General features: G+C 44.9%; 1 long non-coding RNA gene across 1 annotated transcript; it reads left to right on the top strand.

Annotated features, from left to right (window-relative positions):
• Window positions 1-30,884: 30,884 nt before the first annotated feature.
• On the top strand, window positions 30,885-37,846 carry LOC146831550 (uncharacterized). The gene is made up of 2 exons (XR_014961585.1): window positions 30,885-32,924; window positions 33,032-37,846. It is a non-coding gene; the product is annotated as an uncharacterized LOC146831550 (long non-coding RNA).
• The last annotated feature ends 33,110 nt before the right edge of the window (window positions 37,847-70,956 follow it).

Raw genomic sequence — 70,956 nt, 5'->3', positions numbered from 1 at the left:
TCTGTTTGCGATCTCCAGCATGTTTGGAGCCTCCCTTGGCCCACCCCATACTCCTTTGATTTTTGCAGCCACCACGCCCCATTCCACAAGGACGCGACGTGCTCCATGCCTTGTTCTGGCCTTAGCACTATAACTGTAGTCTGAGTGCAGTGTCCCGCATCTTGGCGACACTGACAGACGATTGCACTGCTTCTAGCGATTCTTAGATTATGGAGTTTGCTCGCTGATGCTGTTTCCACGCACTGGTACCCTGTTACCTCGTGGAACTCCTGCATATTCCGGGCATTTCTAAGGCTCTCTTGTAAGTTTTAGAACCTGGATGTTGCTGCTGTACTGTTGTGGGTCAATTATGGTTTCTTTATTCATTTTGACTGTTCTAATTTATTTACAGGCAGAGCCCCATGACTATTTTTTAATTTGTGCACCATGATGTGTATTTTGCTTCACTCTCAGTTCTTTTATCTTTAGAGCGCCTTGCTCTCTGAGCATCGCTCAGTTTAATCATGGGTAAGCGCCCCTGCATTATTCTAGATAACTTCTGGAAGCTGTGCTTAGCCTGCATAGTTAAAACTTTCCCCTTATTGTCTCTTAATCGCTCTCTATTTAGGCACTGCAAGTTAACCAGTATGTATATTTTGCTTCTTCCATTCCATATGGAACCCTATGAATAATCCTCAGCGCTAACTGTGCTCCTAATACATCAGTTTCCAGGTCATCCTTAATTCTGGTGAGACCCTAACATCCTCTAAATGCTGTTAACAGATCTATTTTATTTCAACAGGTACATGAGGCCTCTGATCACCTGTCTGTCTACATGGGATGGAGGCCAGATCTTACATTAGATATGTCTTTTGTAGCATCAAAAACATCAATTTATGATGGTCCTGATAATGCTTTTTAATGTGGTTTTCCTGTGGAAGGCACCATGTCTGCCGAAACGCGCGTCGACCCATTGAAGAATCAGCGGCACATTAACCCATTTTACCCAATTTTTGTTTTTGTTTTCTTTTATATTTGCATGGCTTCTCATTTGTTCTAGTGTAAGCATTGTTCTCTATTCATTGTGATGTCTCATTCATTTAAGTGAATATTTATATGTACATTGTGTGAGAACGAGTTTATGTATATATAGCTGCAGTATTCTTAATATGTTTATGATCTGGGTTATCACAATGCAATATTGTCTTGTTATTGTTAGTATGTGTCCCATTACTTGATTCATGAATTTCGAGCCATGTTTTCAACATTGTTGTACTAATAAAATTGAGACATTTTTCTAAAAACTGGTTTGTACATTGAGTATACCTTCACCAATGTCTAAACTGAGGTCTGATACAACTTTTTAAATGACTTACAGGTTGCCTAGTGATTTTAAGTTGTCAATTACATTCTTTGCATATATGTATATATATAAATATATATATATATATATATATTCACTTAAAAAACCATAGGTTTCACACATGTTATAGTTAGGTGGATATTTCACTCGTAAAAAACCAATGAAATTCCCCCGTTATAGTTAGTTCAGATAACTATAACAAGCGCGCCCGCAATCCTGCTCATGACGTCACATATTACATCACTCATGACATGGTCAGTGGCATCACTCATGACATCACTCATGACATCATCCTTGTGATAGAGTGGCGGTCGCGCGAGTTATAGTTATCTGAACTAACTATAACGGGGAAATTTCATTGTTTTTTTACGAGTGAAATATCCACCTAACTATAACATGTGTGAAACCTATGGTTTTTTCAGTGAATTTGTACGGTTTTTTAAATGCTAAGTTATGTATGTATTATTATTTTTTTTATTTATTTATTTTTCAATAAACTACGTATTACATTTTTTTTTTAATGGTTTTTCACCGTGCGCGCACCCCCGCGACCCCCTGACAAAGGCTAGGGGGTCAGAAACTCTCTACCCTGCCCCCTTTTCACGTTCGCCACCTTCCTTTTTCACTCTCGCACTGAAAACAAACAAAATGGCGGCCGACACTTCCTGATTTCGACCGATTCGAATGTTGACTGACATGTAACCACCAATGAGAATTACGCTCGCGCACGTTAGGGTGCGCGCACGGTGCGCGCACGGTGCGCGGCTATAGATATTTATGTGCTTTAACTACAATTTTCTCAGGAACTACTGAACAGATTGACTCCATATATGCAAAAGGCACATCCCTGACCTGAGGACTACCTCTCTGCCAAATTTCAAGTAATTCTGTTCAGCCGTTCGGGCTGTACCTTCGACTAAAGGTCCTATGGGAAAATGCATGGGGAAAACGCGTTTTGGGACCCCCTTTTTTCTCGGCCCCCGCTTGACGAATCCCCCCGAGACTTTCAGGGTAGGAGCTGAGCAGAGCGCCCCATTAGTTTTGAAAAGTTCGCGAAGATTCGTCAACCGGCGCCAAAGTTATTCAAAATAGAATTTTGAGATTTCCTATGGAAACACGGTCCTAACTATAACTATCTACTGGCGACCGCCAGTAGATAATATATATATATATATATATATATATATATATATATATGTGCACATACACACGCATGAAACATAAAAACATTAATAAATCAACCGCAAAGCATTAAAATTGATTATATATAAAAAACTGTAAAGTTCCAAAAAATATATGAACTAAAAATATTATTTAAAAAAACATATGTATTGATAAACAAATAAAGGAAAATTAAAAAAATAATATCAGGTATATTTAAGCAACTTTAAGAAAAGTATTGAAGTCTGGGAATAATAGAAATACTATTCCCACTACCGTTTACGCAACAGTAGTGGAAGCGTAGGCTTTCAGAAGAGTTATATTTACTAATCCCACTCCAAGCAGGTCAACAGTATGGAAAGTATTGGCCTTAGGAACAGTAGGATTTACTATTCCACTTCAGTCTTGCAATGTACAGAAAGTGTTGAACTTCGGAGGGGTAACATTTACTTTTCCCACTCCAGTATGTGCAACAATAAGGAAAGTGTTAGTCTTCGAAGGGGTTAAATTCACTAATACCACTCCAGTCTGTGCAACAGTAGAGAAAGCTTTGGACTTCAGAGAGGTAAGATTTACTATTCTCAAACCAGTCTGCGCAAAAGTAGGGATGACGATGGACTTTGGATGGGTAAGATCTACTATGTCAGCACCACTCTGTCCAACAGTAGGGAAAGCGCTGGACTTTGGAGGGGTAAGATTTACTATTCCCACTCCAGTGTGTGCAACAGTGCGGAAAGTGTTGCTCTTCGGAGGGGTCAGAGTCATTATTCCCACTCCAGTTTGTGCAGCAGTAGAGAAAGCATTGGACTTTGGAGGGGTAGTATTTACTATGAACAGTGGTGGCTCTTCCACTGTGGCGCAGGAGCGTCACCCCCATACCAGCCTCAAGTTTTGAAAAATAAAATGACAATAGAACTTGTTTATTATCCTTTTTTTTCCTTTCATTTAATGTGGTTTGGGGGCAGGTCCGTAGCAGGGCAAGTCAGGAAGGGGAGTGTTGATCACTGCCTTAAGTGCGCATATGGGTCTTGCGTCAGTCTCAGGGCGGACAAACCCATATGCGCAGTGAAGCTGTCTCCAACCCATATGAATTGCTGGGTTGGAGAGAGAGCAGGCAGAGGCTTCCAGTCTCCCTGGGAGTGCACATCTTCTGTGCTCAGGCCAATCCTGATGCTGCTCTCATGCATGAGAGCATCGTTAGGATTGGCTGCAGGGGAGGCTGGGATCCTCTGCCTGCAGCAAGGAAGAAGCAGAAGAGTAGCGTTTTGGCAGGCGCGTCGCAGCAAGTAAGTTCTTTTTTTTAAATTATTTTTGAAGTTTTCTTTGCCTCCCCATCCACCGGCCCACCATTCTGACTGCACACCAGCAGCTACTGACTTTGAAGGGGTTACATTTCCAATTCCCACTCCAGTCGGTGCAACAGTATGGAAAGCATAATACTTCAGAGGGGTAAGGTTTACTTTTCCCACTTCATTCTCTGCAACAATACGGAAAGCATTAGACTTCGGAAGAGTAAGATTTACTATTCTGGCTCCGCTGTGTGCAATAGTAGGGAAAGCGTTAGACTTCAGAGGGATTACATTTGCAATTTCCTCTCCTGTATGTGCAACAGAAGTGACAGCGCTGGACTTTGGAGGGATTACATTTACTATTTCCACTCTAGTCTCTGCAACTGTAGGAAAAGTACTTCACTTTGAAAACATTACATATTTGACCAATCTTACTAATTCAAAACAAATATAAAATTCTTAATATGGACATTATTAACTAACCAAAAAGAAAATTATATATATAAAAATAAAAAGCAATTTACATGATTATTAAACTTTTTTAGATGGATAGAGCAGAGCAGAGTAGACTTTTAGAATACTCTCTTAGAGAAATAACTGCCTCTTCTTTTTCCTTTCCTTTGTGGGTGCCTGGGCAGTATTATGTTACATTTCAACATGGGAGGCATTCCACAGATGGAGCATGGAGGTTCCCTTGCATCCATCTATGAACTTTGGCACATCTACAGAGCTGAAGCTAGTGAACCTGGGAATGCTTTTAATGCTATGGCTTCTCCAGTGACTCGTAACAAGGACAATTATATTTATTTCTCCACCTAATTTCCTCTTTTCATGTGTGCTGCATTCTGGAGCACACAAAGAAAGTGAAATACACCTCTGAGGATTGTTTTTGAGCACAAAGGTATCCTTTTCTGCACAAAAACAATCCTGCCTGTGATGTAGGAACCCTTGCACCATCCTGAAAAGGAGCCTGCATTGGCACCAGGCAGCTTCAAGCACCGCAGTGGAGGATGAGAGCTAAATAGCAAAATATCTTAGAGATATGAGGCTTTTTACTGCTCTCCCATTCATGCATTGCAGCGCTGCATCTTTCCTTGCTGCACTGCGTTGCGTGAATCTACCCCTTCGTGTTTACTACTGAACTTGACTATACAGAACTGTTAGCTCCAATTCATAGCCCAAGATTCTGAAAACATCTAATAATTAGGGGTGAATAATGTCGCAAAGCGTATCACTTCAAAAATGTGCATGTTTTTCAAACTTTCTGCATTTTCTGCAGGTGCAATGCAAAGGTAAACACTAGAAATGTCATTTAAAAAGTACCCAAGTTGAAGTTAAGCAATCCAAATGTAACACATATACATCGTTCTACACGCAAATGATGACATCATATCCAACAATTACATGATTTAAAACATCAAAGGAGATACTGAATAAAAAGTAATCGGGGGCGTAGCCAGCTGTCATGGCTGTGTGGACGTGATCCACAGAGGCTCCGCATACCACCCCGCAGACTATTACTTTTTCATCATAGGTCCACCAGCTGCAACTATCGTACAGGTGGGCACAATGTAAGTGGACCTTACGGAGGGTATTTGTACAGTGTTAGAGCCCAGAGTGGTTGCTGGAGATCGAAAGGTGGCAAATTGAGTGAGACTGCCTGGTTGAAAATGGCAGATGCGCCCAACAAGGCGTGCTAGTCTCCGACTGCAGATGCACCGCCATTCATGGCACTGCTGAGAAGCTGCTGGTGTCACCGGTAGCCCGGATTGGCACACTGCTCACGCTGAAACACACTGCTGGCCCCTACTGACACTATCTGGTGAGATGAGCCTTTCCACTCATGGCTGTGCAATAGCCGTTAGAAAGGAGTCAGACTGCAGGCCCGCTGACACCATCCTACAAGAGGACTCTACTCGCTTGTGGCTGTAGGAAGTGAATTGGCACTTTATAGAACCTCAAGAGTCACCTACCGCTGGCAGTTCAGATTGAGGGGAACCTTTTTGTGTTTTCTGGTTATGTGGACCCGCTTAGGGGCTTTAAAAAGTGGAGATGCTATTTGGCAGAGTGCGGGCCTGCTTCCACCGAATGCCTGACTTTAAGATGGTGGCTCCAAATCTCTGCTTGTGAGTTTAAATAGTGATTTTGTTCAGGCCGTTTTGCAGAGAGAGACTAGTAGGCTCTGGAGACCTGTCTTTCCCTCTCTCACCTTTATAAGTTCTGGCACCACCATCCGTGAAGGGAGAAGTCGTTGAGCTCCTGTCAACAGACCAGTGATTTTTTCTGTAAGCACTGCACAGAATACAGTGGAAGGGTCGAGGAGCATTGCATATGGGATTCCCTAATTAACCCTTTTTAGGAATAGAAAATGAACGGAGGACCCCTAGCACCTTCTTTGTGCAGCTCGCTGAGGCCTCTCTTTGGGGCTTTTCCTGGTTAGACAGGCAAGCTGAGACCCACTTGCCACTTTTGGAACACACATTGCTGCTGACGATGATCCTAACCAACAACAACACAACATGCTTAGCATTCTCTAATTCTGGGGTCTCCGCCTGCTCCTATGTTATGATGGAAGGTGCAGACTAATAAACTTTCTAGCTATTTTGTCCTGGCGGAGACAAGAGTGGCAAATGCTACATCCCCTTTGGAAGCCAATATGGCTATGACAAAAGAAGACCTCCTTTCATCTCTTCGAGATTTTAAGAAGGATTTGAAAGAAGAACTTAAGGCAGATATGGTGGACACCTTTGACTCATGTAAAGTAGAAATCAACTCCAGGCTCAGTTCCCTCCAGTCTGATGTTGATTTGGTGGGATCCTGTGCTCTGGATCTTGAAACAAAACTTCAAGATATGGACCAAAGAATGACTCCAGTGGAACAGGGCGCTATGCTTCTGTGCACTCAACTGCAAGATGACTTCCTCAAATGTGAAGCTTTAGAAAACTGCTCCCAGCGGGAGAACATCAGAGTGAGAGGACTGAAGGAGGGAATTGAAGGTCCAGGTCTGGAAGCCTTTATAATCGGCCTCTCTTTAAATGTTCTGGGAGAAGATCACCCAGGGGAACATCTGAACTGAGTCCACAGAGTGTGCCCGCCAACTCATGGAGAGGGATAGCGACCCAGAGACATCCTTGCTAAATGTAGCTCTTTTAAAGTTAAAGAAATGGTTCTTCAACAAGCTAGGAAACTGGACATGGTGTAATTCCGGGGGGGCACATGCTCCCTATTTCAAGACATCGCCTCAGCTAATGTTATCTCGCAGACTACAATTTTGTCCAATTACTGAAGCGCTGAAAACTAAGCATGTTCAATCTAGATGGAGATACCCTTTTGGCATCGCCTTTGAATATAATAATGAGCATTATCAGTTTACAGATTTTGCAAATGCAGCGTCCCTGCTGGAAATACATGGGGGAAATCGACGAGCCCCACTGGGAATCTAGAAACCTCTGCAGCTGAATCCAGCGATCACCAACTCATGAGGAACTGGCAAACTCTGAAGAAAGGGGGCAGGCAATCTAAGAAATTAGGGAAGTATATCCTTCTCTATTTTGTTCGAGGACTTTTATGGGGTGTCCTACCATTGGTGCCTAGTAGGGAGGTTGCCATATATCTTTCTAGAATACAGCTAGGCATACACCAGTGACTTGTGTGAGATTTTCACTCATCACGCAGGTATTGGGACATTACATTGCATACACTGTTAGTCTTGTTCACGGGGATCTCCTCTCCCTCCTTTTTAGGAAAACACTTTCTATATTTTGCCTAAGCGGGGTGGGAAAACTGAAGTATGTCCACTCCCTGTCGTACTCAGAGTAGATGAGTCGACAAAAATTGCGGAAAAACGAAATCTTTAGCTCATGTGGATTCTCAATGTTATGATTGTGTTTCTTTTCTTATTCTTTTCAATGTTTCTTTGCGTGGTGGAACAGGTGATAATGGGAGTGGGGGGTGCGTGAGGGAGGCAATGAGGGTTTCTTTCTGTTCGTGGTGAGGTGTTGGATGATTGGTGAATATTGGAGATGCTCTTTTTTATGGATCCATGACATTCACATACTGGTCTTGGAATGTTAAAGGTCTAAATCCCCCTAATAGGAGGCATCAACTTTGGAGATATTACCATCATACCAATGTCCTGGCCGCTCAGGAAACAGATTTTAAAGGGGTGATGACTAATGTTTGCGGTATAAGCTTTATTCTCCTCATTCATAGTTCCTCAGCTCCCACCAAGCGCAATGGAGCTGCTTTGATGTTTCTCTCTTCTGTTAACTTCCAGATGTAGGATAGCAAAAAAGATAAGTAAGGAAGATACTTGATAGTTAAGGGCCTCGTTCATGGACGTCCTTGTACTATAGCTACAATTTATGCCCCAAACACTGGCTGAACAGACATTTTGCTATTCTTTCTCTCTTTATTGGGAGGGTTTGCAGAGGGTGATATTTTGTTAATGGGAGACTTTACCAAGATCTGGGACAACATTTTATACACCACTCATTCCCAAAGAACGCAAACAGAGGTTTTTTACCAAAGAGGTAAAATCTACCTTACATCAATTGGGGTCACTAGATATATGGAGAATGCTCAACCCCACTAAACAAAACTATGCTTTCCTTTCACACTCCCATAGATCCTATTCCATAATTTATCAAATGTTTGTGAGTCAAAAGCTGCTCCCGTTATACAGGGGGAGGTGATCCACCCTATAGTCATTTCGGATCATGCCCTACTGGTGGTTGTCTGTGAAAGTCTGATGACGACTTCCATCCTCCATAGAGGGCACTTCCCCAACGCACTCACATTTGACAGGCTCTTTCTCGATGAAATACGGAAAACAATTAGAGAGTTTTTCCAGATAAATGATCCCAAAGATACCTCACACTCTAATACCTGTGATACTTTCAAGGCAGTCATATGAGGCAAATGTATCTCCATCAACAAAAACCTGCAGACAGACAAATATTGGAGCGAGAACCACTTCAGGCAGAGTAGGCCCAATAGGCCAATCCTACACTTGGCTTACAGAGGAAGGTGGTAGCTTTGAAACGGAAACTTCAAGCGATCTATACTAATGGTGCAGAGGCTACGCTTCTATGTTTAAAAACAACAGGATATGAACTTGGCAATGAAATCGGCTCCATGCTAGCGAAGCAGCTGAGATTCAAACAGGAAAAGAAGTCTATCACACAAATTAAGGATGAGTAGGGAACACTAAATATAAGCAAGGAAGGGAAAGCCCAGGCATTTTGAGGATTCTACAAACAGTTATACACTGCAGAATCACTGGCCCCAGAAACCAAATTAACATTGCTAGACAAAGTTACATTACCACGCGTTCCCCCACATGTCAATGAAAACCTGACTAGCCCTATCACAAGGGAAGAAGTGCAGGATGCCATAGACTCTCTCAAAGTCTACAAAGCCCCTGCACCCGACAGCCTCAATGCTCACTCTCATAAAACCTTCAGCTCCGATCTCTCTCCTTATTTGACTGATCTTCTTAATCATGTAGCTGTTTCTCAAGAGGTGATACCATCAATGAATGAAGCGCTGATGACGGTAATCTCTAAACCGGGGAAAGACCCGCAGCTACGTGCATCCTACCGGCTGATAGCCTTGCTTAATCTTGATGCTAAATTATACACCAAGATACTAGCCAATAGAATGGAAGAGCTTCTTCCTGAGCTGATATACCCTGACCAGTCAGACTTTATTAAGGGCTGCCAATCTTGTGATAATGTGAGATGCATCCTTCACCTGTTAGACAAAGGGAATAACAAGTGGATCCCTTCGGGTTTGTTGGCATTAGATGCCAAGAAAGCCTTCGAACATAAGTATTGGTCCTTTTTAATGAACATACTTCATAAGTTTGGATTTGGGCAACAATTTATTCATGAATATGATAAAAGCTAATTGTCACCATCCCTGCACTCAAGTCTTGGTGAATGGTACAGTGCCTGAATTTCTTTTATCTGGGAAGGGGGATGAGACACAGCTGTCCTCTATCCCCTCTTCTTTTTGCCTTTTGTATGGAACCCCTGGTGGCAAATGTATTTATTTATTTATTTTTAAGATTTATAAAGCGCAACGTATGCCTGTGCGCGTCTTGGCGCTATGACTCAACTAATGCCTCCTTGATGACAGAAGCGGATAAAAAAGTAATGAGGTGCAGGGACCAGCTACTGGTCAAAAAGCCAGGTTTTCAACAACTTCCTGAATTGGAACAGTGTGGGTGTAGTTCTAATCACCAATGGAAGAGTGTTCCAAAGTCTGGCTGCGATGTTAGTGAAACATCTATCTCCCCAGGTGACAGTCTTAGACCGTGGCACCGCTAGTTGGTATAAATTTTTGGATCTTAGTTGACGGGTGGGGTAATAGAAAGAGAGCTTCTGTTTAAGAAACTCCGGCCCTAGCTGATGGAGGGCTTTAAACGTGTGACACAAGGTTTTATATCTGATCCAGTTTTTGACCGTCAACCAATGATAACTCCTGATTACTTGCGTAATCGGTTTGAATTTGGGGGTCCTAGATAGCAGTCTTGCCGCCGCATTCTGGACCAGTTGTAACTTGGCGACTACCCGACATTGGGCATTTGCAAATAAACCGTTACAGTAATCAAGAGATGATAATATCAATGAGCTCACTACAGTTTTCTTAGCACTTTCTGGAAGAAATGGAATTATTTTTCTTAAAAGTTTAAGTTTGTAAAAAGCTGAGGAAGCTGTTTGGTTGGCGTGATTAACAAAATTTAATTTCTCATCAAAGATGACACCTAAGTTCCTGACCTTTTGTGCTGGGGTTGGATTGCTCCGAGTAATGGGGACCACAAAATAGAAGACCACATAGGTGATAGTTTACAGAAAATAATCACCTCAGTCTTCTCGGAGTTCAGTCTTAAGCAATTACAGGCCATCCACTCCTTAATTGCCAGCATGCCTTCCTGGAACTGGGCCGCTACCCTTTCTCCGTCATTATTGATGGCTAACACCAGCTGAGTGTCGTCGGCGTATGTTGTAAGGACCATCCGGTGGGTCTTAATAGATGGTAAAAAGTGTCGGACTTAGGGACGAGCCCTGAGGAACCCCACAGGGTAGAGCCAAGTCTGCCGATTTAAAAGGTCCCAGTGTTACGGCCTGGGTTCTGCCAGACAGAAAGGAGGCAAGTAAGGCTCCAGCCTTAGAGTGAATGCCCAGCTCTCCGACACGGTCAATCAGGATGGAATGATTGACCGTGTCGAAGGCCGCAGACAGATCCAACAGAACCAGGACCGCCGTGCCCCCCTGGTCTCTGATAGTTCTAATGTCATCAGCGGCTTTGATCAGTGCGGTCTCCGTGCTATGCATTTTCCGGAAGCCGAACTGAGAATCATCAAGCAAGACATTTTTTTCAATGTATTCCGAGAGTTGGTCGTTCATTACTTTCTCGGCCACCTTGGCCAAAAACGGCAGGCTAGCAATGGGCCTGTAGTTTTTCAGCAAATCCCGGATTTAAACATTGCATTACAGATTTGCATGATGGCTTCGCTAATCAAATCAATTATTGGGGAAAGAAACTTTGGGGGACAGGGGTCAATGGCAGAGCCTGTTTTGATGAGTTTAGTGATGTCAATTATTTGATCTTCGTTTATCTCTTTAAATTGAGCTAGTGAGCACTCAGGGTGTTTACTTTGGGGACTAGGAACCAGGGTCATTAGTTTGTCAGTCACTGCAAACTCGGAGTAGATATCATTTACTTTAGAAAAAAAGAAACTTGCCAAAGCGTCACAAAGCGCTTGAGAGGACGGGGGAACCAGGTCAGGTAATTTCCCAGCCAAGGATTTCACCACCTCATACAGTTGCCTACCTGAATTTTTTGCATTTTCAATTTGTTCCCCATAAAAAAATTCTGGGGCGTCACTGATCATTTTTTTTATAAATGAGCAATGTGTTTTTATATAGGATTTTGCTTTCGGTATCATAGGACCTTCGCCAAATTCTTTCATGGTTCCTACAAATTTGTTTTTGTTTTCTTAACGTTTCAGAGAACCAGGGTGCAGACGGCATTTTCCTATTTCTGGAAATAGATTTGAGAGGAACCAATGTTTCCACTGTATTATGTAGCCAGTCTGAGAATTGATGCACCGCTATATTAGCATCTGCAGAGATAGTCGGATGGGAATTGATTAAGGATGCCCTTAAGGTCACATCATCAACATCCTTCCAAACTCTGAAAAGTTCGTGGGTTAAAGGAGCTTGTTTAGGTGTATAGGTCTGGGTGACAGAAATATTGCTCAGTATGGCAAAATGATCGGACCAAGTAAGAGGCAGTATCTCAGTTACTGTTATCTCTTTTGTATTAGAAAAGATACCATCTAATGTATGACCCGCCTCATGTGTGGGTTCTGTTATCAACTGGGTTAATCCTAGAGTACTAAGATTAGCCATAAGAGATTGAGTTTCGGTATCTTCCATTTTTTCCAGATGGAAGTTTAAGTCCCCCAAAACCATGAAGGTATCCTCAATTGCAAGGGGTTCCATAAGCGACATAAAGGTGGACAGAAATTCAGAGCGAGCACCCGGTGGTCTGTAAATAAGTGCTCCTTTAAGATTGTATGAAGGGGTGATCTTAATAGCGAAGTGTAAGGCTTCGCATGTTTTAGAAACAATGGGGAAAATTCTAACCGGAAAACTATTCCGGGTAATAATTGCCAAGCCCCCACCTTTTTTCCCTTGTCTATCTTGCCGGTATACAGTGAAGCCATGCGGCACTGCCATCACTAAATCAGGGTCAGACGCCTCGTCCATCCATGTCTCTGTGACGAAAAACAGGTCTATTTTCTTGTCCTGAATCAAGTCAGCAATCTCCTGCCTGTGCCTGCCTAAAGAGCGGGCATTGATAAGTGAGAGAGTAATGTTCTTAATCTTAGAATTGTAGGCTTGGGATGGGATGGCTTTGGTCTTAACAAAAGGTAAAACAGACTTACAGCCAAGGCAGCAGGTGCTGATCACTCCGGCATTGGCGCCAGGATCATACTGTGGGCACACAATCCCACTGGAGGGTCTTAGCTGTAATAAGTCAGCCGATGAATATCTAATCCATTCTTGCGTTGCTGAGCCAGGGGTTATGGCGCTGGGCGCTGGTCCGGCGCGGACGGGCCCAGACGGGCACGCCTTATGCGTGCCTTTGGCGCGCCACCGGCGCGCCCGCTGCATCCGCCCGCTGCGCGGACGGAATGGCGTTCCTTTTTTATCCAGTCTGGAGTAGGGCGGGAATCAGCCAACTACTGGCGCGCCACCCTTTGTTCCCCCAATATGGCGGCTGCTCACCTCTACTCCCAGCGTCAGCACGTAGTCTGCTGCGCTGGAACGGCGTAATGAAGCGACTATGCTGCAAGTCAACTCCCGAGCATAAAAAGCAGTCAGAATGGAAATAAAATGAATCCAAAATAAAATGCAAATGCACACAATTAAAATTGTTGCTAAGCCCCCGGCTTCCGCCTCAGGGGTGAGACTAGTTATAGAGTCAGCGCGTTCGCGCTACAGGGATATTAATATAGCCTGGGAGGGCGGGAATCAGCCAATTACTGGCGCGCCACCCTTTGTTCCCCCAATATGGCGGCTGCTCACCTCTACTCCCAGCGTCAACACGTAGTCTACTGCTCTGGAACGGCGTAATGAAGCGACTATGCAGCAAGTCAACTCCCGAGCTTAAAAAGCAGTCAGAATGGAAATAAAATGAATCCAAAATAAAATGCAAATGCACACAATTAAAATTGTTGCTAAGCCCCCGATAAGATAAGAGCATCCCCTTCGGCCATGACGAACACATAACTTTGTTATTTGCACATTACATTCTTTTGCCCATTGCCTCTCCTCATACGTTCCTGCCAGCTCTCCAGCAGGAACTCCAACTGTTTAAAGAGTTTAAGGATTGTGACTTAACTTCTCCAAGTCCGTTCTTTTGAACTTGATGATCCCTTCACAGGAGATAAAGTATATTGCAGCTATTTTCCCATTCCAGTGGGCCAGGAGGGATATCACTTATTTGCAGATAAAGATTACATCTAACACCACAGATTAATATAGAGCAAACTTCCCCTCTATGTTGCGACAACTTAAAAGTGATTTTAAGCGATGGGCCTCACTATATCTCACCTGGATAGGGAGCATGAATGTAATAAAGATGGTGGTCCTCCCCCGAATCCTTTACATGTTTCAAGGACTTCTGACTATAATTCCCAGGGAGTGTGCAGGCTGATCACTAAGTTCATTTGGCAGGGCCAACAGGCGAGAATCTCGTACAAAGTTATGACTCAATCAAAAATGTTAGGGGGTCTAGCTCTACCTGATATGTTGACCGACTATAGAGCTGCACAGCTTAGAGCCATATCAGAATGGTCAATTAAAGCCTCGGATAAGTACTGGTTCCATATGGTCCGGGCTATAGTGGGACTAACAATCTGGGATGTTCTATGGAAGCATAAACACAACCGCCCTAAATATGTGTACTTGAGTACTCCTACATCTACTGCAATTAAAGTATGGGATACGGATGCTAAATCATATGAGCTTACAATCGTCCCCTCCCCAAATACCCCTATCCATTATAACTCGGCGATCCCTCCTGCTCTGCTCCGGGGTCCATTTGACAGATGGCGAAAAGGGGGTTGTTTAACCATTTCTGATCTTTTTCATAGAAAGAATATACTTACTTTTGAAAATTGTTATTGTAACTTTACACTACCTCCCTCAGAAAAATTCCATTATCTCCAGCTGAATCATTGGTTCTACAACCCCACTTATAATTAGCTGCTACTAGGGATCTTCTCCCTATTGAACGATTTGTTGGAAATGCTGGGACAACCCGGGGTTGTATTTCCAATTTGTCCACACTTTTAATGTCTACTAAATGCATCCCCTATCCTCATCATATTCTCTTCTGGGAAAACACCCGGGCTTCACTATAGAGAACAAACAATGGTTTGCGTTTTATCGAGATATTTATAAATATAATTGCTCCATGGGATTAAGAGAAACCCACAATAAGCTCATGTACAATTGGTATCTATATCCGGAGAAATTACACAGAATATTCCCAAATGTGTCGGACACATGCTGGAGGGGGTGTGGATGACAGGAGACTTTTGACATGTGTGGTGAGATTGCCCTTGCATCCAGCCATACTGGAAGGAAATGTTGACACAGATTAGGAGGATCTTATGATACCCGATCCCTGATAAACCAGAATATGTTCTACTAGGCCCCCGAGACCCTTTATTGAAACATCAGACCCTGGGGGACCATTCTTTTCCGAGGCTCTGCTTGGGGGCTGCTAAAATGACCGTAGCGGCAGCGCGGTAGAAACCTGTTGGCCCGACAATCTCCCAATGGCCTACCCGGCTTTGACAAGCCTTAGCATTAAAATGAATGGCTGATGTAATGAATGGTACTCGAAAAGGCTTTGAACATCGGTGGGTTCCTTCAGTACAGTATCTTTCGAAGAGGCTATCCCTTTTTTCTTGTCACTCCTGACTTAGAGAACTTCAACTTTCATATATAGACTTGTCTGAGACCCCTTATGGCCCCTTCTGGCTCCCAGGCCACCTCCATGTTCTAGTTATACTTTCTATTTACTGATCCTGCCATGCATACCTTGTTATTCCTCCTTTCTTTTCTTTTTTCTTTTGAGGTAATATGTTTTGTTATATATTTGAACTTTTCTTAAAAGGGGTACTTTATCGAGCTGAGATGTACCATATCGCATTGTTACACACATTATGTGTACTAAATGGTTTAAGTGACCTTGCCAAATGTACTTATTGATAATCTGGAACTGTCATTAGCGTGCTGTTGACTCTGGCTTGTTAACGTTTTGCCTTTGTATTATGATATGATGTTACCCTGTATCTTTAATACTAACAGTTTAATAAAAAAAGGTAATAAGGTGGTATTCAAATGAAGAGTGTAATGTGCGCATGTGCACACATACACGTGCACTCACACACTGCTAGTAGTGATGTTCAGTTGTTTCATATTATTTTTTCCACATTTTGAGAAGCTGTGTGTCAACCATCATTTATGTAGGCAGCAATAACTCAAACACTCGGTCTTGATAGTAATAGCCAACGACATCACATTTTAGAATTGCCTTTTTATTTACAGATCATACATTCCATGCATGTTCCAGAGGTGACAGTCTTCAGTCTTAGAGTGGCATAATTTGGAGGCTTGCCAGATCTTTCAAAGTGAAGAACTCTGAAAAAAAATAACTTTTGGATTAAATTGTTCTAAAATATAATGAAGCAAAAAAGAACAGATAGCTTTCATCTTTCCCCCAAAAATAAAATACTCCTTATAATTCAGGTTATATTTTTGTATTATACCCTCCATACGGAAGTGAATATGTAAACACATCTATAGGTTAGGTGAAGTTATCACTTATAGGCAGCCTGTGTGTACTTTACAAAACACCCATGAATGTGTGAAATTTGAATCATTTGCTTTTGCATATTTACAAGAAACTTTGGGAGAATTACATAAAATTCGAGCATTTAGAGATACAGCATTGCACAATATGCATCCTGGTGTCTTCTTTCAATCAAAGGATGTATTTCGTACTTACAAAATGTATTAGACCTGTTAGCCTTAGGGTGATCTTCCCCCAAATGTTTTGCCTTACTACTCATGTTTCTGCTGAATTTTCTTTCGCTGGCCTTAGGACTCAGCACACTCTACCACTGCTAAACAGTGGTAAAGTGTTTGTGCTCTCTCTTTAAGCATGATGAAATAGGTTTACACTCAATTGGGGCATTTACTTTGCTTGTAAGATTTTCATAAGATGACACTACATGTACCCAGGGCTTTAAATTAAATGTTACTCATAGACCTGCAGCATTCATTGTGCCCCACACATAAGTAGCCCTTTAAACATATCTCAGGCCTGTCATTTCAGCCTAGGTGCAGTTTTAAACTGCCATTTCTACCGGGCAAAATAAACCTTTTGCCAGGCCTAACTCTTCATTTTAAAATACAGATACATTACCCCTAGGATAGGCCCTAAATAGCCCGGAGTGCAAGGTGCAAAACAAAAATGTTGGTCATGCACTTTTATCTTTTAAATATCCAGGAAGTGAAAACCTCTTACATTAGTTTTTGACTACTGCAGGACCCGCCTCTCCCATAGAATAACATTAGGTTACCTTACTAAATTTCATAAGTGATATTGTTCAATTGGGAGCAGGTAGGAATATTGAGTTTTATGCCACAGTTCTGAATAATGACACTTTTAGAAGGCTGGGATTTTCTTGTCCCAACCCTTTGGTACCTGCAGCTTATATCCTGCTTCACATGACTAGGTGTTAATGGCAATTGGTCTTTGTGTAGTGCTCCCAGACAGTGAGACAGAGGAGTAATAGCAGTTGGCAGAATGAGGCATGTCTGACTTGATATGGGGTAGAGTTTCACCTACCACACCTGTACATCTCAAAGTCTCTTCCTTAGCTCACTCACAAAGGGTTTGATACTAGTCTTTTGTGCTCCAAGATAAGCTGGGGCCATGGCCGGGAGCTCAGAAATTCCATTCACCTCCAGGGATGAACGCTCTAGAAACTTCTCCTACTTTAAAGCTTGCTCGCATGGTAAATAGTGGACTCTCTGTGATGCTTTGATACAAGAAGGGCTGCTGCTAGAGTGAGAAGGACTTGATCTCCATCTTGAACCCAGGACCCACAGAGTGCCTCCAAGGAATAGTTGGCTGGCCTCATGATCAGAGCCTTAGGGAAAGAAAAGGCTCCAACATCCTTGAACATGCACCTGGACTCTGCCTGGTGCAAGTCTTGACCCCTCATGTGGTGCCACCCCAGACCTGGACCCTTGAAAGTGGGCCTGAAGGAGTTCTGTCAGTCCATCTTGGCAGAACTGATGCACCATGATGCATCTTATCTCAGCTCCTCATTGTCCCTGATGCTAGACACTACAGCTCTTTGAGAGCACCCCTGCACGACACCTGCTCATTGCAAGACCTCACATCACAGCTGCACAGCTCCTTGGAACCATCACAGTGCAAAGCATCCTGAATGCTTTACCTTGCAACACAGCCTGCAGCTTATCGGAATGGCAGCTGCGCAACACATCCTTGACACAGGATTCAACAACGCTCTGCACCCAGAATTTAAGGTACTTTATCAGTGGGCCCAATGTGTCCTCAGCATCTGGCCTGTGCTCCTTCGTGGTCAGCCTGAACTTTGTCTGGTTTCGGTGTGACCAGATAACCACAGTTGGCACTTTGTGTTTCAAGGCACTAATTTTATTTAAACCTTTAAAATTGCATATCTCTGGTTCTACTGATTGGATTTTGGTAGTTTTGTTGACAGATAATTTACTGACATTTACTCTATTCTTATACATTGGTGTGGGATTTTTTATTGTGTTGTGTTTTTCATTTATTACTGTGTAAAGTGCTCCATAAATACTTTACACAATGCCTCTAAGTTAAGGCTGACTTTTTCCCAAGCTACAAGAGAGTTAAGCACAGCTTAATTTGGGGATACTTCAATTTCACCCTGACAAGACTTTTGGTTGCTGCTTGAGTATGTTGTCACCCCCCCCTTGCTCAACCAATAAATCAATTTCTCACAGAATAGCATGCATGAAAAACACAAATGCCATGAACAATAGTTCTCTTGTTCTGGTTTTTGGCAATCTCATGCTACAGTGCTATGATTTTTCCATAACATGGCAAACTTTCTCGAATTTCAAGTAATAAGAGTTTTTCAAAATGCAGCAAATTACACAGGTGTCATTTACATTTCACCCAGGCATAAAAACATCCACTCCTAGCCCCACTCCCACATAGGACCTCGCATACTGTGGTATTGCATTAACTAAATCCATTAGTCGTGTCCTTTGCGCTCGTGCAGGAGCGCAACACAGGCCCCCCGCAGCCCCCACAGTACGTGGATGCCTCCAAGCTCCAGGGGGCCCTCTCAGCACTGTACTCTTGACGGAGATCTACTAATTGAGTCTGGAGGGGGTCCCTCCACATCCCTTGCAGGGGAGCACCCTCAATGTTCGTTATGCCAGTGTGCTGGTGATTGCAAAAGTAGTTTCCTTCATAAACCTACACAAATTTCAACACACCCATTCACTTTTCTGAAACAGGCTTCAACACGCTCGGGCTTGGTTTCACTGTGGCCTTTAATCGTGGCTTAATGTGATGCATTTCGACCATCTCTGCGGTCTTTTTCCCAACGAATTCATGCTGTCATTTTGGTCTTTTTATATCACCGATATCAAAGTGGCAGTGCAACTAATTTTGAACAAACATGAGGTATAGTGTAGCATTCTCCCTTCAATCATTTGTTGAGATCAATCATCTTGTTCTTACATGCAATATTATCTTGCAATCAGATAAAACCAAATAAAATGAAATGTAATGAATTGCAAAATTAAATTTAAATAAAACAATCAATAGAAGTGAAATACATTGTAATTGATGACTATCTTCACACTTAGAAGCATATTGTCTCATCCTGTACTTATTGCACACAAGGTATTATTACATCCAATCCTGTGTTTGACAGCCCCTGTGCCAGCCAATATTCAACCACACCCGGTTACTCATTATGTAGTCTGCTATGTTTTATTGTGCAAAACTTTCCCCAAGTGCATAAAATCATATGGCAATGTGCAGTATAATGGACAGTTCATTTGACCATTACATAAACTAAGAATATTTCATAAAAACTCTGGTAATTAGGGGAAGTCTCTCTAAAATGCAAAGTGTAGAGTGCAATCTGGCATGTTTGCATCAAATCCTGTGCCAGCCACTATTTTACCGCACAGGTATATACATTGTGTAATCTGCCTAAATATATTGTGCAAAGCGTGCCTAAAGTCCATATGTTCATATAGAAATGTGCAAAAGTATGCAAAGTTCATTTGAACATAATATAACGTTTGTACAATGCATATACACTAGGGTGGTTAGGGGCTAAAGTGCAAAGTGCAATTTGGCATGTAGTGTAAACTGCAATGCACAAAATCAAAATAAATATGTTTTTACCTATGCACTTTCATTGCTAATAAAATTAGTTGCTAAAATGACTCACCAATTAATGATATGTAAATTTCTCAATATCCTGAAACTATCCCCAATAATAAAATTACTAATCCAAAACTCATTCTTAATCTCATTTCATATTGTTCTTCAGACTGTCTCCAATTTTGAGAGTTATTTATTGAAATGTGTATCATTTGCTGCTCTACAATGGGAATAAAACAACTATTGTTTCAACCATACTGAGTGAGCAGTTCCTTCCAAGCATAATATGATATGTTTTACATAAAAGCAGGATTATTTAATGCTTCCAAATTGATAAACCAAAATGACTGCCTGTTTGATGGTCCTGCCATGCTATGGTTCATGTTATCAAAATGCCAGCCTTTTATAAAGTCCATGTAGTTAAGGTATATCCCTTGGAGAGGTTTATTTGTAGATTTTTAATAACCTAGTTTTCTGACAGGACGCATATTCAATACCTGGAAAAGAATCAGGTCATTCGGGCATTGTGTTTAGAAAAATTACCCCTGCCTAGAAGCTTTCTATAGTGTTTTATTTATGTATTTGTGTTCTGAAACATTACAGGTTGGGGAAGAAACAGCAGAGGACTTATCCAGATCATTGATCTCTTTTTACAATGAGGCAATAAGCTTCTTTGAGTAGTTCTACCCTATACACAAACTAACTTCTACTATCTTTCCATAGGCTTTCTTCAGGAAGTACATGAAATTTTGGTGACTCTCAGAGAGCCATTTACAGGTAGAAATGTGTGACCCTCAGATAGATTGCCAGTAATTTTGTCAGGGATGGGGGTCGGTGGGCCACACACACTGACATATTCGCTCACTCACTCAGACCCTTGCATTTACAAACATGCACATTCACAAAACTCACAGCACATTTGTACATGTATACATACACACACACACAACAAACATTCAAAAACATAAAACGTACCTGCTCTGCAGCTCCTGGAGAGGAGAGCATCAGAGGTCCCAGGAGGCAGCATTCCCTAACGTTAATGCCGGTGATCTCGCTCTTCCCCGCACAATCACTTAAAAAAATACATCTAAATTGGAAAGTTAGTTGAGCACACAGCACGCCACACGGAGTTTTCAGGACGGTGTCAGATTTCAGAAGCGCTTGCATTCCTTGATAAAGGCAATAATAATAAACTTTATTTTTCAGAAATAGTTTTGGAGCGGCTAGCAGCAATCGCCTAACTATACAGAAAAAATAGCTCATAGTGCTGTAAATGCTCAGGCTATATGGTTTAACGCACAGTATGCCCAAAAGAACCATGATATTTAATAAATGAGGAAAGTACCCAGTTCATTTATTTAAGCTATCCATGTCACTATTTTAAAAAAAAAACAAAGCTGTTTTACCTTCCATGCTGGCGACTAGCGCCTTTCGTAGCTTGTTATGAGTGTGCAACAGAGACAATAATTTAAAACAGTTACTTGCCTGGTTGTAGTTATTTTAAGACTTGTTGAAACGTATGTAGAATTGTACATTTACATACGTTTTAATTTTGGGATTCACTTTTTAACCTACATGAAATAAATTATATTTAGCTGGAACAGTAACTTGGTCAGCTAGATGCGCAGTGCTGATCCCGAGAGCCAGCATCAAGCATTAGTACCGCTGTCAATAGTCATTGTCTTACTTCCCTATACAGACCCTCAAGGATTTCGCAATTTCAGGCTGAAAATGAATGATTATGAGTAAAATAAAGCGCCGCAAAAATGCTGCTAAATTTCCATATTTGTGCCGCTAAATTTCCATATTTGTGCCGCTAAATTTGCTCAGCCATGCCGCTATATCCTGGGGGGTCTGAAGTAATAGTTTATGCACATTCACAAAACTCACAGCACATTTGTACATTTATACATACACACATACACACAACAAACATTCAAAAACATAAAACGTACCTGCTCTGCAGCTCCTGGAGAGGAGAGCATCAGAGGTCCCAGGAGGCAGCATTCCCTCACTCGTCACAAGCTGGGATGGGTTCAGTGAGGTTTGCTAATCCTACCCCACTCTGTTTCGAGGTGTCAGTGAATGACACTTGGCACTTCAGGGCTTAGAACTGAAGTGCCCAGGTCTGAGGCAATCAGTGGCATTCCTCTTTGTCACAAAGGGGAGGGCCTTGAGCTACTTTTACTAGGCTGAGGAAGTCATGACCACAGGGCTGTGAAATCCTCAGCCTGTCAAAGTTCAGCTCAGGCAGTAAGGAGCCTGTGCATTTAGTGAATGTCTATCTCCTGGCTGCCTGACCTGAACAAGAACATTGCCAGTCTGGCTGACTGTTGCTCAGCCTGTCAGGCACTCTTCTTCTCTGGAAAAAGGTGAGAGGCATGTTCCCTTCACCTGTATGGATAGCATGCAGCTGTTTTAAAGAGCTAGATTTAATTTGCACATTTTCTGATAGGATTCATTTGTAATAAAGAAAGGTACACGTATATTTTGGCATCCAAGCTATTTGCTATGCATGTTCTTAAGGAATGTCCCTGCCTAGAAACGGATAATATTACTATATATGGGATAGAGAACCCCCTGCATATGTTATAAGGACATTGTATGTCACTGAGTAGTTCTGTGATCATATTTAGGAACAAGGTTGAAGTCTGAGTTCCTTTATAAGGCCATGGTACTCAGAGGTAGATAGCACTATACACATAGGTGCCGATCACGATCCGGTAAAAAATATCCCCGTGCGACTCGTATCCGGTCATTTTACCGTATGAATCGTACAAGTGCCGTACGAACTGGCAATCACGATTCGCATGGTAAAAAGTCCATACGAACCGCATTGGGAATCATTCCCCACACGTCCTCGGGTCGGAAAATGTGTCCGACACGTCCTCGTACGATTTACCGTACAAACGTGAAAGGTGAAGTCCGACCGAGGAATCACGATCCATCCCGTGCGTCCGAGGTCACAACCGGATGGAAAAATCACCGTCCGCACCGAACTCCCATAGCAACCATGGAGACGTGCCCGCATACGCGCCGACCCCCTCCCCAGCCCCCGTAGGTACGCGCCGACCCCCCCCCAGCCCCCGTAGGTACGCGCCGACCCCCCCCCCAGCCCCCGTAGGTACGCGCCGACCCCCCCCAGCCCCCGTAGGTACGCGCCGACCCCCCCCCAGCTCCCGTAGGTACGCGCCGACCCCCCCCCCAGCCCCCTTAGGTACGCGCTGACCCCCCCCTCAGCCCCCGTAGGTATGCGCCGAACCCCCCTGTATGTACACCCGTGTACGTGTCGAACCCCCCCGTGTACGTTCGAGTCGAACCCCCCCGTGTACGTTCGAGTCGTACCCCCCCGTGTACGTTCGAGTCGAACCCCCCGTGTACGTTCGAGTCGAACCCCCTGTGTACGTTCGAGTCGAACCCCCGTGTACGTTCGAGTCATATCCCCCCCGTGTACGTTCGAGTCGTACCCCCACCCATGTACGTTCGAGTCGAACCCCCCCGTGTACGTTCGAGTCGTACCCCCACCCGTGTACGTTCGAGTCGAACCCCCCCGTGTACGTTCGAGTCGTACCCCCACCCGTGTACGTTCGAGTCGAACCCCCCCGTGTACGTTCGAGTCGAACCCCCCGTGTACGTTCGAGTCATACCCCCCCCCGTGTACGTTCGAGTCGTACCCCCACCCGTGTACGTTCGAGTCGAACCCCCCCGTGTACGTTCGAGTCATACCCCCCCCCGTGTACGTTCGAGTCGTACCCCCACCCCTGTACGTGTCGTACCCCCGTCCATGTACACCCCAGTACGGTCGAGTCCTACCCCCAACACAACCTCCTAAGGATAGAGCGCACCCCAGGCCCCAACATCACAACCGCATGTACGAGTCGTACCAACCCACACACAAGGACAGCACCGTACAACCAAATGGCCCATGTACACACCGTACACACGCTCAAAACGCACGTACACAACCAGGACAAAACAAAACAACACAATAATACACCATTCGAATGGCACAAAGCCACTAAACATGGCCAACAAACTCTACAAATACACCTTCACTGACCTGCAACTGCCAAAGACAAACAGAGGCCCAAAACACCACCACTACTTATAACACACCCACCAAAACTTCAAACACTGCCACACCCACCCATGGACCAATAAAAAGGGCCCACACACACAAACCATGAGCCTTTGCAACAAACTCACTGCTGCCAGACACCACAGAACCATACTACAAGCTACACCACACCTTACACTTGCACACCTTCACACAACCACCCTCACAAACACCCCCTCATCACATTCACACACACACACCCACAACCATCCATACACCCCCCAACATCCACACACACCCCCCACCATCCCCACCCACACCCCTCACCATGCCCACTACCAAGAATCCAAAGTTCAGTAACCGAGAGTTGGAGGTCCTTGTTGATCAAATCCTCAGAGTCGAGCCACAGATCTTTGGAACATTGGTCAGAAACACCAGCCTTGCAGCAAAAACAGCCATGTGGCAGACCATCGTCGATGCTGTGAATGCTGTTGCGGACACCAGAAGGACCAAGCAGGAATGCCAGAACAGGTGGTACGATCTGCGGAGGAGGGTCAGAGCCAAGAGGCAGGAGGAACACGACCAGGCCAACGCCACCGGAGGAGGGCCCTCCCGCAGACCCGTACAGTACCATCCCTGGGAGGAGAGGGTGATGGCCATACTGCCGGTGGAGGCAGTCGAAGGATTAGAAGGACTCCGAGACCCGGGTGAGTACACAAACAACGCACCTCACATGGGGGGAACGGCATCCACAACCAAAATCACTAACAGGCACGCAACCACCACAAGCCATCGCATGACTCAACCACACTCCATGAGCACGCACATGCCACTGCTGCCACCATGCCCCATGCACCCAGCTGGACAATGTCAAGTCACAGGCCACAGAAGACAACAACACATGACACGGTAACCCGGATGGCGGGAGGCTGGGCCCCAAAAAGCACATAGTGCAACTCAGAAGCAGACAACAATTAACTCTACCCATATGGCCTAGGTCACAGCCAGACAAACAGTGTGTCCCAACACAGGAATGACTTGCCAGCAAATGGCGGACGCCTTGCATCAACACATGGGGGTGAAGGCACTGTTTTGCACATGACAGCAGCTAATGAACAGCCAACATTGTGAAAGAGTGGCAGCACACACCACCACAGCAGCAGCGCACAGACACACATCACACCCAATGGGTGCCTGGAGATCAGAAACAAACTCACATCAACAAGTCAGGGGCCACTCAAAGATCTGCTAACAGTGTGTGCCCAGGAAGCTGGGCCGAGGTGACAGAGGGTGACACACGGAGGGAGGGAGAGGGGGACACAGAGGGAGGGAGAGGGGGACTGACAGGGAGGGAGAGGGGGACAGAGATGGAGGGAGAGGGGGACAGAGATGGAGGGAGAGGGGGACAGAGAGGGAGGGAGACGGACAGAGGGAGGAGGCTGACACACGGAGGGAGGGAGAGGGGGACACAGAGGGAGGGAGAGGGGGACTGAGAGGGAGGGAGAGGGGGACAGAGATGGAGGGAGACGGACGGAGGGAGGAGGCTGACACACGGAGGGAGGGAGAGGGGGACACAGAGGGAGCGAGACACAGGGAGAGCTAATCAGCCGTGTTGCGTGTGTGAATGTCTGCTCGTCAGCAGGTAGACTGCGTGCATGTAGACAAGGGTGGCCAGTGCCAGAACCCCCCCTCTTCACCATGGCAAAACACAGGGCCATGTCACAACCTGTTCACGAGCACAAGGACAGCTACCTGGATCATATAAGTGTGTGGATCCACTCCATGTGCACATGTACAGTGCTACACGGAAGGCGCAAATGCATGGCTCGCCACACCTGCCCACTCCACTGCTGACTGCAGTCACACTTGACGCAGCAAGTAAGACTGTGCCACACATAGTTAAAGGGGCCAAACTGGTGCCCAAGGGACACACCCATGCACAAGTGCACTGTGAGTGGAATGCAAGACAGATCCCAATTCCAAGAGGAAATGTGCCAACTTTGAAACTGATGAAACATGGATGTTGCATGGACCAAAATTAACATTGTCTCTCTCACACACAGGTCAACGTCGTGGTGCACCCCCCAACACTGGGGGGGAACACTCACAGGACCCGGATCTGCAGGAGCCCGATCCCACTGGCAGCGACCACTCTCACCACTCTGCGGACGACCCCGACCGACCTGGCCCCTCTGGTGTCCAACCACCTGCAGCACCTGCGTCAGGTACAACTGTGCCAACCACCACCCCCACTCCTGCCACATCCCAGGAGACACCCAGGATCCCTGCCCCAACACCACAATGCAGCCAGGCTCGCCAGGAGGGACACGGTGTCCCGGGCACCCAGGAGGAGGCAGGCGACAACGCCAATGCCACCCCTCAGGGGTCCCGGAGACCCCATGTGCCCACAAGTGCAGGCCAGGTGCAAGTGGGCAGGGGTGGTGGGAGTGGAGGACGGCGGAGGCGCGAGCCTGACCAGTTGGCTGGGGATCCGGTATTTTCCCATGTCCGTAACATCCTGGACTCATACCGGCAGGACACCACGGGAATGGCCCAGGTTGTGTCCACCCTCAATGAGATCAAGGGGAGCCTCGATGAGATAAAGACCCAGCAGGCCCAGCAACATGCCTGTCAACTGCAACACCAACGGAGGATGGAGGACAGACAGGCTGAGCAAGTGACGGCATTCCAGGGGATTCACGCTACACTCCGTCGGATGGCCGACACCATGGCCGACCCTCCCTGTGCCAGAAGGCGGAGAACATCACCACCCACAGGGAGGGATCAGGAGGAGGAGGAGGAAACATCCGACGGAGCATCCCAGACGTCGTCACGGCCTGCTGCTGAGGTTCCCCGCAGGAGGCCGGGTCGTCCACGGAAAGGACCGTGAGGGTGGCTGCTACATCACCATCTCCCAGGACACCTGGCCTGGCACCTGGACCACTGGAGCAACAGCATCACAGCATCAAGAGACATTCTCTGCCACATGGCCCTGCTGGTCACTGGCTGACCAATGTTGACAAAGACTGTGGCATGGACTCTGAGGATTTCCAATGGCAAGGACACCAACTCCCCTACTGAACTTTGGATTCCATAATCCCGGAAAGCCCCTCACTTTGTCCCCCCCCCCCCCCAATAATAAATCACACTATGAAGAGTAGATGCCTGCTGGTAGCATTATTACCTAACATGTGTCTTGTAAAGTCTAAACATGCCTGAGTCATCTTTTGTCTTCAACCATCCACACCCTTGGGCCTGAGTCTGGCACAGGACACATGGGTCACAGTGTATTAGGCAAGACAGACATGGAGCACCATACACACCCGTGATGGGCACAACCAGCTGAGGGGGTTGCCGAACAACCGTGCTGACACACACATTGAGTACACCAACAGTCATGCGCAGAGGTCAGGGATCCAGTCCAGTGTCCTGGGGGGCACCCAGGTATGTGTAGACAGGTGGCAGAACCATGTCCTGCAAGCTTGAGTCCAGTGGATGCAGAGAATGGGGGCCTGCCCAACGTTGGATGCATGGGGATGGCACATGTCACAATACCCACACAGTCATGGACATCATGCCCAATACACAGTCTCAGCCCACACACACAGCTTGCATCTTGCCACTCGACACATTGACACATAGCCACAATCAGGGAATTCCATGCCAGACATGCAGGATGCACCGTGGCAACACACCAGCATTGACTGAGAAGAGGCACCTTGGAGGCATAGGGACACCTTTATTAGTCATGTTTTCGGGATTGCAGAGGCAACTCGAAGTACACATGAACACATCATGTGGAGTAACATGTGGGTCCAACACTGGCACCCCCCTTCTGCAGCACAAATGCGTGTTCGCCATGGAACTGGCACACAAGTGTCGGCTAACAGCTAAATACCCACAGCTGCACACGGAGAGCCTGCCATACACCATAGATCCGCTGATGTCGAAGTCCCACACCATGTCAAGCCAATGCTAACCGTATGTGTCCGAGGGCAGTGTCACACACATTGATGCCATCATCACAATCCACTATCCCATCACTGATGCCTGTCAACCAGGCAGACCATCTATTCAGGTGTACACAGCTGCATGTCGTGTCCCATGGGGATGCGACATGGCTGCAGTGGAACAACACATCGACAGGGGCAGTGTGCATACATCGTGAACAACTGCCACAACCAATACACCCCAGATGCATCCCTTACCCCATGGAGACTTCCAAACGTGTCCGTGCCTGTAACGCTGAGTCAGCCCACGATGTCATGTCCATGAGAAATAGCAGTGCCACAACAATGCAACCAGCAGACGGCATGCGCAGGTATCTGGGGAAGAGAGACACACAAGAAGTCAGCCACAAAAAACACAGCCACTTGCATGTGCATTTACTCGACACATGTATGGATGACAACATGCTAGGTCATTATTGTGACTGGGGAAATACTACCATCACTGCCACCATCACTCCAGTGACACACCCACACACACCTCTGACTCACGTGCCATACATGCAGGTGGAGACACACATCACAACGCATGCCACACGGGGACCAATGCGTGCACACTCAGACACTGGTACTCACCACTAAGCAAAGAAGTCGCGTATGAGCCGAGTCCGGATGTCCTCTTGCGGCTCCACATCCTCCACATCACTAGCCCCATTGCCAAGCCCTTCGTCCTCCACGGGTGGATGGTCCTCGTCATGTTGATTCAGGATGAGTGGCACAGCTCTTTCAACTGCCATGTTGTGCAGCATGCAGCAGACCATGAAGATCTTGCAGACCTTCGCTGGGGCATAAGGGAGTGCACCGCCGGTCTTGTGGAGGCACCGGAATCGGCTCTTCAGCATGCCAAACGTCCTCTCTATCACTCGCCTTGTCCGGCCATGGGCGGTGTTGTAGCGGAGCTGGGCCGGCGTGATGGGGTTGCGGAGAGGTGTCAGCAGCCAAGGCATGTTGGGATAGCCAGCGTCCCCTACATGGGAAGCACATGGTCATCGTTAGAAGTGGTGAAGCGGTCGTGCTGGTAGGCTATACAGAATACAGGACAGACAGACTGTACCCACCAACAACACATGCCCGTTCGTTGCGCAGCTGCATCATCATATCAGGCATCCCGCTACGCCTCATGATGTAGGCATCGTGTGCTGATCCTGGAAAACGAGCACAGACATGTGAAATCACCATGTTGGAGAGACACACCACAAGGGCATTGATGGAGTGGTAGTGCTTCCGATTGCGGTACGCCACCTCCCGTGCGTGTGGTGGTACCAAAGCTACATGTGTCCCATCTATGGACCCAATGACATGGGGCATCCCTCCCAGGGCATAGAATCCACGCTTGACCTCAGTCATCTGTTCAGGGGTTGGGAACTTGATGAAGTCATCCAGGTGAATCAACATGGCCTCCAAGAAATCATGCAGCACACCGCTGAACATGCTCTGGGACATGCCACCAACATGAGCTATGGTATTTTGAAAGGTACCCGTGGCAAGAAAATGTAGGGCAGCCATTACCTTCAGCTGGGGTGTCAGTGCCGTGGGATACCTGTGCAGCGGTTGCAGGTGTGGTGCCAGTCTCGCCGTCAACTCCAGAATCAACGGTTGGGTGAAGCGGTAGAGCCAGATGCTGTCATTCTCCTGCATGGCAGCCAAGTCTGGAATTCTTCGGGCAAGAGGCGGCGCTCTGCAGTAATTTGGAAGTGACAAGGAAGAGTGAGTGCACTACGACAACAACTCATGTCTACTGAGCACATGTTAATCTGGCAATACACACATGCTACATAGGGAGTCAGGTATGTGCTACATGGCCAGGACACGTATGGATGCAAGGTGGCACTCCTTACAAGACCCAGCTACACACGGAGATTGAGAACCTCCCCATGCCACGCCATGGGAATAGCTGTGTCCCAGTGCAAGTGAACAGCCAGACGCAAGACAGGAGTGACATACACCCACACATCAGCAGAAGTAGGATGCCGATTGCAGAGACTGGTAGCGGAACACTGGAGCCACAGGTCACATGACATTACACTAGGCCAGCCCACACACCTTGCCATGAAGGTGCACATGTCATGACTCACCACACATTCCTTGTGAGGATGCTGACATGGCCTTGTCACGCTACTCCGTGTCCCATGCATACATGTGCACCTCACATCCGATACCACATGTGGCATGGTGTGCGGAACAGTGTGCAATGACAATCTACACACAGACACATGTTGGTTGCTGCAACGGCTGCAGCTTTTGAGGGTGCTACAACATCAACCTGATAGAAATCCCCCACACATAAATGACATAGTCACATTGTGCACTGTGGGTAGTGACAAGTCAGGTGTCATAACCCCTGTACCGGGCATCATGGGACACTTCCGTGTGTTGGTGTCCGTGCCATGCCAGTGACGCTCACCCCAAGTGCGCAGTACGACATGCACACATGTCAAAGGAGTCAAGGGCATGCCTGGCACACATTGCACCGTCACACAGTACACCTATACACATCTCATCATACATCTGGTGCCTTCTCCACTCAGGAGTCATGTTCCACATCACGGATATAAAAGTGGGGGAAGATTCAATGTGGTGTATCAGAGGCTGGAATCTGGACTAACTTTTTACAACATACATTTTGCCTCTGACACCTTTGATCACAACATTTGTTTTATCAGCTAGTCTGTTTAATGACTGCGATCTGCAAAGCAATTTTTTCTTTTACTTATCAACTTTTCGGTTCGATGAACACTACTCGTTAGACATACACTTATTATATACAAAAGACAGTGACATATATATTTACATTTATACAGTGACTTCAAAATATGTCAAAAATACCATAAAAGCTATCCAATAGATCTATTTTACATAACCATAGTCATTTGTCCGAAACTTTTTGACTTGTGGAACTTGAGCCGATTGGCTCCTATAGTTCTAGCTGTTGTTGCGGTCCTGAGCACAGTCGGGTACTTGTGGCTATAAATAGTTTAAACAAGAATGCAAGTTGTGGTCTTGTCGTAAATTGGCTGCGATTAAATTAGCGTTAGCAGAATCCATCTGGTATTTACAGGCTATTCTGTACATTTTGTGGAATCCATTTTGTATTTCTGGCAGCCATTTTGTCTTCCCTTGTGCTCTGTTTAAAGGACTGGCTATACTTAGACTCTGCTACCCTGCACATGCGCAGGAATATCTAACTGTCCATGCATCTGTTTTTAGTCTGTAACTATCAGGTTGTTTCTACCAGAGTCAGCAACTGCTAGCTCCTCCTATACTATTTACGGTGCATTTCTGTATGACCATCTATGTATGTAACTCTTCTCATGTATGCTTGCATCGTCCTTTTCCTGAGCCCCTGTGTGGGTATAAAAGACCCATGGTTCTTCTACTCTGGGTGCTACCTTCATTCAGCACCACAGGGTGCTGGGTGAATGTGGTTCCACCTCCTGAGGTTTAATAAACTATGTATTTTCTATTTCAGATTCTGTGCCAACTTCTTTCTAATAGTCTGAGGACTCTGTGCAGAGAAGGGCGAACCCCTTGCACTGGTAGGCCTAGCTGAGGTCTATTTTCTACAATTGGCGCCCAACGTGGGGCTCATCGGTGACTCGGATGCCCAAAGGATTGGTCGCGACGAAGGATTGGAATCTCGCTCTGGACGTGATCACTGCCCGATAAGACCAGAGTCTTGGCATCCACGGCGACTTTTCCTTTCTTTCTGATCTGACCATCCAGGTGGCACCGGTCCTCGACTGAGATCTCTTCTGTTGATTCACCGTGCAGTGACCATTTGGTCGATTTTAGAACTTGGCAGGATGAATCTGAACACCAAGTGATTGGTAAGTGTCTGCGGCGCTTGCTGTTGGTTTTGATGCCTGTGATTGGTAAGGTAGTTTAGTAACGCTTACTGTGGCTTTGAGTATGGTATATTTTGTGTTGGCCAACTTGGTTTGTTTTGACATATGTGACTTGCAATTCACATAGGCAGGTAATGAGGAGAATTTTCTCTAACTGAATTGATTTGAACGGCACATCGTACTAAAGGTACCTTAAGTGCTACTTTGATTATAATATTGCATATTCTGCACTATTTTTTGGCATATCTGTCTTTAGCACACTTCAAAAGATGTGTTGCCTTTGGAATGGTACCAAAATGAAACTTGATGAAGCACAACTGGCCCCCCCTCGGAGGGGACGCCTAATAGGGATATGTATATTAAGTATGGTCTTTCTTCTATAATGTACAGCGCATTATGGAATAAAAATACTTGTAAGTGGTGACTAGTACCCCGAGGAACTAAATATGTACATAAAAGGATCCTGGTCTGTGCACTTAGTAACATTCATAAGTGATGAGATGCAGAGCGTTTTTTTTTGGTGTTCTGCCAGCCAAATCTGGTGAATATGACTTGCAACTAGTATTTACAAATGGTTTGGTTTAAGTACAGTCTGTGGGCTGTCTTTTGTTTCTGTCTTAAGTGTTGATTTGTGGGTTAAATGTGTGTTTACATGTTATGGTGTGGTAAATTGTGTTTTGGATGTTGCTAGCACTGGAAAAAGCGTGTGATTGAATGACTGTGAATATGTGAAAGAATTCTGAGAAGTGAAATTGTTAAGGAGTAAATTTAATTTGGTCTCATCACCATCAATAAGTCGCAAAAGGAAATTGAGAGGGGTGTAGCAAGAGAAAGAGCAACCCCTGTGATTTGATGACACCCTTAATGTACAAAAGTATTAATGAAGAGTAATTAGGGACCCGTTAAAAGTTTAGCTTGGAAAAATTGTGGGTATTTCGAATTTGCAAATTGTTCCTATGCAGCTTTGTGTTCTTGGTGGTTCAGTGAGCCAATGTGCTGGGTCCACAGGGTTGTAGGTTCTAATTTAAGCTGAACCTGCTAATCTGAGAATTGAACCTAAATTTATGACCCTTGAAAAGAAATTGTATATTAAAATAAATGTTTCCATAGGGCAAATTATTGCAGTTTAGATAACATTAGGAAGGCTTTTTGTCTTTGACAGCTTCAGGGCTGTGCAAGGCAGATTTTGACCTTGCAGCTTGTAAGGTGGGGGCTAAAAATAGAGGAGTGAACCAGGAGGTGAAATCACTGCTTAGAAAGCTTCACTGACATGAAAATGTGTAATGCTTGCAGCAGGACAGCCTTGGAGAAAGGTGGGGGCTAGGAGCACTCGCTGTGGCCCGGTTCTGCGCTGAGGTTTAGCTTCTCTGATGAGACAGGGCAGCTGAGGAACGAAACCCAAGGAGCCTTCCTCTGCCCTATTTTGTGCAAAGACCAGTTAGACTTTCCATAGAAAACTGTTTTTATTTTTTTTTAAAACTGTTGCATTAATCCTACACAAAAAGTAAAATGATGCTCTTGCTTGAAATTTTAAGGGCTATATGCCTATATAAAAACGATTTTCCAATTGAGAATTAATTTTCTCAGTGGAAATTGTGGCGCAAAATTAACATGGATTATCGGATAAGAGTTTTACCTTTAGAAAGTTAAAATTAAGATGACCTGTGTAAAGAGAAAAACGAAATTGTGTGTTTTACAATAGACTAAATTCAGATACAAAATGTCACAGCATTTATCTTTTGTATAGGGTATTCAAAGGCATTCACATTATACAGCACGACAGATTTGTGTTGGCTTGAAGGGTTGACTTGCAAGGCGTGTGAATTTCGACACCTTTACGTGTTAAACAGCTGTGTCAACAAGACCATTTCTATTTCGGACTCCGGCTACAGAGAATAGTTGAAGTCAAAAACACGGAGTAAAATTCTGCATTTCAGACTGCTGTTTCCAAAGTTAGAAATGTAGTTTCATTATTTTTGCAGATTGACAGTAGGGGATTTTTTTTCTTAATGCCTTTTTTTTAAAATAAGGATAAGAGTGGTTTTTGATGTTCAATAATAATGGCTGTCCTTCATTTAAAAGTGGCGCAGACTTAAGATGTTTCAAGATAAGCTTCTGTGCTTAGGGCTAAGAATTAATGTGTTTCAATATAATAGGCAAGGGATGCAGCTCGCTTTTCATATGTAGACTCATCAAAATGATTAGATTTATTAACAAAAAATATATTTTGATTATATAAAAAAAAAAAATGTTATTTCAAATAGGTGCTAAAACAAATTCGTTTTTTACTATTTATAATGCCTAATAATGATACTGTGACCTCCTAGCATCCAAATTGCATTTAAGCCGTGCTATACAGCAATAGGGGGTCAATTACATGTGAAAATGTCACTTTACCCAGGCGTACAAAACTCATTTTTATAAGGGTATACATTATACATTTTTGATGCCACATCTCTGGGATATGTAGAGGACATTCTGGGGATGACTATTATGCAAAAACATTGTAGGATGTTAATTTTTAAGTGCCCTGAAAATCAAAGTCGAAATTGGGTAAAAATTCACTATTTAAGTGAGTTTTCTCCAGTCAGATCAGTTTTTAAACTGCCTTACGCCCCAGTAAATGCACATATGTAAGCATAGACCATCTATACTGCTAGACAAACGCTTGGCACACTGCTTATACATATCAATGTACAAAAATTGGCAGAAGTTATTAAGCTTACCTCTGAAATTGCTGGTAGACACACAGAGTGGGTTTTGCTGCTCTGTCTTCGGTCTTTAGGGTCACTTTGACTTGGAAGCACCACATGAAAACCTTGCATGCCTGCTGGGGAACAGCTGCATAGGTTATAGGTCAAAGTCCTACATTTAGAAGCCTGTAGGGCTCAGCACAACGTTGCTTTGACATTTCGACATTTGAAAGACGAAATGGCAGGGGAAGAAAGAGGTTTTTGCTTACCCTTTTTTTTTGGTAAAAGCAAGTTTTTGTGTGCACTCAATGCACATAGTATATGTGACCTCTCTTTAAAGGACAATGGCTCTGCCATATATATATAGTATAAATGTTTTTAGGGTTGAATTCAGGAAGCAATGGGATTCAGTTTGACTTCATGCGGTCTCATGTTGCACTAGTACATTTGCTAAAGGAATATGTTCTTTGGCTAGCTGAAATGTGCTATTTCGCTCCTCAGAGTTTGTTTATGCCCAGTTGCTACAAATTAGGGTTGATAGTGTTGACAGAATGAAACCTGGTACAGGTTTCTTACCGTCAAAACTGGGGAGTGGAGGCTAGCTCCTCTACAAATTAAGGGTAGGCAAATTTATGTGTTCTCTCTCTTTTTCTTACTTTTTTTGAGCCTGTCTAAACTGTCTGTGAAATAACCATGAGACATTAAATTGGCTATTCAGTAATACTGTTTTAAACATTATTAGCATTAATAAAACGAATAAATATATTTTGCTATGTTACTACCCATCCTCTCTGATGGAATTATGAGAGGATGAGTAGTCTAGGTTGCTGTTTCCTTATTTGATCTTTAAGGGGAACTAGCTGTGGGTAGTTTTTGTTTGAAAATTCTCAGGTGACAACACCACTATTGTTTGTTATTCTCATGCTACATACAGTTTTGCAAGGGCATTGCTAGTTTTATTAGCTAGTCTGTGTAAATAAACTGACAGTCCTTACTAGAACTAATGTTGCATAGTTTGGATTGTGAAAATGTAGAATGCAGGGAAGAGGTCTATGTGATCCTTAGTAAACATTTTTGAGGAAAATATTGTTTTACAGGAGTCTGTTAGTCACAAGATGTTCCGCTGGAGAACATGTACCCATTATGTTGAAGTTTTTAGTTCTGTATGTAATAGGAATCCCTGTTAAATTAGCAGTGTTAGATTTTCCTGTTGCTCCTATAACATGAGAGCATGGTCCTGAGTATACAATATAGGTGCTTTAATTAAGAAAAATCATTTTAGAAGTGTCTGCAGTCCTGTACAAATAATGCAATGTTTAGGAGTAAAACGTGTATAACATTTCCTTTTCTTGAGGGTCTTTAGAAATGAACACAGACTTCCTTGACTGCTTGGCATTGGGTGACGTATTACTCTTGTCAGTTCACTAAAGAGTTTTTATACTTGCTAATAGGTCCAGACTGTTGTTTTATTTACTCTCACATATATGAAAGTGGTTCCAGGGTGCCTTGTTAATATATGGGGCGTCCCTGGACTAGGAAGTATTCTGAGACTATCCTCTCTGTTGATAGATTATTTTTGTGCCTTGTCTAAAGACCTTTTGTTCTGTCCACCAATAGATATTTGCTGCTTTACAACCATTGCCAGAGGGGCGCGTACATCAGATCCAGCTTGAGGAGTCAGCACCAGTCCAGCTTGAAGTCAAAGTGAAGGTAACCTGCACAGGCACTGCTGGCAACCAGGACCTCAGTGAAGGTAGAAGGCCGGAAGCATTGTGATGAGCGTACCCCTGCTACTATCTTGGGCGAAAGATGGGGTCACAAATCAGAAAGGAGAAATCGTGGATCAAGCTTTTGATGCCCAGCTGAGAGTCACAGACCGACCAGGAAGGGAAGAAGGTTTTTGCTTGAGGTAACCCCCTTTGAAACAAGGGTTGCTTCAGAGATCCTAGCATCAGGCCTCTGAATCCTGGTCCCAAAGTGGCTGTAAAGGAGATACCTGGGCACACTGAATGCAATCCATGGCCCCAACGAAAGAGCAGTGTGCCAGCAGAGCAATACAGGAGTTAGGGAAGGACTTGAGTTCAGGGTACAGGTGCTGTGTCTCTGGTGCCTGTTAGATTGAAATGAAGAAAACTGGTGCACTGCCTGAGACACTGGACAGGATCGCTGAGCGCATTTGCCCTGGTGGGTGATTGCCCTATCCTGAAAGAAGAAACTTTTCCCTTGAAACTAGGCCATGATTCCTGAGTTGCGAGTTGTGCAGCTCCACCGTGGGAACAACAAGAGCCTGCCTGTGAGGCTCAAACGGACACAGGGAGAAGACTCCCCTCTGGTTGGTTGTACAGCGGCTTTAATTTCCCAAGGACTTCTTTTTCTTTTTGTTGAAAATGTACCCCATTGATCGTCCCATTTTTTGAGGAGGAGCAACCCTTTGCAGCTCTTCCTCCTAATTCTCATGGTCCTCCTGGTCCCCTGGATCCAGGATCATTTTTGTAAATAATATGTCTGACTGCTTTAATGTTTGTATTGGGTATAATGATAGATACTCTAGCCCTCATAAAGGAAACACTGGAAAAGTCTAGCGAAAATGTTTTTATTAGATATGTACTGTTGGATACTTTGATATTGAAATTGATGGTAACTGAAATGCATGGGAACCTTGAAAATGTTTTTACTGGATGGTTCTAGGATTTGCTAAGGACTAGAAAGCTAATAATTCTGTTTCTGATAATAGTAATTACTCTCTCCTGCTATCTGTATGACCCAATTCTCTGTTCCCTTTGTACTTCTGTTTATACCTCATACATACCCGCTTAACAATATTTAGAATGAGAAATGCCCACCTAGCAATGAATTAGGAAATTTATGAAAAAGAAAAAAAAAATGTTATTAAAAATTAATATGCATATTTTTCATTTTTCCTACTGGATTATGGGAGATGTCTTCAGCTAACGCTAAAAGGGTCGTCTGTCGTAAATTGGCTGCGATTAAATTAGCGTTAGCAGAATCCATCTGGTATTTACAGGCTATTCTGTACATTTTGTGGAATCCATTTTGTATTTCTGGCAGCCATTTTGTCTTCCCTTGTGCTCTGTTTAAAGGACTGGCTATACTTAGACTCTGCTACCCTGCACATGCGCAGGAATATCTAACTGTCCATGCATCTGTTTTTAGTCTGTAACTATCAGGTTGTTTCTACCAGAGTCAGCAACTGCTAGCTCCTCCTATACTATTTACGGTGCATTTCTGTATGACCATCTATGTATGTAACTCTTCTCATGTATGCTTGCATCGTCCTTTTCCTGAGCCCCTGTGTGGGTATAAAAGACCCATGGTTCTTCTACTCTGGGTGCTACCTTCATTCAGCACCACAGGGTGCTGGGTGAATGTGGTTCCACCTCCTGAGGTTTAATAAACTATGTATTTTCTATTTCAGATTCTGTGCCAACTTCTTTCTAATAGTCTGAGGACTCTGTGCAGAGAAGGGCGAACCCCTTGCACTGGTAGGCCTAGCTGAGGTCTATTTTCTACAGTCTTTCTGTGCATTTGCTTGTGTAGAGGAGCTGATTCTCGCTTTGTCTCCTACAGAGGTGTTCACGATCTCTGCTTGTTAGCCAACGCGTTTCGACCTGTGTAGCTGGGGACCTATGTGGTGTTTATAAGGTCGTCTTCAGGGCAGATGTAAGGTTGGAATCGGACTTCTGTTCGCTCACTCCGAGACAAGGTGGCTTGTCTTCTATGTGTTGCCTTGTTCTGTGTGGTGCCAGCTGGTAGGAAATAACTTGCCTCGTATGTATCTTGATGGTTTCTTTCTTTTTGCTTGTGCGTTTTCTACGGTGCTCCGGGGTCTCCTCTCTCCTTTCCGGCTGCTGTCACTCTTCTGGCGTTCTCGAAGTGGTACACACGCATCTACGCTCACTATCAGTATGGGTCTGCACGCGTATGCGTACTCGTAGTGGTACGGGCCGTACACACGCATCTACGCTCACTATCAGTATGGGTCTGCACGCGTATGCGTACTCGTAGTGGTACGGGCCGTACACACGCATCTACGCTCACTATCAGTATGGGTCTGCACGCGTATGCGTACTCGTAGTGATAGTGAGCGTACATGCGAGTGTACGGCCCGTACCACTACGAGTACGCATACGCGTGCAGACCCATATGGATAGTGAGCGTACATGCGTGTGTACGGCCCGTACCACTATGAGTACGCATACGCGTGCAGACCCATACGGATAGTGAGCGTACATGCGTGTGTACGGCCCGTACCACTACGAGTACGCATACGCGAGGACACCCATAGTGATAGTGAACGTAGGCATGCGTGTACGGGCCGTTGCAATGCATTTGGGGTGCCCTAGGGCCCCGAAACGCACCGTACCTGTGTGTGATGCTCCAAATTACATAGGGGACAAGTATTAAGGCCTACATGCATGCTGGTTGTCATGGAGACCAAGTTCAAATTTCGAAATTGTTCTGGAAGGTGCACAGCAGAAGTCAGTTGGAATTCTTCTACTTTGTTGCAATGTGTTTGTGGGGCTGACATCATGCAGGAGAATGAAACCGATAGAGAACACACAGACTGCTAGGTTTGAAGGGATTGGAGGAAACATAGGATGCAAATGTGAGTGACCAATCACTCTGTACCCCTGTGCATGAGATGGGCCAGCAAGGCAGATATAAGGCAGCCAGGTCCCATGAGGGAGCACTTGCCTGCACATCTCTGTATTCCACGACCCAGCTGCTGCTACTGATTCCCTGGAACCATGTCAAGGGCTGTGGAGAGGTCACAGCCATTCACCCTGGAGGAGAACATGGCTTTGGTGGATGTGATCCTCCCACAGTACCCCATGCTGTATGGGCGACCAGGTTATCAGGTGAGTGCAGTGTCCACTGGCACAGACTGTGCCCCTTTTTCGTGACTGTGACTTCTGGCATTGTGTCCAGGTGTGACCCACATGCTATGTACTGTAGGGGGGTCCCAGGGGTGGGAATGCCTGATGTCTCCCAGCAGTGCCCAGAGACAGGAGGGGTGGGTGCCTATCACTCCCAGCAGTGCCCTGAGACAGGAGGGGTGGGTGTGATGCACAGTGTGAGCCTGGATCATTGATTGTGTAGTTGCCCTCATTCCACCTGTGTCCTTTCAATGGCACGTACTGCTTTTGGCCTTCCCCCAGAGGATCATGTCCCTATGACAAAGGTGCAATGCGTTGGATGCAAACTAGGCCTTGTTGTAAACAGTGAATGTGTTCTAATCTGTGTCCCTGTGACATGTGCCAGGTGTATTGATGTAGTGTCACTTGTCCATCCTCACAGGTAGACGCCTCTGCCAAGGAGCAGATATGGCTGGACGCCGTCAGCGCCGTGAGGAGTGCGGATGGTCGGAAGCGGCGCCTGCCCCAGGTGAGGAAACGCTGGCAGGATATCCGGTGCTGGACGCGGAGGATCGCACGGCTCCTGCTGGGGGACTCACCTGAGAGCCACAAGAACCGCGGGCGCCGCCGTCTCTCCCACATCGGGAAACGTGTGCTGGCGGTGGTCTTTCCTGATTTGGACAGGCGTCTACGGGAGATGCAGCAGCCGGAAAGGGGTAGGTACATGTGTGTGTTTGTTGTGTTTCACCAGCATTTGTCTGTGCACTGTTCCATGGATACACTTCCAGGGTTTATGGTGCTGTGCAGATCATGTTCCCCTCAGTATTGCAGTGTTCTCCTGCCTCCCTTCCCCTCCTTGCAATGTGTTCCCTGGTCTGTGTGTAGTCACTCCATCACAAGGTTATGTTGCCTGACACCTTCTCCAAGTGTACAATGCCTGCAGCATCATGTGTGGGGGTGGTGTGTAACAGGTTGTGTGACCTTGCCTGTGCCCTGTCCAGTTCTGGACTTGTGGGTTCCATGTCAGTTGGCACTAATGCTGTGTCCAGACATGGGAGTTAATCTCTCGAGTGGCAGGCCTTCCAGCAGGCATGTCCCATGTGGTGGCCTGTGACATGATGTGCATGATTGTGCGTTAGGCCTAGTGCAGGGATGTTAGCGTGTGTCGCAGTCATTCCTATTCAGGAGCATGGAGTTGTGTGCCCACTACTGTCCCCAGGGGCATATTTTCCTAGGTATCATGTGTGTAATCCAAATATGTCGACAATCTCTGTGTCTACAGCATAGGTTGTGCTCTGTGCCATTGTCCCCTGGCACCATGTTTATTGACGTGCGATGTATTACAAGTGTCCACTGTACAGCCTGACCTGATTTTCCTATTACATACTCACGGTGGCCATTGCCTTTGTGTCTTGTTGCAATCATCTGATGCTGCCCATTTGTACATGATAATTTGCACTGCCGCACCTTGGGTAGTTTGTGTGCAATATAGAAGTTTAGCATCCCATGTGTATTTCACCCAGACTAAGAGATGTACGTGCTTCCTGTGTCTCCATTGATTTGTCTCATGTAGGGGGTGGGTGGTGCGGGCATATCCGACATGTCAAGACCTGATAACTCCTTGCTAGGACTGGCCAGTGTGTGATGTTTGTCTGGACATACACTCAAGGTGCAGTGTGCCAGTCAGGGTAGCCATGTTCTCAGTATTACCTATGCTGCATGTGCCTCTAGTTCCTGGATTTTGTCCTTGCTCATCCCAATTTCCTGCCACGCTGTGTGGTGCTGATGCAGTGCTGCATTGTCCCCAGGGCCATGCTCCTCAGTCAAAATTCCATATCATCTCATTTGCTATTGTGTGATGCTCTCCATGGATTTTCAATGGCATGGTGGGTCAGAAAACTGTGTCTTGCATGCCCTACATATGTACCTTGTGATGTAGATATAACTCTTCCTTTGTTTCAGGCTATGCACTGTTACCTACGTAGATTTGACTCATGTGACTTATGTATACAGGTGTATGATAACTTCCTGTTTCTTCACCCTGTCCACAGCATCGTCGGGGGACACGGAGGGAGACATGGACACAGACGGCGCGGAGGGACCGAGCACCAGTGCCAGCGGTGACATCAGTGCTGGCATTTCGAGTGGGACAGAGGCGGTGGAGAGTGACCCCGGGGACCTGTCGACTGGCACAACAGACTATGAAGCTGACGGGTCCGAGGGTGATCACTCCGAGTGGGCGGTGGCTGCACCACCATCTGACAGCAGCCCTACATCTGGCACCGCCCCCTCCATTGGCATCAGCCGCCTCCCACGTGCTTGTGTCCCTTCCCAGCGTGCCCGGTCCCCACATGTCTCCTTCCTGCCAGGCACCGCACCCCCTGCCCCTGTCTCCACTGCTGCCGCCAATGCTGAGTCTGTGGACATCCAGCGGCAACTGCAGGTTGGTCAGGCTGCGATCCTTAATGTCCTCCATGCCCACGGCAAAACCCTCACCAACATCGAGGCATTCTTGGAGGGCATTCATTCATCGCAGGCTGACCAACGCAACTTGCTGAGGTCCATAGACTCCACACTGACTGCAGCAGTGGGTCTCCTGCAGCGCGACCTCCCCCCACCTACCCCTGCCCCATCCACACTTCCCACTCCCATGCCTGTCCCACGTACACCCAGACGTCGGCATGCACCCACATCAACAGACACAGGCACCACACCAGCAGGGAAGGTCCACCGCACTCCTCCTGACACGCACACACAGGGTGAGGTAGGCACACCCACTGGGTCGGGGGGCAAACGTGTGACACGCAGCCATAGTGGGAGTCCGCATTCCACCCAGTCCACTCCCTCCAATTCCCTCCCCTCAGCTCTCCTGGCCACATCTCCCCCAAGGACTCCTTCATGGCCGCTCTGTCCCTGAGCCCCACAGTTACACCACCACGCAAGCGGTCAAGGAAGTCCTCGGTCAGGGTGGTTGAGTCTCCCCCCCTGTCTCCACCCTCCCCCGGTGGCGCTGCGACCCATCCCTCTGACCCCCCCCCTCCTTGGGGCCTGAGGTCCCTTCGGGTGCAGGGGACTCCCTGGAGGACCTTGCTAAAGTGTGTAGTGCCATCCTGGCCTCCGCCTTTGGCACTGACCCACCCCCTGTGGTGGAGTCCTCCATCCCTGCACCCACAACGCCGCCCCTTTGCCCTGATGTCCCTGCGGTGCCTGGTGCTCCCCCCCCCCCCCTGATGCCCTCACCAGTGTGGAAGACGATGCCATTTGACTGTGCAGGCAAGGTAGGGGACACGCATCCCACTGTGTCCCCCATCCAGCTGAGAATCATTGACTGCCCTATGGGCTTTGTGAATATTGAACTGCCTGCGATCCACGGACATTGTGCTCCTGCTGAATAAAGCTTAATTTTGTTTTCATTATCACACTACTGCTATGCTAGTATTGGTGTTGGTGGGGCTGCTACATGGTTTTGGGTGGTGTTTAAGGGTTTGGGTGTGTGGGATATGTAGTAGTGTGCTGCTCATTGGGGGGACCCTGGGATCTGTGTGCCATCACAAGGTGTCGGCTAACTTTCTTTGTTCATGTAAGCAGTTACTGCATGGTGCAATTGTCCCAGGGTGTATTCCTTCCTCTGTGTACCCAGATTTATTCCCTGCAGGGTGTTCCCAATGTTTAGCGCAGAGCTGTGTCTACATGAGCTGTGTGTGTGACGGAGCCCTTCTACTTTGGCCATGCATGCAGGGCCATGTCTCCACCTGCAACAATCGTGGCATCCTTGGTGATCACTGTACTTGTGTGTGGAGTCTGTTGACATGAGTTCATGGGGACATGTTCCCTTGTAGGCAGTATGCATGTGGGTAATTCCGGCCTCACACACATGTGTTACACCCCTCCTGTCTCAGGGCACTGCTGGGAGGACTCCACACCCACCCCTCTTGTCTCAGGGCACTGCTGGGAGTGATAGGCACACACCCATCCTGTCTCTGGGCACTGCTGGGAGGACTCCACACCCACCCCTCCTGTCTCAGGGCACTGCTGGGAGGACTCCACACCCACCCCTCCTGTCTCAGGGCACTGCTGGGAGTGATAGGCACACACCCATCCTGTCTCTGGGCACTGCTGGGAGGACTCCACACCCACCCCTCCTGTCTCAGGGCACTGCTGGGAGGACTCCACACCCACCCCTCCTGTCTCAGGGCACTGCTGTTAGTGATAGGCCCCCACCCCTCCTGTCTCAGGGCACTGCTGGGAGTGATAGGCACACACCCATCCTGTCTCTGGGCACTGCTGGGAGGACTCTGCACACAACCCTCCTGTCTCTGGGCACTGCTGGGAGGACTCCACACCCACCCCTCCTGTCTCTGGGCACTGCTGGGAGGACTCCACACCCACCCCTCCTGGCTCAGGGCACTGCTGTTAGTGATAGGCCCCCACCCCTCCTGTCTCAGGGCACTGCTGTTAGTGATAGGCCCCCACCCCTCCTGTCTCAGGGCACTGCTGGGAGTGATAGGCACACACCCATCCTGTCTCTGGGCACTGCTGGGAGGACTCTGCACACAACCCTCCTGTCTCTGGGCACTGCTGGGAGGACTCCACACCCACCCCTCCTGTCTCAGGGCACTGCTGGGAGTGATAGGCACACACCCATCCTGTCTCTGGGCACTGCTGGGAGGACTCTGCACACAACCCTCCTGTCTCTGAGCACTGCTGGGAGGACTCCACACCCACCCCTCCTGTCTCTGGGCACTGCTGGGAGGACTCCACACCCACCCCTCCTGGCTCAGGGCACTGCTGTTAGTGATAGGCCCCCACCCCTCCTGTCTCAGGGCACTGCTGGGAGTGATAGGCACACACCCATCCTGTCTCTGGGCACTGCTGGGAGGACTCTGCACACACCCCTCCTGTCTCTGGGCACTGCTGGGAGGACTCCACACCCACCCCTCCTGGCTCAGGGCACTGCTGGGAGGACTCCACACCCACCCCTCCTGTCTCTGGGCACTGCTGGGAGTGATAGGCACACACCCATCCTGTCTCTGGGCACTGCTGGGAGGACTCTGCACACACCCCTCCTGTCTCTGGGCACTGCTGGGAGGACTTCACACCCACCCCTCCTGTCTCTGGGCACTGCTGGGAGGACTCCACACCCACCCCTCCTGGCTCAGGGCACTGCTGGGTGGACTCTGCACACACACCTCCTATTTCTGGAGATGTACGCTTGGAACATACACGGTGGGGGTACGCTCCATGCATTTGAGGTGAGGGTACGAGTCTAGTTACACTGTTGGGGTGGGGGGTACGCTCCTTGCATACGCGGGTGAGGGTACGGGTCGTACTTACACTGTTGGGGTGGGGGGTACGCTCCTTGCATACGCGGGTGAGGGTTCGAGTCGTACTTACACTGTTGGCATGGAGGTACGCTCCATGCATACGCGGGTGGGGGTACGGGTCGTACTTACACTGTTGGGGTGGGGGGTACGCTCCTTGCATACGCGGGTGAGGGTACGGGTCGTACTTACACTGTTGGGGTGGGGGGTACGCTCCTTGCATACGCGGGTGAGGGTACGGGTCATACTTACACTGTTGGCATGGGGGGTACGCTCCATGCATACGCGGGTGGGGGTACGGGTCGTACTTACACTGTTGGGGTGGGGGTACGCTCCTTGCATACGCGGGTGAGGGTACGGGTCGTACTTACACTGTTGGGGTGGGGGGTACGCTCCTTGCATACGCGGGTGAGGGTTCGAGTCGTACTTACACTGTTGGCATGGGGGTACGCTCCATGCATACGCGGGTGGGGGTACGGGTCGTACTTACACTGTTGGGGTGGGGGGTACGCTCCTTGCATACGCGGGTGAGGGTACGGGTCGTACTTACACTGTTGGGGTGGGGGGTACGCTCCTTGCATACGCGGGTGAGGGTACGGGTCATACTTACACTGTTGGCATGGGGGGTACGCTCCATGGATACGCGGGTGGGGGTACGGGTCGTACTTACACTGTTGGGGTGGGGGGTACGCTCCTTGCATACGCGGGTGGGGGTACGGGTCGTACTTACACTGTTGGGGTGGGGGGTACGCTCCTTGCATACGCGGCTGAGGGTTCGAGTCGTACTTACACTGTTGGGGTGGGGGGTACGCTCCATGCATACGCGGGTGAGGGTTCGAGTCGTACTTACACTGTTGGCATGGGGGTACGCTCCATGCATACGCGGGTGGGGGTACGGGTCGTACTTGCACTGTTGGGGTGGGGGGTACGCTCCTTGCATACGCGGGTGAGAGTACGGGTCATACTTACACTGTTGGGGTGGGGGTACGCTCCTTGCATACGCGGGTGAGGGTACGGGTCGTACTTACACTGTTGGCATGGGGGGTACGCTCCTTGCATACGCGGGTGGGGGTACGGGTCGTACTTACACTGTTGGGGTGGGGGGTACGCTCCTTGCATACGCGGGTGAGGGTTCGAGTCGTACTTACACTGTTGGGGTGGGGGGTACGCTCCATGCATACGCGGGTGAGGGTTCGAGTCGTACTTACACTGTTGGCATGGGGGTACGCTCCATGCATACGCAGGTGAGGGTACTGGTCGTACTTACACTGTTGGGGTGGGGGTACGCTCCATGCATACGGGGTGGGGGTAGGGTCCGTACATATCCGTCCCCACGCTATGTGATGCTTGTGCGGCCCGTACCCAGGCCTTTGCCACGTGGGTACGATCCGTCCCGCCATTGTTGGGGTGACGTGTGTGTGGGCGTGGTACGACTCGTACCCACGCTCTTCAGGCGTGGGTACGGGACGTACCTGTCTGGTTGTGTTGCCGGTTTGCGTCGTGACGGACTTCCGTTGTGGCGGTCGCTGGCTTATCAGGACACGCCCCCACCCCCTCGTGGTGACCAGGGCATGGGAGTCAGGTATGTCCAGGCCATGTGTGGTGTGTGACTTATGTGGTTGTTTTGTGGCCTGCCCTGGTCCTGCCACCCCCACCCCACCCCACTTTCCCCCCTCCCTTAGTTATTCTGACCTTCTGCGGCGTCTGCGTCGTAACCTGTAGAGGAGGTGGACTGCTATGAGGGCAGGGATGACTCGTAGGTTCGGGTCCATGTCTGTCCGTCGCGTACTGGTACTCCTTGATCGCGTCGTCCTGTCGCGTACGGGTCCTCCTTGATCGCGTCGTCCTGTCGCGTACGGGTCCTCCTTGGTCGCGTCGTCCTGTGTGTCCGTCGCGTACTGGTCCTCCTTGTTCGCGTCGTCGTCTGTCCGTCGCGTACTGGTGGTCCTTGTTCGCGTCGTCCTGATTTACCGGCAGTTTTTGGCTGCCGGAAAATATTCACCGTGCGGGATGACGTCGGTGCGAATCATAATTCCTGGGTCGTGAATGGCTGGCTGCGAGCGTCCCGACGTCAGGTCGGCGCTTTCCCGGATCGCATTGGTAGTTTTTTTTTGGTCGGTTGGGCTTTTTTACGATTCGTACGGTAATGGTGTACCCGTGCGAATCGTAATTCCTTGTTTGTAAAAATTGACGACCGGGTACGCGTCGGACGGAGATTATGCTCCGTCCGACGGTTCGTACCCGGTTTTTACCGGATCGTAATCGGCACCATAATGTACTGCAGGGAGTACTTTATTCCTTATAATAAATGGTCATACCATAACATTTCCCCCAAACCACGGATGTCCTTGATGTGATGTTCTTTCAACTGAAAGAGATAGGATGTTTGGGAACATGACAAATGCAATTAGAATCTCTTGTGAAAAATTAAACACACCAAAAAACTGCTAGACATGTATTGCAAACAGATATTAGTAATAGTTTAGTACTAGGCAGATTTTTAAAAACATTGTAGCCCAGAATGCCCAGAACCAGCAAATTCTATATTTCCTATAATTAGTATTCAAAGGTGGAAACAATATATATGTTGCCATAAAAATCTGTCTAGTTATCAATATTCATCTAGAAAATACAGAGCAGAAAAAGAAAATACCACATTTTGTTTTCGTCCTTTAAAGTGGTGCTTTAATTATGCTGAGTGCTATGCCTATCCCTTCAGCTGTTTGTTCTAGCAGCTGGTATTGTTACATCAGTACTCTACAGTGATAAGTTACTACAGTTGAGCCACTACTTCATTTCTTCAAACCATTACACTAGGGATGTCACAAATCACCTGTAGTAAAGAAATTAGAGAAGGGCTTTCATGCAGGTAATGCAGGCTTTCATGTATTATATACAAATATTTGTGGTCTGGAAACAAGACACCTTCGTGGACTAAGAAGAAATAACAGCGGGTCTATCCAGATCTTTGCTATCCTTCTACAGTGAGGCAATTCGATTTTCTGAGTATCTCTTCGCTAAAAAGACTATTTAATGTTACCCTTTACCTAGGCTTTCTTGGTATCAGAAGTGAAACATACAGAGAAATCAAAAAATACATAATTAAACTTGGAACATGTTGCTATATGACTTTTCTCAGAGTCTCCTTGGACCAAAACATAACCTAGCTTGCATATTTTCTGGACACAAAATGTGCTTATTGTAACAATTGGTTATTTATGTACATATTACAGAAATTGTTTGTTTGGGTATATGTTGGTATGACAAAATCAACATAAGCTGGCCTATGTTACTACACTATTACCTGGAAATAAATCTCTGTATGTGTTTATTGTCTGGTCTCCTTTTGCATTCGGATGTCCTTGATTTAATTACACTCCATACCAAGATCAAACTACCAAGCATGCTTTTGATGCAACTTATTATTTTCTCTTTAATGGGCAAACACAACAGGAAGCCTCAGTGTTCAACCACTGAAACATGAAATACGAGTCTGCAGAGAAAGGTAGAACAATTTCAGTTGACAGATCAGTGTGCAATATTTTTTATTTACGGTAGCAAATGCATCTTAGCACTCATGGACTGATTTGCTTTATCTTTAGTTGGCCTCGTATCCACAATGGAGATATTCTGCAGATAAGGTCATTTAGGCATACGTATGATGTTTTAGATTCCGTGCGGAAAAACTTGAGCTGTGATGGAACATTCATACAGTGGCGGCTTGCCGAGGGAGTGCTGCGGGGGGGGGGCGGCGGGGGAGGGGCAGACTGGGGGGGTAGTAGAGTCCTACATATGACGGACAGGAGTAAGGTAAGTAATTAAATAAATAAAACAATTTACATTGCGCGTGTTGCATTGCCAACTCGGCGATGCACCACGCGCAAGGTAGATTGTTTTATTTATTTAATTACTTACCTTACTCCTGTCCGTCGTATGTCAGACTCTACTATCCCCCCACCCTGCCCCTCCTCTGTCCCGACCCACAGCCCCGCAGCACTCCCTTGGCGAGCAGTTACTGCATTCATGACAGTAGCAAGTTACTTGGGGCCTCTTACAAGTTGGCCAGTAATTAATCAGGTATTTAACACACCAGATAAAGTCTGACTCAGCCAGTGGTGGCCCCTCCACTATGGCAGACGGGAGGTTGCCCCACTGCTCTTAGGTCAGTGAAAAAGGGTCAAATAAAATGATAATCACAATGTTATTATCATTTTATTTTTCGTTCCTGCAGGGCTGTGTTAGGGCAGGCTTATGGCTCAGGGAGGAGGAGTGGTTGGTGCACACTCAAGTGTGCATGACTGCTTGGCCGTCCGTCTTGGCCCAGCCAAATAGTCATGCGCTCTTTGCATATTCCCCACCAGGCTGTAATGCACAGCTTGGTGGGGAATATGCACAGGCTCCCTGTCCCCATCCGAGCGCAGATCCATGGTGCTCAGACCAAACACAATGCTGCATTGCAGTGCTGTGATTGGCTATGGGGAGCCTGTGTGCCCAGGTGCTTACAGAGGAAAAGGTAAGTGTTTTTTTTTTTTAAATATATTTTTTAACCCCTCCATTCCTCCCACCCTGCTACCCCCGTTCCCTACCAATCGCCACTGGACTCAGCTTAATAGGAACTTATATTAAGTGATAAATACAACCCAATTACAAGTTGCTCAGGGTAATGGAAATAACATGTGGACTTTCTTAACGCACCTAAATCCCGATATGTTGATATTTAATGGCCATTTTCCCACAATAAACATTGTCTGGGTTAACCTGCAAGAAGTATCTGAAGGATGTGATTTTTATTCCAATACTTATAACACCAATATGTGCATTAACTGAAGGCAAAAGATACTCGGATGATGGATGGAATGCAGAGCAAATCAAACATTTACCCCCAGTCAAGAGATCTGGGTTAAATCAATTGTTCTTTTGCTCACCATGCCACCGCAGTTTGGACCCAGCCAGATGCAAATCAGTCTTGACCCTGTGCCTCATGGGAACATTTCCAGCTGAACTGCCATGCCAGGTCCTTCCTGGACCAGAAACAAGCATCCTGGGACCGGTTTTGGGGCATCAACGCTCATCTGCCAGGCTAGCTTGAATCCAGTGGCACAGTGAGCCCGGTACCCACGTCTTGGCATACCCGGTGCATTTAAGGCAAGAAAGCAAAAGACAAACAGATGATGGACGGAATGCAGAGCAAACATCACTCCCAGTCAAGAGATCTGGGTTAAATCCATCGTTCTTTTGCTCACCATGCCACCCCAGTTTGGACCCAGCCATATGCAAATCAGTCTTGACCCAGTGCCTCATGGGAACAGTGCAGCCCGAACTGCATGGCAAATATTGGAATTGAATGGCCAAATCTTGATGAGGGCCTTGGTGGCTAATAAACCTTTGCAAGATCTTATATACGGGGATCTGAATAAATGTTCATTAATCAAACAGTAACAGAAGGCTATTGAGACTGACAGTGTTACTGTCATATATATAATGATGTGGAAAGCGCTGGTTGAGATGTATAATTGGATTTTCTTTCTAAATTTGTTTTAAGTCATTGCAAGGTATGTCCTGAAAGCCTATACATCATCCGCATTTGAATCATGAATGCCAACAGGTGTTATCTCTGCAGTGTAAACTGTGGGGCTGATTTATAAGCCCCTTCTGCTGGTGTGTCTTTTTTTGTGATTCTCCGGCAGCTCAGAGTGCAGACCCATATCTATGAGTCCGTGCAAACCCACTTTGTGTGACTTTTCATGGCCTCGTAGATATGGTGTAAACCAGCGCTGCGCAAGTCATTGCGTAGCCTTACACAGTGCAAGGGGGCGTTCCATTGGCATTGTGCTTGGTTTTCTCATGCAACCCCTATGGGTTTTGACACATTCCCAGATTTATAAGGATTCGTAAACCTAGGAATGAATTATAACTGTACGCTTACCTGGGGGAGTGTTAACAAGGAGAAATATCTTTATTTCTCCTCTTTTTTTTAATCTTTCCATGTGTGCTGCATTGCAGCACACACAGAATGAGGAAAAAGCTTACATGGATTATTTTTGTGCAGGACGGTGTTCCTTGTCGCAATGAAGATAGTAAAATCAATTGCAGACTCTTATATGTTCCAGTATGTTTATTGGCTCAAGAGACCGAGACCACCCAGCTCCATCACAGCCAAGCTCAGTCCCAACTGCCCATCCCTCATTCAAAGCCTCGAACCCTGGTATCTCATATATGGAATGTTCCCATGTCACATCAATCTCAACATGGCTGAGATTGGCTAAACACAGTACAACACATCTCCTTTCTTTACAGCACATAAGATAATACCGATTGAAATCAACACATTGCATATGCTATAGGAAGGAAATAAACCGTTAACACTGACTAACCAAGGGTTAATAACCAAAGATGAAACACGACACCACATACCATGTGGAGACAACAGAATGAAACACCGACAACATACACATTGAAGTAAGACATAAAACATCCGGGTACATAAACATAAAAGACATTTTAACATAAAATGGTACAATGAAATCAATTACAACTTTAAGAGAAAGCACAATCATGAGACACAACTCATTTCTTCCATGAGAACCAGAAAGCAGTTTAAACTTGCAAGATAGCACAATAATGTAACTCTACTCATTACGTCACATGGTATGCAACAACAATGTGCGGTGACTGGAAACAATGTTCTACTCACAGATATAATGCCCCAAATACTCAGAAGTTGTCTTTGCTCTTCTCTTTCTCTACGTCTCACATTCGCTGGTTCACTGACTCCCACTTCTTTCTCTCTGACTTGAGGCTGCCTTATTATTTAAGTGATCCCGTCTAGGTTGAGCGGGGACCAGGGGAGGTGTTATAGTGATCTCCGACCGCTTGGTGCTGATTCATGTCCATGCTTTACACACGTGAGGATACTGTCCCTTTTCACTCACGGCTTTTGGACCCGTGTTTTCTACTTTCCTATATACTTAGGACTCACTTTTAGCTGCTGGGATGACTGCTCTTGGGGCACTTGGGTGAGGCGGTTTATAGTAGGGCTGCCAATGAGGCTTTGTATGTTCCCATACCATGGAGGGTTCATTCAGGTTGGCCCTCCCCGGACACTTTTTTGCATATTATTATGCTCCTGTTGGATTGTTATTTTACTTTTTAAGGAGGTGACATCATCCATGACACGGTCTGAGACTGTGTATGGAACGTCACGGCTATGCACTCTTTTTATTTTTTATACAACTATTTAACATAGGCTTTTATCTACATACCGATGTTCGTTTTCAGGCATTAATTAGCGCTGGGAATTCCGTTTGCATCCAGCAATACAAAGGATCGTCGATTTTGGATATTTGCCACACAGTGTTCTGAGCTTTCGTGTTATTAGGGTGAGATCTCAGTCCGATTAGATATATGTATTTTTTCCGCTTGGATGAATGGCTGGCCTCACTACTTGCTTGTTGAACACATTGTGCCCATCTTTTTTCACCACCTCGTACAACTAGGGGAGGTGAGCTCTCTCTCTTGCTAGTTCTGTTTATAGGGTTTTTTAAGGATATGCACGCCATTTTAATAGGGTGGGAAATCCCCTTTTTTCCCTTTGAACACGTACTCACACCTTTGCATTCTACTAATACCTAAACTCTCTAGTTGTATATGTCAATGAGTGATATCTGCATTAGCCAACTTTTTTTATGGCTACTACACATGCCATTAGTCAGGTCTGCGTAGTGAGGTTTGGGTAAATGTACACTGTAGAAAATGATATTTTTATGGTTCCATCTCTGTAGATGTGGTGTTGTCTATTAAGTGTTGTTTTTTTATGTATTTACATGTTTTTATTATAAATGTTTGTGACTGTTTTTTGAAGTGTCATAAATGGATTATTGTGGCTTTTCTGTTAATGTCCTCTGCCAATTTGTAATGTATTTAATTTTTGATTATTTTTTGTGTTTTGATTTGGGGTTTTTTATGTGTCATTTTCAGCCCTTATAAAATTCTCCTTGTGGGAACGAAAAACATTTGCTGAGCTGTATCTGTCCTCCCAGATTGACTTTTACCCAATCTCCCACCTGGATGAATCTTCCTTGTCCTATGTTTTCCAAGCACTTATGTTTCCTCCCAATACCACTAGCCCCTTCTCACATTCAAGATGGTACCAACTTTGTGCCTGGTTGTCTACCACGCATCATTTCAAACTGACTCTACCCTGTTCCTGTATGTACAGTGGTACAACATACCCATTACATCTTAACAGACTTTTGCATCTGTATGCTAGCACTACATGCTAATTGCATTGTACATTTCACCATTGTGTTTACTCTTTCACACAAACCATTTCCTTGGGGGTTATAAAGAGAAGAGCAAACATGTCTTACCCAGGTTTTCTCAGAAACTGATCCATCTCCTGCGAAGTTAATTGTGTTTGATTATCAGTGACCACCACAGCAGATGTGCCTTCCTGTCTGAACACTTCACTTAACCCATTATTGGTTGCATTTGTGGTGATAGACTTCATAAACACTACCTCCTCCCAATTTGACTTTGCATCCACCAACACCGCTGCATATGTTTCATGAGCCTGAAAACAATTTAATAGACCAATGAAATCTAAGCAGGTTTTTTTCCATGTATCATAGGTTTCCGCTGCATGTTTTACTCCTGCCACTTTTCAAGGGCCCACCCATAACCTTTTTTATTCTGATTCTCCGCAACTTTCACACTACTCAACCTATTCCTTAATGTGTTTTTCCATTATTGGCCACCAAAACGTCTCCTTTACCCTCTTGATAGTCAATGCTTAGCCTAAATATCCCTCATGGGCTAAACCAATCAGCATATCTCTAATTGTTTCTGGTGGCACATATCTTTCACCCCTCATCACAGCCATTCCCCTTAATCGGACATATCATCTATCATGCTTGAAAAATGGTCTTAACCCTTCTGATATAGTACTCTCCCTTGTCACCACTCCTGTTATCAATTTCACCAGACTCTGGTGAGTTTTATCCTTCTGCATACCACTAATCCACCCTTCTTTTGATATTGCACTTCCTAGACCTTCAGTGACATCTTCCAAACTGGCTACAACATCTTCAAGCTGCATATCAATATATTCAGTACTTTTAGCAGGTAGTCTTGAGAGGCAGTCTGCTTCCCTAGTGCTTTAACCGGGTACATACTCCACACTACATTTGTAGTCCTGCAGTTTAATTGCCAGACGTTTTAGTCTCCCTGAACTGTTCTTAGTGCCATCAGGCACTAATATTCTAAGGAGTGGTTTATGATCTATTCACAACCACATAGAAATGATCTGAAATACCTAGTTCACCAAGTAGCTGGCAAAGCCTCATGCTCTATGGCCGAGTAATTCCTCTCAGTGTCAGTCAAAGAATGTGAGGCAAATGTCACCATTGTTTTTACTGTCATGCATTTGTGCCAGGACAGCACCAATACCCACTGCACTTGCATCAACAGTAAGTACAGTCCTTAAATCAGAATGAAATAATACCAAAATGCCTGCTTGAGCTATGTTTTACTTAATCATCATGAAAACCTTCTGTTGCAGTTCACCCCACACAAACTTCTTGCTTCTCCTTCACAGTTCCCTCAGTGGTTCAGTGTTATGTGCAAAATTCTGTACAAATTTCGAGTAAAACTCCACTAAGCCCAGAAAAGTCCTTAATTTCTTTCTATCATTGGGCACTTCAACACTATTAATTGCACTCACCAAGTTGGCGTTTTGAGTTTATTTCTTCCAAACACAACCTTTTGTGTCTGCAAGGTTAACACTGCCTCACTCAACAGTGACAACACTTCATCCAAAATGTTATTGTGTTCTTATTTATCTTCCCTAAAAACTAAACTGTCATCTTGGAAAACAACACATTTAGTGAGTGCTGTTACCACTCGAGTTATAAGCTGTTGAAACACACTTGCAGCTGAACATATGCCAAAAGGAAGTCTTTTAAATTGGAATGTCCCTTCAGATGTTATAAAGTTGTGAAGTGTTTAGATTGTGGACTAAGCTTCATCTGATAGTATGCACTTCCTAAATCCAGTTTTGAAAAGTACTTCCCTCTGACAACATCACCATACTCTCATTCGTGTTAGGCAGCTGGAAATTATCCATTATTATATTCTCATTTAAGATGGCCAAATCCATGCAAAAACAAAGTGACCCATCTGACTTCTTGTTGATCACGATCGGTGCCAGCCGTTCTGTGGCTCCGCCACCTCTGTGACCTTATCATCCTGTAGCTGTTGAATTATATCTTTTACCTGCACTCTTGCTGCCATGGGAATTCTTCTTGCAACATGTTTGACAGGAACGGCATTTTTCCTTATTTTGATCTCATGTATGTATCCTTTTGCCTCCCCTAATCTATTCTCAAGCACACGTGTATTTTGGCTTATAATAGTCTCCAAGTTACTCTCATCAATAACCATGACCTAATTCTCTGTTCTGGGATCCACCTTGATAGGTAAATCACATTGGTGTGCCCATCCTAGAATAGGTGGCCCATCTGGAACAATATATATTTTCCCCCAGTATCTGTCTTCCTGCATATTTAATAGTGGCTGTCATAAACCCCAACCTACCATGTCTGCCCCTTGGTAGCCTTTCAATACCACTTCAGATGAAATCAACTTCTATCCATGCCATGCTGAATTGTAGATCCTTCTTGGAATATGCTATATAAGGAACTTGTATCCACCATTAACGTCACCACCTTTTCATTGAGTACAAAGTCTGCCTTTGGTCGATTTCTCTTTTTTTCCTGCTGGCTCACAGAATCCTCCTCTTTAATTACTCTAACTCTGTGTTCAGACTCCTCTTCATGCACCATTGCTATTTTCTTAAAACTTGCTTTGCACATTCAGGCAAAATGCCATTTCTTGCCACACTTGTGACAGTCTTTCCCTTGTGCAAAGCAATTTTTTGACTCGGCTGGATGAATGGGATTGCCACATCTGTGACAAACCCTGTAAGTATTCTTCCCTGCAGTACTAGCAAACATAGTTCCCTTCGCACTTTTTTTTTGTCTACAGATCCAGACACAATATGAGTTTTACCTTTCAACACATTGACCTCCTCATGCTGCATTACAGAGACATCTGTGCTTTTCTCTTGTGTGAGGTTCCTCATCTCCCTCATATACTTCTCAGACTCTTCCACTTTTATGGCACAAGTTATTGTTTCCTTTAAAGTGGGATTGCTTGCAGCCCACAGCCTTTCCTGCATGTTCTTACTATTTCTGTGGACAATCAGTTGGTCTACTATCATCTGGTCGGTCATTTGCACAAACTTATATTTTTCAGACAATTCACGCAATCTGACCACAAATTCATGAATAGTTTCTGTCGCCCTTTGTGGCAGGTTGTAAAACATTTGTTGTCGCATCACCACATTCTCCTGTTTGGCAAAACATGTTCTTAATTTGAACAAAGCATCTTTATACACATCTTCCACCTCTTCCCCTGTCGAAGAAAGGTACTTAAAGATGTGTTGTACTCCTTGTCTAATGCTCCCAACAATATTGCTTTCTTCCTTAGCGCTGAAAATCTAGTCCCATCAAGTGCCACTAAAGGATTCCAAATCTTGATGAAGGCCTTAGTAGCTGATAAACCTTTGCAAGATCTTATATACGGGGATCTGAATAAATGTTCATTAACCAAACAATAACAGAAGGCTATTGAGACTGACAGTGTTACTGTCATATATATAATGATGTGAAAAGCGTTGGTTGAGATGTATAATTGGATTTTCTTTCTAAATTTGTTTTAAGTCATTGCAAGGTATGTCCTGAAAGCCTACACATCATCCGCATTTGAATTATGAATGCCGACAGATATTATCTCTGCAGTGTAAACTGTTGGGCTGATTTATAAGCCCCTTCTGCTGGTGTGTCTTTTTTTGTGATTCTCCGGCAGCTCAGAGTGCAGACCCATATCTATCAGTCCGTGCAAACCCACTTTGTGTGACTTTTCATGGCCTCGTAGATATGGTGTAAACCAGCGCTGCGCAAGTCATTGCGTAGCCTTACACAGTGCAAGGGGGCGTTCCATTGGCATTGTGCTTGGTTTTCCCATGCAACCCCTATGGGTTTTGACACATTCCCAGATTTATAAGGATTCGTAAACCTAGGAATGAATTATAACTGTACGCTTACCTGGGGGAGTGTTAACAAGGAGAAATATCTTTATTTCTCCTCTTTTTTTTCATCTTTCCATGTGTGCTGCATTGCAGCACACACAGAATGAGGAAAAAGCTTACATGGATTATTTTTGTGCAGGAAGGTGTTTCTTGTCGCAATGAAGATAGTAAAAGCAATTGCAGACTCTTATATGTTCCAGTATGTTTATTGGCTCAACAGACCAAGACCACCCAGCTCCATCACAGCCAAGCTCAGTCCCAACTGCCCATCCCTCATTCAAAGCCTCAAACCCTGGTATCTCAAATATGGAATGTTCCCATGTCACATCAATCTCAACATGGCTGAGATTGGCTAAACACAGTACAACACATCTCCTTTCTTTACAGCACATAAGATAATACCGATTGAAATCAACACATTGCATATGCTATAGGAAGAATATAAACCGTTAACACTGACTAACCAAGGGTTAATATCCAAAGATGAAACATGACACCACATACCATGTGGAGACAACAGAATGAAACACTGACAACATACACAATGAAGTAAGACATAAAACATCTGGGTACATAAACATGCAACACATTTTAAAATAAAATGGTACAATGAAATCAATTACAACTTTAAGAGAAAGCACACTCTTGTGGCACAACTTGTTTCTTTCCATGAGAACCAGAAAGCAGTTTAAACTTGCAAGATAGCACAATAATGTAACTCTACTCATTACCTCACATGGTATTTTTTCCGCTTGGATGAATGGCTGGCCTCACTACTTGCTTGTTGAACACATTGTGCCCATCTTTTTTCACCACCTCGTACAACTAGGGGAGGTGAGCTCTCTCTCTTGCTAGTTCTGTTTATAGGGTTTTTTTAAGGATATGCACACCATTTTAATAGGGTGGGACTTCCCCTTTTTTCCCTTTGAACACGTACTCACACCTTTGCATTCTACTAATACCTAAACTCTCTAGTTGTATATGTCAATGAGTGTATCTGCATTAGCCAACTTTTTTTATGGCTACTACACATGCCATTAGTCAGGTCTGCGTTGTGAGGTTTGGGTAAATATACACTGTAGAAAATGATATTTTTATGGTTCCATCTCTGTAGATGTGGTGTTGTCTATTAAGTGTTGTTTTTTCATGTATTTACATGTTTTTAATATAAATGTTTGTGACTGTTTTTTGAAGTGTCATAAATGGATTATTGTGGCTTTTCTGTTAATGTCCTCTGCCAATTTGTAATGTATTTATTTTTAATTATTTTTTGTGTTTTGATTTGGGTTTTTTTATGTGTCATTTTCAGCCCTTGTAAAATTCTCCTTGTGGGAACGAAACATGTTTGCTGAGCTGTATCTTTCCTCCCAGATTGACTTTTACCCAATCTCCCACTTGGATGAATCTTCAATGTCCTATGTTTTCCAAGCACTTTTGTTTCCTCCCAATACCACTAGCCCCTTCTCACATTCAAGATGGTACCAACTTTGTGCCTGGTTGTCTACCACGCATCAATTCAAACTGACTCTACCCTGTTCCTGTATGTACAGTGGTACAATATACCCATTACATCTTAACAGACTTTTGCATCTGTATGCTAGCACTACATGCTAATTGCATTGTACCTTTCACCATTGTGTTTACTCTTTCACACAAACCATTTCCTTCGGGGTTATAAAGAGAAGAGCAAACATGTCTTACCCCAGGTTTTCTCAGAAACTGATCCATCTCCTGCGAAGTTAATTGTGTTTGATTATCAGTGAGCACCACAGCAGGTGTGCCTTCCTGTCTGAACACTTCACTGAACCCATTATTGGTTGCATCTGTGGCGATAGACTTCATAAACATAAACACTTGCAGCTGAACATATGCCAAAAGGAAGTCTTTTAAATTGGAATGTCCCTTCAGATGTTATAAAGTTGTGAAGTGTTTAGATTGTGGACTAAGCTTCACCTGATGGTATGCACTTCTTAAATCCAGTTTTGAATAGTACTTCCCTCTGATAACATCACCATAATCTCATTCGTGTTAGGCAGCTGGAAATTATCCATTATTATATTCTCATTTAAGATGTGCAAATCCATGCAAAAACAAAGTGACCCATCTGACTTCTTGTTGATCACGATCGGTGCCAGCTGTTCTGTGGCTCCACCACCTCTATGACCTTATCATCCTGTAGCTGTTGAATTATATCTTTTACCTGCACTCTTGCTTCCATGGGAATTCTTCTTGCATGTTTGACAGGAACGGCATTTTTCCTTATTTTGATCTCATGCATGTATCCTTTTGCCTCCCCTAATCTATTCTCAAGCACATGTGTATTTTGGCTTATAATAGTCTCCAAGTTACTCTCATCAATAACCATGACCTAATTCTCTGTTCTGGGATCCACCTTGATAGGTAAATCACATTGGTGTGCCCATCCTAGAATAGGTGGTCCATCTGGAACATTATATATTTTCCCCAGTATCTGTCTTCCTGCATATTTAATAGTGGCTGTCATAAACCCCAACCTACCATGTCTGCCCCTTGGTGGCCTTTCAATACCACATTCAATGAAATCAACTTCTATCCATGCCATGCTGAATTGTAGATCCTTCTCGGAATATGGTATATAAGGAACTTGTATCCACCATTAACGTCACCACCTTTTCATTGAGTACAAAGTCTGCCTTTGGTCGATTTCTCTTTTTTTCCTGCTGGCTCACAGAATCCTCCCCTTTAATTACTCTAACTCTGTGTTCAGACTCCTCTTCATGCACCATTGCTATTTTCTTAAAACTTGCTTTGCACATTCATGCAAAATGCCATTTCTTGCCACACTTGTGACAGTCTTTCCCTTGTGCAAAGCAATTTTTTGAATCAGCTGGATGAATGAGACTGCCACATCTGTGACAAACCCTGTAAGTATTCTTCCCTGCAGTACTAGCAAACATAGTTCCCTTCGCACTTTTTTTTTGTCTACAGATCCAGACACAATATGAGTTTTGCCTTTCAACACATTGACCTCCTTATGCTGCATTACAGAGACATCTGTGCTTTTCTCTTGTGTGAGGTTCCTCATCTCCCTCATATACTTCTCAGACTATTCCACTTTTTTGGCACAAGTTATTGTTTCCTTTAAAGTGAGATTGCTTGCAGCCCACAGCATTTCCTGCATGTTCTTACTATTTCTGTGGACAATCAGTTGGTCTACTATCATCTGGTCGGTCATTTGCACACACTTATATTTTTCAGACAATTCACGCAATCTGAACACAAATTCATGAATAGTTTCTGTCGCCCTTTGTGGCAGGTTGTAAAACATTTGTTGTCGCATCACCACATTCTCCTGTTTGGCAAAACCTGTTCCTAATTTGAAAAAAGCATCTTTATACACATCTTCCACCTCTTCCCCTGTCGAAGAAAGGTACTTAAAGATGTGTTGTACTCCTTGCCTAATGCTCCCAACCATTTTACTGTCTTCCTTAGCGCTGAAAATCTAGTCCCATCAAGTGCCACTAAAGGATTCTCAAGGCAATCAATCCCATCCTCCCACTCTATAGGCGGGTCTCCTGCTGACATATAAGATCGTGGTGTTAAAATATTAGCATTGTTGACAATCATCTCCACTTGTTATCACAGAGTAATAGTGTTGTAAATGTACCAATTGCACTACTTGTGCTTGACTCTATTACGTAAAATGCTAAACACTCTTCTTGTGTTGTACGACTTATTCCTAACTGCAGGGCACCTTGTTATGTATTCGGAATTATTTATTTCCCTCTTTTCCCTTATTTGCCAGCGTCTGGCAGCATTGTTCAATTTCACTGTTTAATTTGCAGTCTCATATGTGCTGACGCCACTGAGAGGCAAAGCTCCTCACCCCGTATTCCTGTATTGGCAACAATCCAGGTAATTTCTCAGTATGTTGCCTGCTTGTACTATCAGCACTTTCCTCGCATTGAAGTGTTGAATGTGATGGCTGTTTACTGTGAGCACTGCCACCTCAGGGCACCACCCCCTAAGGCCTTTCACTCTTACTGTTCACTGTGCACACTGGTTTTGCCCCCACACTCTCTCTTAAGTTTTCAAATTAGGAGGCATATCTCTCAAAAATAAATGCGACTGCCATTTACTTTTCCTCACATTTATGCGTCTCAGAAAGTGTTTCTTCACTGTATATGGCCCGAGCGATATGTCAAACACAGTACGGTGTTTGCCGCATGCTGTTTTTCTCTCACTAGAGCTGCAGAGCCACTATTACCTGATGTGATACGTCTCTCCTCTCAGCTGCCCACAGACCTTGTACTCCTGATCCTCTACGCAGGTCATATATCAGGAGTCGGTGCCTTGTACGTGCCTCTCCTTGCCTGTGTACACTCGGCCAACTGGTCTGTCACATAGATACAGCAAAGGTAGTGGTGGTTTCGACAGTTGCACCTCCAATCTTACAAAAAGTCTTAGTTCGTGCTAGTTATTTCTGGACAGATTCTTATTTGTGTAATGTCGGTGCCCCTCAAGGTAATAGTAACATCTCACTACCACAGATGTTGTCTCAACGGAGATTCCAATGGAATTCGTTGTCAAGAAATTTTCAAAACTACTTGTACCCTGACACTCCAATATTTAGTATCATAACAGCATGTGCTATTAAGGGAGTAGATTCCCAGTCCTCACCTGTTTAAAGTGTCCTGACTACTGATTTGTGAAATGAACACTGCTTAGGTCTTTATGTAGAAAGGGAACATCAGATTATTGCATTCATTTGGTGATTTAATGTCTCGTTGGATAAAGTTCCTCTCAATACAGTTCTTGTCAACAAAACATAATACAATGTGTAAGCAGTATAGGTGCATGTTCTTCTTCACTGTGATCCCGAAGAACTGATGCAGGCAGCCGACACGTGTTTCGTTACTAAACGTAACTTTCTCAAAGCTTATTCGTCTTGTGATTAACAGACATCTTAGTCGTGTCGTAAAGATTTCCAGAACAAATACGTTCTTAGACCTTGTTTTAAAAGACACGTTGCTTCCTGATCAGACGAGAGCAACTTGTCATACCCCCAAGGCCAGATCTTTAGATGAGTCTGCGAAAACGACAGCGTGCTGCTTTTTGAGTCCCTCCAACATTAGGGGCCCGATTCACAGAACTAACTTAAGACAAAATCCTAAACTTACTACCATTTTGGTATTCACAGAAGGCACTTACTCATTTTGGTATTCACAGAAGGCACTTACTCATTTCGGTATTCACAGAAGTTAGGAGTCCTAACTTTAGGACTCCTAAATGCCTTCTGTGAATACCGAAAGTCTTAAAATTAGGATTTTTCTCAGTTTAGTAGTAGTATAGTTAGGACTCCTAACTTTAGGACTCCTAAATGCCTTCTGTGAATACCGAAAGTCTTAAAATTAGGATTTTTCTCAATTTAGTAGTCCTAAGTTTAGGACTCCTAACTTTAGGACTCCTAAATGCCCTCTGTGAATACCGAAAGCCTTAAAATTAGGATTTTTCTCAGTTTAGTAGTAGTATAGTTAGGACTCCTAACTTTAGGACTTCTAAATGCCTTCTGTGAATACCGAAAGTCTTAAAATAAGGATTTTTCTCAATTTAGTAGTCCTAAATTTAGATTAAGTGACACAAGGGGAACTCTGATATGCTCTTTGAATGCTGCCGTGCAAACCGAAAATCCGGAGCAATCCGAAGAGATGTGTCAGGAGTCGGTGCCTTGTACGTGCCTCTCCTTGTCTGTGTACACTCGGCCAACTGGTCTGTCACATAGGTTTACTTTGGTGCGTCTATGGTCCCTGAGCACTTTCAGATGGTCGGTCAAGTTGGTCATCAACAAAATTGTCGTAATGAAGATAGTAAAAGCCGCTGCAGACACCTATATGATCCAGTGTGTTTATTGGCTCAAGAGAGCAACACCAGCCAGCTCCCTCACAGCCAGGCACTGTCCCTATGGCCTGTTACTCATTCAAAGCCTGGAAGCCTGGTAAGTCATACGTGGAATGTACCAATGTTACATCAGTCTCAGCCTCAGCTGAGTTTGGCTAAACACAGTATAACAGTGGAACGAGGAAAAACATATTTATTTCTCCTCGTTTTTTCCTCTTTCGATGTGTGCGGTGCAGAAAGAGGAAAAAGCCTCCATGGATTGTTTTTGTACAGGAAGGTATCCGTTCCTGCACAAAAACAATCCTGCCTTGTAAACGAGGCCCCAAAAATGTAAGAGGACTCTCTGATCTCTTTCGTAGGACTTAGGCAAGATAATCTAGGCATCGGGAGCCTTATGAATCAGAAATACCATTTTCCATCCCTTAGTTGAAATTCAATGAGAGGAAGCCATGGAGTTATCTATTATGTTCCCTTAATTTTTAATGAATAATTGTATTGGGGAATGTATAATGAGCACCCTTAGGCGAAAAAGGCAGTATGAGTGCTCTCTGACGAAACAGGATATGTACACAACATGTGATGATGCAGAGCAACACAAGAAAGTTTATAGTTTGAGCAGAATATAACAAATGCATACATATATAGAGGGATCGCTAGCATATCATCACGATAATAATTGTAAAATAGGATTGCTGTACTTAAAAATCTTCTATGGTTCAAAGTGTTTTTTTATCAGGGAGGGATTCGAAAATATATTACCTCTGTAAGATTGTATTCAGTGTGTCTAGAGATCTCTGTCAGACGAATATTAGGCCTGTGTGCAAAATTTTAGCATAAAATTAATCATAATTTGTTGCAGTAGAGGACTGTTTTCAGCAGAAAAGAAACAGTGGGAAACAGGTTGAGGCAGAAAATGTGCTGCGCTAAACATTTTCCCCACAAACCATTTCCCCGTGCCAGTTTCCTGATATTTTAAAAATGAGGTACGCCCTCAAATTCAAATTTCAATTAACACATCCTAAACTGTATTTTACATAATTTGGGCATAAATGTGAACACTTTTCCTGTCATTTTGCATCATTTGAAGGAAAAATAAATATTATGCACACCCTTAGTACGATTGAGATCTACTCTGAGATGACTCTTTTTCTGACTTTACTTTTTTACCTGGACTGTTAAACGGATCAAAAGTGGTCTTGTGCTGTGAAAGTTCCTTGTTGATGGAGTGTCTAGTATGGGGCACCTAATGGAAAGCTTGGAGTACAAGGGGTATATTGTTATGCAGATATATGTGTTATGATTGCATGTGTGCTGCACATTGTATTCTACATAGTAATCATAAAGGGAAAGGCAGTGGTCTCAGGTAAAAATCAGTTTGTATTGTATTGATATGACAAACCTAGGTCAGTGGTGTTCTGGACACTTGTAATAAACCTAATTCTATGATAAGGCATCAGAGAGATTATATGGTGAAGAAGGTGCTTCTTGTGACATGGTTAACATGAGCTATTGGTGATAGGTCTCCTCAGAGGATCACCGCTTGGATGTTTTCGAGGGGCTTGCGTGTTTCATTGGCCTGTAGAGCTATGCTGGTGGCAACTTAATTTCCGGGCAGGGTCATCCAAGCTGGACAGGTCAAATGGTAGAGACCAGAAAGAAGCGTGATCCACTGGTTTTCCAGGTTTGGGCACAAGGCTAACAAACTTGTCCCATAAACAGCAAGAACAACTAAATTTCCTGAGCACAAGGGACTTCCAGAGTAGTAGACAGTAGTCAATGCTGCAAGGATACATCAGACAGGATGATGGAAGATCTGAGTGCTGAGTGCAAGACCAGAATCAGATTCTGGAATGTACAGACTTTGTATGACACAGGAAAGCTGACTCAATGACCATCTGAAATGAGGCACTACAACCTACACATGGTGGCAGTCAGCAAACTTGGATTGAATGTGAGAAAATTAAAACCACCACGGGAGAGATGGTACTTTACTCAGGAAAGCATGATGGCCAACATAACAGAGGACTAGCCTTTATCCCAAACAAGGCGAGAGAGAAATTTCCTAATTGAGTGGAATCCGGTCACCAGTAGACTTATGACAGCCAGGTTAAAAGGCAGATCCATCAACGCCACAATTATCCAGTACTATGCTCCAACAAATGGGGCAGAGAAAACAGTCAAGGGCATTATCTACCAACAGATGCAACCTGAGCTTGAAACCGTACCATACCACAACCTGAAGAACATGATTGGCGACTTGAACGCTAAAATGTGAAACGAAGGTTGTGGAACAATGAACAATACTGGAGAAAGACTGTTGGGATTTTACAACAGAAATGATCTAGTCTTAGGAGGTTCTATCTTGCCCCACCATGATATTCACAAACTAACTTAGTGCTCACCCAGTGGCAGATACAGAAACCACTTCGACCACCTGATGATAAGAGGCACCTGGAGATGCTCACTGCAAGATGTCAAAGTGAGGAGGGGAGCAGATGTTGGCAATGATCACCATCTAGTGATCTCTCTTCTGAAGCTGAAGCTCAGAAAAACAGAACACAAAACATCAGGATGATTGCAATTAGATGAGGCAAAATTACAGGACCCCAAGACCGAGAAGGCATTTGTCTTACAATTCAAAAACAGGTTCCGACTCCTGGCAGATATGGAAGATCGGGCTGCACCAGTGGGTCTCTTCAGTATATGTGAGGAGCAGTGGAACATGCCTGTGGACAAAGACAGGGAAGAAGAAAGCATGGCTAACACAGGGCACATGGCAAGCTATTGAACATTGGAGACCAGCAAAAAATAAACTCATGGAGGCCAAATCTGAGAGGCTGCAGCAGAAGTACAACCAACAGTACATAGAAGCAAACAAGGCGGTTAAAAGAATGACAAGAGCAGACAAGCGGGTGTATACGGATAACCTTGCTAGACAAGCAGATTAGGCAGCCTTTAGAGGAGAATGGGGAAGGACCTCAAGATTACAAAGACAGTCAGTGGTAAATATTGTGCAACATACAACACCACTATCATGGACAAGCAAGGCAGACTACTCAGTACAGAACCCAAATCAAGCGGAAGCTTTTCAAGAGCCGGATTCTGTCCATACTCTTGTGGGATCAAAATGCTGATGGATAACAAAAAGGGACATCATCAAACTGTGAACCTTCCATCTCAGTAATCTGAGAAGAAACCTATGCATTTTCTGTCTGCGAACCATCTCCAATGAGGAACAGTTCATCAGATGCAAGCAAGAGAACATCATCATCATGAGAAAAAGATGGAGGTGGAAAGGCACCATCCGAAAAAAGAAGTGTCAATCACCAGAGTAGCTCTCCACTGGACCAGAGGAGTCAAACAGAAAAGAGGAATACCAAAAAACACCTGAAGGCAAATTGTGGAAACAAAAATGAAGACCCTGACCCACAACTGAAGTGTCCCCCCAAGAAAGACATAAGTGGAGGTCGTTTGTTGCTGCCCTGCATGCCAGTCAGCAGTAAAGGCATTAAGTAAGTAAGAGTAATAGGTCAGAGTCCATGATCACACAAAGGTTCATTGGTATCATTGGGTGTGAACTTAGGGACTGATTTCGATCTTGGCGGACAAGGTTAGTCCATCACAAACGCGATGGATATCCAGTCTGCTGCATTACAATTCCATTATATCCGATGGAACTTGCACTATAGCGGACGAGATATCTGTCACATTTGTGACAGAGTAACCCTGTCTGCAAGATGGCAATCAGGACCTTAGTTCCTGGAATCATATGGTTGTAGTCCGGATGATTTCCCTTTCCCAGAAGAAAGAATGGTTGTTCAACATTTGTTGGTCCATTACTCAGTGGTAATGGTCCAGGCCTGAGACACCTTGGTACATACGACTTTTCAACTTGCGTGTGATCTCTGTTTTATTTGGCATAGCTGTATCATGTTACGTTAAAATGGTTGACAAAGCCCAGTGGTGCACTGAGGTAAGGGTTACTAATGAATAGAGAAATGATAGAATCTTGCAGCACCTCAGATTCTCGATTTGTCAGAGAAGGAGGAGGTGAACCAGTCTAGGATAGCTCCTTGAATGGCTTTATCTTCTCGCATCCCCACTGGGAGAGGCAGCTTCCACAATTCACCTGATATCTAAGATTCTAAATATTGACCTAGGTGTGCTGCTGGTACAACTGTCCGAAAAATGTATCTTCATAAACACCACCAGCTGGTTGACAGTTCTATGTACTGCCCCTCAGTACAGAAAATACTATTTTTTTAACTTTTCTGTGGTCTACCTAGATACAGCACCAACGCAATAGCCTGAAATACTAAGCTTATTAAAACCATTCAGATTTCAAAGGTTCACTGATAAAGTGTGCAGGTTGATCTCACTGGAAGGTGCACCTAGATTGTCAGTTTAAAACCTTCCATTTTGACCTGCTAAATCACCTATTTAACTGGCTTAAACCTTCCTTTTATTGTGTCCCTAAGGAATGGCCCAAACGTTGATTGGGCAGAGTGCATGGTCTTAAAAGTAGGAAATAGGTACTTAACTTTTACATGTCCTTGCAGTGAAACATCCTCAAATAAATATTCTTACTGCTGCAAGACTGGTTGCCACATACAAAAATACAGGATTACTTCATTGCACCTTATAAAGCATTATTCAGTTTGGAAATGTCTAGACTCACATGAATAGGAATTTAAAACCCAATCTGATGCCCAAATTGGATTTTAATTATTAATTTTCAAATGCCAGCTTTAGAAAATTGGCAATTTTCAGCCGAAAGGCATTATTAGTCCTTTCAGAGTTGATCCCCAACTGCCACCTGGCAGGCTACTGGGAGGTGTGAATTAGTCCCAAGAGAAGGATCAAAAGGACATTGGATGCGAGGAGGTGTTATCTCCTCTTAACACAGTGGCCTGGGAGATGGGCATTCCAACTGTAGAGATTTCAAAGGGGCATTCCGTGTCACAGGTAGATGTAATGTACACCTACCACATTGGGGGAAAGCCTGTTTCGGAACTGATTTTCATGGGGAGTTTATAATTTCCTGCTTAATTGGATTTTGGCAGAGTAGGGTACTGTAGAATAGGACAGTGCAACACAAAAGTGGGTTACGTTAACCCTGAAAACGTTTTACCTATTGGACAGGAAGATTCCCACATGCACAAAATAGCTTTAAGCATAAACATGGCACACATGGATACCTACTTCAGAGCGCTGCTGGATCTGAGGAAGACAGAAGAAGGACGACACCTGCTGAAAGTTTGGACTTCAGAAAGGAGACTGCACCTACTGTAACCTGTGGAAAGAAACCCCAATGGCTGGACCTACTCCCACCTAAACCCAGGAGAGATTAGTGGACTCCAAGGGCTAGTTGGCTAGCCTCCTGTTAAGCGAGAGGAACAAACTTATTGCTATAAGAAGCACACCTTCATTTAGCCCTGGGTGACGAATTTCAACTGGACATGCCCTTGCCCCTGATGGTGGCTTCCCCCCAAGGGAGTGATGACCCTCAATTTTTATCTCTAAGGACCTGGGGTCCTTGGATAAGTGTCAGAGTGTACCCTGCTTACCGGTAAAAGCTGAGACGAGAACCTTTTTGGAGGAGTTTTGTCAAATTAATCAGAGCCTAGCACCAAACTGATGTGGAGCTGCAGCCACCACTGTTGTACTGGTGGTCAGACTCAACTTGCTGGTTTCACTTGCTGACTTAAAAAAAACATGTCCATGTCTAAACTCCAAGGACTTCACTCAGCAAGCATCACCCAGCCAATGATGACTTCCTCCTTGGTCTGATCTTCAGACTTCTCCCACTTGGAGTTATCCCGCCTTCAATGTAAAAAGCCTTAAACTTCTCATCAGTGCCAAGGCTCTTACTGAGGTCCTGCACTTCACCCAACCAACGTCAATTAGCTTCTCTTCAGACTCAGCTGGCACCTTGACCCAGTGAATGCCCTGCTGATTAGAATTTCCTCCAAAAGAAAGACTAATTAAAAAGATAAAACTTTCCACCGGACTGTACCTGATCTCTGTATCCCACCTGCACTCCCTTGCAGTCAGCCTTAACTTTTGACTTAGACTCGGTCTAGTGCTACCAAATACCTAAGGTTAGAATTTCATGCTTTTTGGCACTAGAAACATCTAAAACTTAAATAATTCATATCTCTGGTTCCCTACATCCAATTTTTGCTTTATTTAGTGTCTATTTGCTCACAAAAATGTTTTCTATTGTTATAGATTAAAATGGGCTTTTTCTTGTGTTGTGTTTAATTGTTTTGGTACTGATAAATGCTTTACGCATTTTTCTGGAGTTAGGCCTGTCTGGTACAGTTACCAAGAATTGAGTTCAAGTTTAAATTATTCCGATCTAACTGGACCTAGTACGGAATAGTGCTAATATTACTTGAAGAGGGCTACAAGCCACTTAGGCTAATAACACCTAACTTTGATGTTGTTTCATCAAGGTGTTCTAATTAACAGCAACATCTCTAACAATGAACTTGATATCATTATTATTACTGTTCGGAACCCCATTATTGGTAACTACTCCATCATAAAATTAATGTTACGTATCCGTAAGAAGATCACCTGGATTGGCTATGAGAGGGGCAGAGAGAATTTGTTGAGTGCCACTTCATCACCATTCTTTGTAATTCCTCCCACATCTTCTTATAACTTTAGCTCTATCTTTTAGTAGTATCAGCTTTCTTTATTTTATAGAGAACTTCATAATCAATTTTGGGAAATGTAAATATTAGATTTTGTAACTATACACTTTTGATCATAATTACCAACTCATACTTCTGTGTTATAAATCTTTCACATTCAAATGAACCACTGGTCCTTAAAGCGCTTTAATAGGTGATCACAATAGTCCCTTCCCTTAAAACAAAAGGATAAATATTTCTAAATCCTATACGATTCCCTTGTTTAGCGATTTAGATTGTTCTCCTTTTGTTCCTACTAGAATCATCAGAACACACTCAGTGCCATGAAGTGTCTTTTTGCTGGATACAGGTTTCACATATCACCTTCTGTACAGTGGTTTCTGATAACTTTTTGAGGTGTTCCAGGTAGTCATGCTTTGGTCTTTCGATCCTGGGTATATTGTGTTTCATGACTACTTTCACCATGTCTGAGTTCTAAAGTCTAGTGAGAAATTGGGTTGTTTGCAGAGTTGGGTGTTAACCCTGCTCAAGCAACAGCCACAATCCCTGTCAGGGTGAACAACAAAAGTCATCAAATTAACCTGTGCTTAACCCACTAGTAGTTTAACACAAAAACAGTCAGGCCTAACTTATAGGAAATGTGTAAAGCATTTATAGAGCACACAAACAATAATAAAGTGAAAGTACAACACCCAAAAAATCTCACACCGACAAACAAATAGAGTATATTTTTGATAAATTATTTGACACAAAAATGACAAAAATCCAACTGGTGGAACTAGAGTTATAAATTTGTGAAGTTTAAGGTGAAAACGACTGCCTGAAAGATCAAAGCACCATCCGCGGTTATCTAGTCACATGAGACTGGATCATAGTTGAAAAATATGGTCAACCGTGAAGAAGCTCAGGCCAAATACACAGAGTGGATTCGGCCCATTCAGTGCTCACATCCAGACTTGGGAGAATTTGAAGACTTTTTTTTGAGAAGGTAAAGTTCAGCAGGCAAGCTGTAAGCGGTGTCCAAGGATGGATCGCCATTGTAGGGGAGCCTCTGGATGGAGCCTATGTGAATATTTCTTTGCTGGAACCTACTCAATGTTTCTAAAAATCTCCAGCGGGATGAGACTGGAGGCTGTAGTCGATGGGAGTTCTGTGAGGCCGGATACCCCTTTGGCAAAGGGCCACTGAACAACATTTGCTGTTGCTCTTTAGAAGGACATAGTGGGAACTGCTTTGAAGGCAGGCTGACCAGTGATGCACATTGGGTGGATAGGTTGGTCCTGGTCTCTTCTCCGTTCTCAAAGCAATGTTTAGCTTAAAATGTTCTCAGGTTTTTAATTTTGGTTATTTGGGTGACTTTAGCACCCCCGCCAAGGGTCCAAGATTGGAGGGGCACCACTTGGAGGAGTTAGGGTTCACTCAACCTAGGTCCAGGTGCAGGTTCAAGAAGATTGAAGCCTTTTCTTTCCTTGAGGCTTTGATCAGAAGGCCAGCCAACTAGCCAATGGAGTCACTCTGGTAGTCGTGGGTTTAACACTGGATCCTGGCTTAAGCAGCATGGCAGGGCTCTGAGGGTTCAAGGCAGCCTTCAGGCAGCAGAGCAGTCTATCTAACTGCAGCAAAGCAGTCCTCTGAAGTACATAGCAAGCCACAACAGTAG

This window comes from Triturus cristatus, chromosome 5_1, assembly GCF_964204655.1.
Source record: "Triturus cristatus chromosome 5_1, aTriCri1.1, whole genome shotgun sequence".
Taxonomy (NCBI): Eukaryota; Metazoa; Chordata; class Amphibia; order Caudata; family Salamandridae; genus Triturus; species Triturus cristatus.
The sequence above is the reverse complement of the archived record's forward strand: the minus strand, read 5'-3'. Positions and strand labels throughout refer to the sequence as shown.